Source organism: Sus scrofa, chromosome X (genome assembly GCF_000003025.6).
Source record: "Sus scrofa isolate TJ Tabasco breed Duroc chromosome X, Sscrofa11.1, whole genome shotgun sequence".
Lineage (NCBI taxonomy): Eukaryota > Metazoa > Chordata > Mammalia > Artiodactyla > Suidae > Sus > Sus scrofa.
This window is the reverse complement of record NC_010461.5, coordinates 123,986,583-124,056,562: the sequence shown is the minus strand read 5'-3', so window position 1 is coordinate 124,056,562 and position 69,980 is coordinate 123,986,583. Positions and strand designations below refer to the sequence as shown.

The 69,980-nt window shown below is 51.5% G+C and overlaps 5 protein-coding genes and 2 pseudogenes across 14 annotated transcripts in view; 2 read left to right on the top strand and 5 right to left on the bottom strand.

Moving 5' to 3' along the window:
• LOC100622897 (synaptonemal complex protein 3-like) overlaps positions 1-8,467 on the bottom strand; it is a 12,435-nt gene extending 3,968 nt beyond the window's left edge. Inside the window, exons 1-7 of one of the 2 annotated variants that reach the window (XM_003360489.3) lie at positions 8,384-8,467; positions 7,270-7,616; positions 6,776-6,845; positions 6,596-6,630; positions 4,722-4,839; positions 3,843-3,942; positions 882-980 (exon numbers count right to left, since the gene is read on the bottom strand). In XM_003360489.3, the coding sequence (XP_003360537.2) occupies positions 882-980; positions 3,843-3,942; positions 4,722-4,839; positions 6,596-6,630; positions 6,776-6,845; positions 7,270-7,477 (630 nt within the window). In that variant the 5' untranslated portion in view covers positions 7,478-7,616; positions 8,384-8,467. The remainder of the gene's footprint in view (positions 1-881; positions 981-3,842; positions 3,943-4,721; positions 4,840-6,595; positions 6,631-6,775; positions 6,846-7,269; positions 7,617-8,383) is intronic. The other variant, XM_005673972.2, reaches the window with a different exon arrangement.
• Positions 29,485-31,792, top strand: LOC110257816 (PWWP domain-containing protein MUM1L1-like). The gene has a single exon (XM_021080523.1). The coding sequence runs from the start codon at positions 29,564-29,566 to the stop codon at positions 30,416-30,418; it is 855 nt and encodes a 284-aa protein (XP_020936182.1). The 5' UTR covers positions 29,485-29,563; the 3' UTR covers positions 30,419-31,792.
• Positions 31,522-37,142, bottom strand: LOC100156705 (annotated as a pseudogene).
• On the top strand, positions 37,144-42,458 carry LOC110257700 (annotated as a pseudogene).
• On the bottom strand, positions 48,884-50,594 carry LOC110257699. Its single transcript, XM_021079881.1, has 2 exons — positions 50,010-50,594; positions 48,884-49,364 (listed from the first exon to the last, which is right to left on the bottom strand). The coding sequence occupies exons 1-2, from the start codon at positions 50,333-50,335 to the stop codon at positions 48,884-48,886; spliced, it is 807 nt and encodes a 268-aa protein (XP_020935540.1). The 5' UTR covers positions 50,336-50,594.
• On the bottom strand, positions 55,362-57,628 carry PNMA5 (paraneoplastic Ma antigen family member 5). The gene has a single exon (XM_021080492.1). The coding sequence runs from the start codon at positions 57,524-57,526 to the stop codon at positions 56,216-56,218; it is 1,311 nt and encodes a 436-aa protein (XP_020936151.1). The 5' UTR covers positions 57,527-57,628; the 3' UTR covers positions 55,362-56,215.
• Positions 68,461-69,980, bottom strand: part of ZNF185 (zinc finger protein 185 with LIM domain) — a 45,122-nt gene continuing 43,602 nt past the window's right edge. For 6 of the 9 annotated variants that reach the window (XM_013986501.2, XM_013986497.1, XM_013986502.1 and 3 more), the window contains one exon: positions 68,467-69,980. This exon is cut by the window's right edge and continues 599 nt beyond it. The gene's annotated coding sequence lies outside the window, so the exon portion shown is untranslated. The other 3 variants (XM_021079960.1, XM_013986496.2, XM_013986500.2) reach the window with 1 other exon arrangement.

Sequence of the window (69,980 nt, the reverse complement as noted above, 5' to 3'; positions counted from 1 at the left end):
TATTAATTACAATTGCCTGCTTCATACATAGCATTAACTATTAAGACAAGTAAAAGTCATCTAGAGATGATTTGGAGTTCCTGCTGTGGTGTAGTAGGTTAATGATCTGGCTTGTCTGTGGAGGTGCCAGTTCAATCCCTAGCTCTGGGTCAGATTCAATCCCTGGCCAGAGAACTTCCACATGCCGTAGGTAAGGCAAAAAAAGGGGGGACAAAAGACTTCTAGAGATGATTTATAAACTTCCTACTTTCCACTATGTATTTGTCACTCATCTCCTAAAAATTGATTGTTGAACAAAGAAGTTATGATTAAAGTGTTAATAAAGTACAATTTTCTTCATGATATGTATACATCTAGATAAAATTCCTGCTTTACAGTTCCCTATTTTAAATGACTCCCACAAAATTATTAATGTATCCGAAAATTGGAGTTCCCGTCGTGGCGCAGTGGTTAACGAATCCGACTAGGAACCATGAGGTGCGGTTCGGTCCTGCCTTGTCAGTGGTTAACAATCCGGCGTTGCCGTGAGCTGTGGTGTAGGTTGCAGACGCGGTCGGATCCGTGTTGCTGTGGCTTGCGTAGGCGGTGGCTATAGCTCCGATTCAACCCTAGCCTGGAACTCCATATGCCGGGAGCGCCAAGAAATAGCAACAAAACAAAAAAAAAAAGAAAAAAAAAAAAAAAATGTATCCGAAAATTAAAAACACATTTAGCAAGTAGCTTAAATCCAGAACAATAAATTCAAAATGGAAAATGGTTAACAACTTAAAGGTACAATCTAAATATTTTTTCCCATAAATTTGGAAAGAAATATACTATCTTCTACTTTTATATAAATATTATTTTTATAAAAATCTATTGTGTTACAAAATACAACAGACCTTTAAAAATTGCTCATATAAATTTTGAATTTTTTTCAGTCTCTGGTTCTGAACAATTCTAGCTTGTTGAAGACTCTTTCGTTGCTCTTGAAACATATTCTACAAATACAAAAGAAAAAAGTGATAAATGTGGGTAACATCAAATATTTAGAAAACATTATTATACTTTAAGTTTAAAAGGAACACTCTTTTACTGTACACCTGAAACACTGTAAATCAACTATACTTAAACTTTTAAAAAGGAATACTCGGAGTTCCCTTCTTGGTGCAGAGAAAACAAATCTGACTAGGAACCATGAGGTTGCGGGTTCGACCCCTGGCCTCACTCAGTGGCTAGGAACCATGAGGTTGAGGGTTCGATCCCTGATCTTGCTCAGTGGGTTAAGGATCCGTCGTTGCTGTGAGCTGTGGTGTAAGCTGGCAGCTCTAGCTCCAATTGGACTCCTAGCCTGGGAACCTCCATATGCCGCGTGTGCGGCCGTAAAAAGACAAAAGAAAAAAAAAAAGGAATACTCTTTAACTGAATGCTTGTTAACATTTCCTGTTTTAACAACTTTTTATGATCAATTTTAATATGATCATATTAATAATTATGTTCACCACCACTATACTAAAACCATATAATAAGGACAATCTTTTTTTTTTTTTTTTTGCTATTTCTTTGGGCTGCTCCCGCAGCATATGGAGGTTCCCAGGCTAGGGGTCTAATCAGAGCTGTAGCCACCAGCCTACGCCAGAGCCACAGCAACGCCAGATCCGAGCCGCGTCTGCAACCTACACCACAGCTCAGGGCAACGCTGGATCGTTAACCCACTGAGCAAGGGCAGGGACCGAAGCCGCAACCTCATGGTTCCTAGTCGGATTCGTTCACCACTGCGCCACGACGGGAACTCCTAATAAGCCTATCTTATCATTTACTGAGTAGATCTTCTTTTTCACCCCATCTTGAAACCCTGTTTTAACCCCTTTTTCCATGTTTTAAAGTTTTATTGAAGCATAGTGGATTTACAATGTAGTGATAATTTCTGCTGTACAACAAAGTGATCCAGTTATACACATACACACATCCATTCTTTTTCAGATTATCGTTTATCACAGAATGTTGAGTAGAGCTCTCTGTACTCTACAGCAGGTCCCTGTCCATTCCATATACAACAGGGTGCACATGCCAATCCCAAACTCCTCATCCATCCCTCCCCCATGCCTATCCCCTTTGGTACCCATAAGTTTGTTTTCAAAGTCTGTGAGTCTGTTTCTGGTTTGTAAATGGATAAATTGGGGGAATGGAATTGACATATACACTGCACTACATTTAAAATAGTAGGTAGCAAGGACCTACTGGATAGCACAGGGTAAACTATTCAATACTGTGCAACAACTGTATGGGGAAATAATCTGAAAAAAACAGATAGATATATGTACATGTACAACTGATTTACTTCGTTTTACAACTATACTCCAATAAAATTTATTTTTTAAAAAACTATATAAAAGCAGAGTTCCCGTTGTGGCTCAGTGGTTAACAAATCCGACTAGGAACCATGAGGTTGTGAGTTCGATCCCTGGCCTCGCTCAGTGGGTTAAGGATCTGGCATTGCTGTGAGCTGTGGTGTAGGTCAGTGGCTACAGCTCCGATTAGACCCCTAGCCTGGGAACCTCCATATGCCGCGGGTGCGGCCCTAGAAAAGGCAAAAAGACAAAAAAAAAAAAAAAAAAAAAACTATATAAAAATCTGTTTTAATTCTTGATTTAAAAATCTACAAACGACCCTCCCAATAATGCGTTTACCACAGATAGGCAAAATCTACACAATAACCCTTCCTAACAGTAATTACAGAGGAACTATTCTTTCTTAACAATACTCAAACATGTATTTCTTCTTGGTCATTTCGATATGCACTTAGACGATCCTTCCAATGATGCTGGCCCTTCTGTTCTTTGACCTAATCTCTGCAATAATCTTGCCTCTTCCTTACATTAGCCGCCCCCTTCCACAGTCAAACCCTGGATTCTGTCATTCCCAATAACTCTAACATGTACAGGTATTAATAAGAGCAAAGACTTACACGGGAACTATGCATCAGGGAGTGTTCTGAACCATTTTAAACAAAATTCTTATACGTGATCTCATTTAATCCTCAAAACAACTCTACCAGGTAGGTACTCTTGTTATGTCCCCTTTCATAGATGAGGAAACTGAGGGACAGAGATAAATGATCTTTCTTTGGTTTCACAGCTAGCACTGGTCAACTAGAATTGGATCCCAAACATTTATGGTTCTAGAGTCTAGGCTCTTGACCACTGTGCTATACTGTTTCTCCATTTTTCCCAACATGCAACCACTACCTGCCTGTTTGTGGTTCTTTCCCTTTCTTGCTACAGTACAATACTCTGTCAGGATCAACATCCATTGATTCTAAGATTTTTCACTGTTCCCTATCCCCACTCCAATGACCTCCCCTTTCTTCCTTCCCAACTGAAATTCCGTGGTCTATCATTATACCTATGCCCTTGTACATACCTTGGTCCCCTTCTCACTCTGTCAAGCTGTGTGGTTAACCCCAACCCTGGAAAATCCACCTCTCCAGCTGCTCTGCCACGACCATGCAGAGGGATCTCACTTTAAATTCATGATCACTATGACACTAACCTAAGTTGGACCCATAACAATGCTTGGCAATGGTATTTCCCTAGTCCTCTCAGGAAACACTACTAGGCCTTCTTCTCTGCCCTCAAAAGGCAACTTCTTCCACCATCCTAACTCCTAACGATGACCTTATTATTTCAGTAGATAAACAGAAGCAATCCAAATAGGACATTCATTGCATCGTTGCATCTTTCACCCACCTTTACCCATCTAGATTCATGGGCTCTACCTTCTCTCCTGTATTGTTTCCTGAGCTATTGTTACTTGAGACTTTGATATAATAAGCTAATTTTAAAGCTAAGTCTGATACTAACAGCTAGCTTTTCTTCTTGCTCTTGGGCTTTCTGTATGTCTATATCCCACTCACGAAATAAAGTCTGAAATTGCTGAGAATATTCGAGATGAAGATTCTGCCTGTAAAACATAACAATGAGCACCATCATACTGCATAAAGATATGAAAAAATTAACTGTATTCAAAACAAAATTGATTTGACACAATTTACACTATCAAATAAGAAGACAGTAATAGCATAATAGCAGCTGAAATATTTTCATGGTAAACAAAAAGGTTAAGTGGATGATTCACTCTTTAATTCCAAAAGTGTTGTAACTAATTGAATAATACAAACTCTGTCTGGCATACTCTCTACCTCTTGAAAACTAATGGGGATTTACTGTACTATAAATTTCCCAGAAAAATTCACTTTATGTAAAAGCAGTTTAGTTTCTATGTATGTTCTAATACAGTAAGTAGATTGGATGAGGTTATTACATCCATTTATCATAGATTTCCAAGCAAGAATATTTCACTTAAATATTTCCTCTCTTTGGCACAACAATGATTTTGAATAAAAAGAACAGTGAACACAATTCAGCTAAAATATACAATTTTTTACAATATAAGAATAATATTTTCTACATAATTGAATACAGTTAGCTGTCAAAAGAATAATGATTTAATACATTTACCTTATGTTCAGCTAGTGTAGGTCTAGAATGAATACAAATTAATTTTATGGAACAACAACTCAATTGCTTTTTGAAAGGGAAAAAATGTCATCTTTATTGGCTTCTAGGAAATAAATGTAAATTCTGTGAGGTTACAGAACTAAAGAATTAGGTTAGTTGCACCAATGAACACAAAGAAATTATACAAATGTCATCATGGCTCAAAGAAACCAACCACTTCACCTTTGTTCCTGTTGTGTTTTCCAAACACGATCAATCTTTTCCTTAGCAGTTTTGATAGAAGCTTTTGTATTCATCTCAAACTTTTTCCTCTTTGCAATAAGAGCCTGTTTAATGTCAACTATATAGAAAATATTTATTCATTAAAGTTTAATGTTGAAAATTATTTTGTTCTCATATATTTGAATCAATATGGGTAAATGCTGTCTCAGCAATACACAGACATTTAAATTTTATAATACAGGCATCATTTCAAAAAGCAAGATTTGCTCATTTTCTCTCTCAAATCTTTCAAATACTAGTACCTCAATTCTAATTTTTATAACTGCAGACCATCTTTTAATTTAAAGATAGCGAAAAGGGGATAATAAAGGATTTTTCATTTTTCAAAATGTATATAAAGAAGCTCAAAGACAGATTTTAATTTCCTCGTGAGGAAACAGTTAAAAGGCAAAATTTTCTAAATGTGTAACATATCCTGTGGTTCAAGGGACACATTTAGACAGATTGCCTTTAGAATGCATTATATAAAATGCACAAACTTATCCTTTTAAAAAGCATCCCTCAAAAGGATATAAATAATTATATTGCACATTAGGAAAATTATTTTTCAAGCAATCTGGTGAGTCATGTTTTAACTGTATTTTACTAAAAAGAGACAAAGATCATGGGTATAAAAACCCTAGTTTCAAATAGCAAATTCAGGAACATTTAAAAATATTTCCCTGGGGAGTTCCCATCGTGGCTCGGGGTTAATGAATCCGACTAGGAACCAGGAGGTTGCAGGTTCGATCCCTGGGCTCGCTCAGTGGGTTAAGGATTCAGCGTTGCCGTGAGCTGTGGTATAGGTTGCAGATGTGGCTCGGATCTGGTGTTGCTGTGGCTCTGGCGTCGGCCGGTGACTACAGCTCCGATTGGACCCCTAGCCTGGGAACCTCCATATGCCGCGGGTGCAGCCCTAGAAAAAAGACAAAAAAAAAAAAAAAAAAAAAAAGAATTTTCCTGGAGATTTGTAAATAACACTTTTATCCATCAGTGCTGTATTTCACAAAATTATAATACTTTAAATAAAGCTTTGCAAATCATATGGTTTGACTCGAGGGATCTATAATCAATAGTTATCTTTTGATAATCACAAAGGATCTGCACTAAAATAAAAACATTTTAAACATCCAGAAGCCATCTATAATAAGTGGTTTATGAGGAAGCTCACAAAATAAGCACTTTGTCGCCACGAAATAGAGCGAAGCTTTCAAATCATACTTGCCTAAGAGGATTATCTCTATCAAAGAGCCACAAACGGACCCAGAAGTTTTGTCAAGAGTCCTGTTCTCTAGCAGAAATAGTGTAACTAGTATCTCACAGAACAATGTAAAATTTCGAGTATGGGGATCTGATTATACATCTCTCAACAGCTAGATAGCCGTCTTTAGTTTTCTAATACACAGATTACTAGTGTAAAAACAACAATAATGAGTTATTTTAGATGATTGAATTAGTGCTGCTACACCAAAGAAAAGAACATCAGAAAGTCATGAGAAGTAACTAAAGAAAATTTAAAACTGACATTAAAAATTTGTCACTTAATGTGTGCACACAAAAGGCGGTACAAACTTTTCTCATTGATGTCCTTCCCCAGTCCATGAAATGAACACATGCACAAAAGAAAAGCATCATTATTGCCTCATCAGTGTTAGTAGATTCTCTTTTCACAGCAACAGTTCCAGGGGTAAATAAGGAAACCTATAAAGTCAAATCACACTAAACATGTGCATAAAATCTTGTACCTGAGAAAGTCTTGTAATATACTAACATTTCGATTTGTAAAAGCAATATTGTCTAAAACAACTTTAATTATAAATATCATTCAAAAGTACCTTGAAATCCTTCCAGCACCTTCTGTACTTCATTCCTGTGAAGAAGTTACATCAAACATTATTAAATAAAGTCCACGATTGTATGAAAGAAACGCCCCCCTAAGGACTTCACAGACAATACTTGTTATTTGAGACAAGATGACTGTACCTAGCAAGTGAAAATTACTTTAAAAACATTACCCCAACTCTTCCTCAAGTGTGTCCTCATAGGGTCTTTTCTCCCCATGGTTATCAGTAGCTGGGTTGTTTCCTGCATTGAAGTACAAATGGAAAGCATTTAAAATGAAGCGTGGCATTTTGATCAGCTTTCACGGAGAAGCGGCCTCGCCGTGGAGGGTTTCAGGCTCTGTGCTCCCCGCCGCCCGCCCCCCCCCCCCGAAGCTTTTAAAGCAGACATAGGAAAGGCATCCCCTACGTGCAGGTCAGATGACGTGAGGTCAGGGACCAGGGCCACTTTGGGAAGACACTGTCACAAGCCTTTCAGGGCTGAACGTCACAGGGAACGGGGGAGCTCCCAGCAGCTATTCTTGGCGCGAGGGACTTGGGGGCGCCGGCAGGAGCGGCTGTGGAGCTTGCATGGCCGCCCCGGGTTGGGTCTGGGATGTGAGGGGGGTGAGGCGGGCACCCTCCAGGACGGGACACGGCTTTGCACACACGTGGATTTCCCTGTTTACCTGTGGAGGACTGAGAGCCAGTGACCCGAGGGACCCGTGTGCTGCGCTCTGCAAAGGTGTCTGGGGAGACGGTACCTTCGGGGACATCCTCTGGCCCACTCGGCCCTCTGCTCTCCTGTCCCTCAACGTCATAGACTTCCATCCCCCGAGGCTCCATCGGGGGGGCGCGCACAGGCTTCCTCAGGCGCCTCCTCGCAGCAGGTGCCATGGCCAGGTGTCTTCAGAGGCAGAGACAGCTCTGCTGCACCTTGGGAGCGCAGACTTCAGGAAACGGGCACACGGTCAAGGAGCGACGCCAGGCCAGGGTCCTCGGTGCAGACCAGCGCGGGCTCTTGCTGCCCCAGGAGCTGACAAAGCGGAGGGTGACCGTGACACACACCCCCTCCCCCAAGGGCTGCGACGGAGGACCGGCGCCCGCACCGGCGCCCCCCGCCCCCACCCCCGGCCCTGCCCGTGGACATCTGAGGGTCAGGCGCCCTCTGCCAGACTCTCGGCTCCACGTCGGGACAGAGGCCACCCCTGCCCTGGGTGCCTGGGTCCCCAGGGACCACGTGGCAGGCTGGAGGCCCGACCTCAGGCAGGAGCAGGACAAAGACAAGGCCCCGAGGCTCCGCAGGGACACGGAGTCAACCGCTCTGCGCCTGCCCAGGCACCGGCAGGCCGGGGGCCTTCCCCACACGCCCGCTGCACCCCAGGACGATCTCGCGGCACCTGACCGTCCCGCTCCGCGGCCGGGCACGAAGGAAAGACGCGAGGGGACGGACCCTCGGCCCCCGATCAGACCGTCCCCTCCCGGGACATGGGCACTGACAGACCTGCTCCCTGCCCTGGGGCCCGGCCCTCAGGGGCCCCGCCCTCAGGGGCCTTGTCCGGGCCTGCGGAAGGGAGCCCCATGGGGGGCCCGGTGGACACCTCGCCTCCGAGGTCAGCCTGGCCGCCCCCACTCGCCCCACGCTCTGCTCCCCTCAGGTCTGAGGAGGCCCCGCCCCTCCCCCATCTGCCCCCCTCCTCCCTCCCCCCCCCCGCCACATGGCTATGCTGGGCCTCGGCCCCCTCCGGGCCTCCCTGAGGGTCCCTCTGTCCCTCCCGCCATCGCCCGCGACGGCCACGCCACCTCCACAGGCGGACGCTCCTCAGACGACCTCGGCGTGGAAGGCGCAGGCAGGCCTCTCCTGGGCGGGAGCTGCGATGGTTGGCCCTCGCAGTGCGCATGCGGGAGGCGGGGCCTCGGCCGAGCCACGCCCCCTGGAGGGGCCGGCCTCCTGGGCACCGTGCCAAGGCCCCCCGGACCTGCCCTGGGCGTTTCCAGCTGCCAGCTTCCAAGGCGCTTCTGGTGGCTGTCTTCCTGGGACAGCGCAGAAGGATAGGGCTTCCGGAGGGAGCACCTGGGTGCCCACGCCGCCACCTTCGCCTTGACAGGGACGTTCCCGTTTCCCACCCGGTCCCCGCCCGGGGTCCTTCCCACTCACCCCTTCACCTTGCCCCCTTGCGGAGGAATAGCCGTCCTCCCCGGTGTTCTGGGCAAACCATACCCCTCCGTTTCCAAGCTTTGGGTCTTCATCTTTGATTTATTTACCTTGAACTTGATTTGATGGCCGTAGGGTTCATTGACAATGGTGTGTTGGCTTCAGGTGTGCCCCAAGGTGAACTTCCGAAAACCAAAAGTCCACCACCAGATGGCTTCACGGGGCAAATTCTAGCAAACGTTCAGAGAAAAGAGTTAACACCCACCCGGCGGAAACTCTTCCCGAACCGTTGCGGGGGGGGGGGGGGAGGCGGAAACTCTTCCCGAACCGTTGCGGGGAGGGGGGGAAGGGGGGGAGGTGTCACCAACAGTATCTATACGTGCCACCCGCAGCCACAGTGCTTTCATTCTCCCGGCTGTACCTTAGGAACACTCCCCAGCTCACGCCGAGGCCACTGGCACCCTGATACCCAAAGTAGACAAAGACACCCCCAAAAAAGGAAAACCACGGGCCCATATCACTGATGCACATAGATGCAAAAATCCTCAACCACACATTAGCCGACTGAATCCAACGACGTATTAAAAGGATCATACACCATGGTCAAGTGGGATCTATCCCAGGGATGCAAGGATGCCTCGGCATCCACAGATCTGTCGGTGTGACACACCACTTAACAAACTGAAGAATAAAAAACATATGGTCCTCTCAAGAGACGCAGGGAAAAAAACAAGCTTTTGACAAAATTCAACACCCCTTTCTGATAAAAAAAAAAAACAACAAAACAAAAACAACAACAACAAAAAAAACCCAACTCTCCAGAGAGTGGGCACAGAGGGAACTCACCTCAACATCCTCAAAGCCACATACGACAAAGCCACGGCTAAGGTCATTCTCAACAGTGCAAACCCGAAAGCATTTCCTCTAAGATCAGGAACAAGGCAAGGACGTCCACTTTCTCCCCTGTTCACCCGACACGGTTTTGGAAGTCCTAGCCCCGGCAATCAGAGAAGAAAAAGAAAGGAAAGGAATCCAAATTGCAAAGGAAGAGGTAAAACTGTCATCGTGTGCCGATGACCTGAAACTGTACCTAGACAATCCTCAAGATGCTACCTGTTAAGAGGAGTAACTGCTGGAGCCCCTCCACGAACTTGGTTTTCCTCTTTGAGAGACACACGCTGGCGTGTTATCCTCAAATAGCCTCGCCCGCTCTGGGGTTGTCTGGCTTTTGCCGTAAATTGGATCACATTCTCTGTGGTCTCCTGCCCCCTCCTCGTTTTACTCGACGTGGTGTCACCAACAGTATCTACACGTGCCACCTGCAGCCACAGTGCTTTCATTCTCCCGGCTGTACCTTAGGCCCTCGTGGAGCCACTCGGCCCCTCGTTCCTCCATTTTCTTGTCCCTGGACACCCAGAGGGTGTCCACTTTCGAGCCCTTAGAAGCAGCGATGCGAGGACTATCCTAACGCCTGGCCCATGTGCAGCGTGCTGTGCAGAGTTTCAGGGAGAGGGGTGGCTAGGTCATAGGATGGGTGAGGACGGCGGAGCAGCTTCCAACTTATGCCTGCCTTGGCGGGCCGAGTGCTCGCTGTTCCATATGCTCACCCAAGACTCGGGGTAATCAGATTGCTTAAGGTTAGCACTTTAGTAGGTGTAAAATTACGTATCAATGCGGTGGGGGGGGGGGGAACCATCTTTTGCATGTCTCCAGTCACTGACAAGGTTGAGCTCTTTTTTTTTTTCTTAATGCTTATTGGCCATTTCAATTTCCTTTTCCATAACCAATCTCACTAGGTTGGTTTGGCCACTCTTTTCTTTGGTAGAATGTTTTTCTCATAAATGTGTTGAAGTCATTTATCTATTTGAGATATTAATCTTTATATCTGTGTTTTCCTGTGCCTTTAAAAATAACGTTGACTTTATTCTGAGATCATAACATTCTTCCCCTTCATTTTCTTATGTACTTTTAAGTTTTTATTTTGCATTTTTAAATCTGTATTCATCTCGAACTGGTTTTTTTTTTTTTTTTTTTTTTGCTCATGTCAGATGTAGATCCGATTGCTATTATTCCCCCGTGTGGAAATTCAGTCTTCACACCCTCATTAATTGAATAGTGAATGGTTTCCTCACGATCACCTAATTTAGAAAAATGTCCATTTTGTCTACCTTTACCATATCCTGGATTTCCATGCGTTATTTGGTCAGGTCTGGACCTTCTGCTACATTCCATTAGTTTGTCAGTCTACTCATGTTCCAAAGCCACACTGTTTTGATTATAGGGGCTTTGAAGTATAGTGTAATAGCGTGTTGGCCAACTTTCCTTTAAAGCTCTTCCCTTTCATCATTTTTGTAGCTATTCTTGTATTTTTCCAGAGGAATTATATCATCTTGATCTGTCCACAGGGAAAGAAATGAACTTTTTGATATTTGTACTGAGATTGCACTACATCTGCTCGGTAACTTAGGCAGAGCTAACATCTGGATGATGTTGGAAAGTCCTAACAAGAGGCCAGCTTGTATATGGCTAACGGATAGTTTAAAAATTATCTTTAAAAGAACCAAAGGCATAACTTGCAAAGCTAATCTTCTAGGAAACCTTCTGAAGCAGCCTTCCCATCGGCATGTTGGTCACCTAGCTTCATCCACTGAACACTTTGGAACATTTTCTCAACCCAATCCCTGACCGTACTCTCTGGCCCCTTGGTTCCTTAGATGTCCTCATTTAAAATGACATGTCCCTGCACGCCATTCAAAGTGCATCCACCTCTTGGGCCACATTTGAAGCTGCTCCATCTTCCAAATCTTTCCTTCAGAGATCCTGAACTTGAACCACTGCCTCCTATCCTTCCAGCCCACTTTTAGTGTTGTGTCCCCAGTGTACTCTTTGCTGGCCTCGTCAGCACTTCCGCTCCCCTGGCCCTTTTCCTTTTCCTCTATCCAAGAGCCCTCTTGTCGTCTCATGAGTAAATGTGTAGCGTCTCAGTCCCTCCCTTCCCTACAGTGTCTGGAGCTTTCCAAGCTTTCGTTAGGTAAAGTCTCTGAAAACCCAAATTCCTTTCTCTTTACTGGCCCTTGCCGCAGTGCAGAAAATTACCTATTGTGGCCAACACTGACCGCCTTGGCTTGATGACTGACAGCCTCAGTTAGGACCTCAAAATACCCCCAGTTACCCCATTTCCATCGGGTCAACCTATTCTCCCCACTTGCCATTTTTAACCGTTGTCACTTCCCTCAACTTTCGGTCTTGCAACCTCCCATCACACCCTCCCCTGCCATGCTCAACAACTCACCCTCTTCCTGTTTTTCCTGAGAAAATAGTTCAGACGGGAACCCCCAAAACCTCTGCGATCAGTCCTACTGACCACCTGCATCTGGACCGAATCTGTCTTCCTGTCAAATGAGAGAGAGAGCTCTGGCTCTGTGTTCTAGGTCCCATGGCCTCCTGTCTTCCAGGGACCTTGCACTATCCACCATTTTATCCATCATTTCTCTCCGTCCTCTCTCTTTCTCTTTTCCACCCCTCCCATGAACGTTTGCCCAGTCTCAAATCTCCTTTGACTCAAGTGAAAGTCCCTGGGCCCTATTCCCAACCAATCTACCCTTGCCCCCACTCTCCTTTTAGCAGTCAAAGGTCTACCAAGACCCGTCTATGCTTGTTGCTTCCATTGCGTCACCTCCCATGTGCTCTTTAACCTACTGTCAGCCAACATAGGCCCCCTATCTCTTAAAATGGCTCTCACCCAGAAGTTGTCCGTGACCTCCACGTGACCCAATCAAATGGGTATTCTCTGGTCCTCATCTCACTTAATTCATAGCGGCATTCAACACTATGGGCCATTTCCCTGTTTTTCTTTCCTCTCTTTCTATCTTCCTTTGGCTTCCATAACTGCACATTCTCCTGTCATCCTCTTGTCCCTCTGGCCACTTCTCAGTATCTCTGGCAGTGCTGCCTCCTCCAGTGAGAACTTAGATGACTGGGCTTCCCAGGACTGGGTTTTCCTCAGCTCCCTCCTCAATTTATACTCTTTCTCTTAACATTTCCATATATGCTCCACCAGGGTGCAATGACCATTTACATCACAGTTTCTCAAGGGTGTGATGCATGGGCCAGGCTGCATCAGGGTCACAGGGGAGTGGGTGTGTTAAAATCCAGATTCCAGTGTTTTCTTGTGGTGCAGGGGCCTAAAGATCCAGCACAATCACCACAGTAGCTTGGTTGCTGCTGTGGTGGAGGTTGGATCCCTGGCCCAGGGACTTCAACATCTTGCAGGCATGGCCAAAAAAAAAAAAAAGAAAGAAAGAAAAAGAAAGAAAAGAAAATCCAGACTTCGTGACCCTATGCAAGTCCTACAGAATCAACTCTGTGGGTGAGCACTGGGAATCTGCATTTTATGTATTCATTTATTTTTAGCTCCCCCGCCCGTGGCATATGGACATTCCCGGGCTGGGGGTAGAAGCTGCCAGCCACCACCACAGCCACAGCAACGCCAGATCCTTAATCCACTGAGCGGGGTGAGGTATTGAACCTGCATCCTCATGGATGCTAGTCGGGTGCGTTACAACGGAGCCACAACAGGAACTCCTGAATCTGTATTGTGAATAAATTCTGGGCTGCTCTCAACCCCACTCAAGTTGGAACCACTGTATTTGTTAAGGAGGGACCGACTGGCTGACATTCACAAAGGCAGCTCAACATCTCCATCTGCTGGCTTCCTGACACTGGTGCCTTGGTCTCGCAAATAAGAGTCTATGGATATTTTTTAAAGGATCAAAAATGTGGAGAAAGGAGGAGAAAAAAAAAACCAGAAAGAAAAAAAGAACAAAGGACAAGAATGGAGTATCTGCCTGACAAATGATCAAGATTGAATTATATCATCTTTCAGCTTTTCTAGGGCCAAATTAGAGCCGTCCGTATAAAAGTTGTAAGGGTAAAATTAAATTAATGCCTTTCAATCCTTTTCATTCTCATCCAACTTGATGAAAACACAGGCAGTGGATGACTCTTATCTCTAGACCGCCACACCAACTTTCTTATTTATATTTTACCAATGTACCCAGGACATTTAATGAATTTTCAATCTCCATTAATGAATTATCAGCGAGTTTTCAGTGATAAATGGGATAACTGGGGAAGAAGTCAGTGATTAGCTAACTTCTGAAGAGCAGCCTGCTTTCCACTAGTCATCTAATATGGGACACTTTAACCTAACTTCTACTAGTTCTTTGTTCCAATTATAAAAATAAATTTTCAGTGTAACAATGTTTGTAAAAATGTAATTTACGAAGGAACTGGTCTTCACCCATAACTCCATTGCTCAGACATAATACACCATTTTATATTGGGGGTATTGTTTCCTTTCACCCTTCTCTCTCTATAAAGATGGCGATAGATAGGTAGACATGCACCTAGAGAGAGATGTAGCTATAGATAGATGAAGATATAGTTATGTGGATATAGTTAGAGACACCGAGTCTCCGTACATCATTTTTACTTTGCTACTCGCCTTAATTTGCTGCCTGCTCTGCTATTTTTTTTTCTGTTTTTATTGTACATTTTCCTTCTTTCATCAAAGTTGGACAAAGCCTTCAAGATTTTATTGACTCTGATCACACTCTCACACTGCCTACTTCAAGTAACAGGTTGCCGGTTTCCTCTGTTCCCTTTGGATAACTGTACATTTTCCTTCTTTCATCAAAGTTGGACAAAGCCTTCAAGATTTTATTGACTCTGATCACACTCTCACACTGCCTACTTCAAGTAACAGGTTGCCGGTTTCCTCTGTTCCCTTTGGATAACTCCATAATTGTCTTCCTTACGGCCTTAAGCATTTCCTTGATTTGTGCGAAAACACCAACGTATTGGGTGAGGGGCAGTGGATTCCCAGATCCCTTCCTGTACTACAAAACTGCACATTCTACCATCGTATAATTGAGTTGTGTTTTCCTGAAGTGACCTTAACTGAAGTCTATCAGTTCATTTCTTTATTCATGGCCAAACTTTCCTAAGATTGCTCTTTATCATCTTGGCTTTTTGCTATTGAAAAAGAGCATATCATAATCTGAAAAAGGTCTGGAGACCGTGCCCCAGCAGCCAATCTATCATTTATAACACGTATACCAAGAATTCATAACTTGTCTCAGTCGTACTCCTTAGGAAGGCACACTGTTGGCACCTCTCCATAGAGACCCTCCCTCAGGTCCATTTTCTCCCTCTAATCACCTGTATTGATGACAAAACACTCGCTTTCTTTTGTAGTAGCCTGTGGTACAGAAGAATCTCGTTGGTGCCACCCGGCAGTCTATGTATTAACTTACTTTGTTTCCTTATTCACAGACCCAAAGGACTCAAGATGAGAGTCTGGCTCTTAGAGAATTTCTTGGTGCATGGAATTTTTCTTGGTGATGGCTCCTCAAGTATGAGGAGAAGTTTAACAGATGAATGAAGAAGGAAAAGATGGTCCAAGCAATAAGAGTGGCACCTGCAAGGGTATCGGAGGCAAATAAGTGCACTGCATGTTTGGGAAATGGGATGTTGCTAACAAAGGGTGTGGTCAGGACCAGGGCTCACAGTCTACCGGAACCAACGCACATGACATCTTCAAATGGAGAACAATGTCCTAATTAAATTGTAACGGATGTCTGGGAGCTTAAGAGGTTAAAAAAGAAGAGAGAAGAAACAGAAAAAAAAAAGGAAGGAAGAGGATTTTAAGGGTCTGGGGCTTACTTTAAACTATATCCACAAAGAAAAATGAAACACAAAACAGTACCTTGATCATTGTTCCAGAGGAATTTATACGGCTATTCTCCCAACTTTTTGGTATGTTTGAAAATTTTCACCAAAATCCCTGCTGAGGAAACAGAGATCTACTGAGAGTATCACACTGTTTCTATTTCTGGCCCTGCTGATGTGGTGAAATGCACTGATTTTCAAGTGTTGGGTCTACTCTTCAGGAAATGTCTGGACTCATTGCGCTAGGGCTGTGTTTGGGCTTCTCATGGGGGAGAGTGCTGTGTGGTTTTCTCTCTTGTGACACCTGAGCCAGGCTTTAGTGGCAGCATTGTCTAGACTACCTGGGATGAGATAGACGATGTTCCAACTTCTTCTTCTTCTATTCTCTGAGGAGTTTCTGGGCTATTGGTGCTATTTCTTTCCTAAATGGTTTCACCTGGGTGCTGACTATACTTTACTTTTAGAATATTTAATCTGATAGTCATGATTTGTATACTTTGTGCTATGCTTTAAAATAATTTTAGGATATATGTTTTTGAAGACAGAGTAGGCAAGGATCACTTTTTAAGTTAGAACACATACCATTCGTTAGGTAGGGCAATGCATTTGCCTGACCCTAATGCCTGGACCAGAAATCCCACCCTAGCCTAGATAACAATCTTTTACACAAAATTTTCATTGTCACGGTCATGATCACTGACATTGACCGGACTGGACTATATGCCAGGCACCGTGCTGGATGTGTTACACAGGTCACTGCCTTTCATCACCATAAGCCTATGAGGTAGATGCCAGCATTCATCCCCAGCCTTTCCAAAAAGAAAACTGAAGCAAACCAAGCCGTGTCCAGGATCCAGGACTTGAACTACATGCAGGCTCTGTTAGGTTCACCCAACTACAGAAATCTCCATTACGCCCAAAGAGCCGTTACTCTAAAACCTTTCCACTCTAAATTTCTCACTTCTAGAACGATGCCCATATTCTCCCCTAAATTCCTACCGTATCATAAATCCCCCTGACGACCCATTTTCCCCCTATAAAACACATAGCATTTTCCAGCATGTTGTATCACTACACTCTCCGTCCACTGCTTTTCCCTTAATTTCAGCAGAGTTCGCTACAGACTAACACACTGTCTTGAACCTGACACGTTGCGGTGTCACTCGAGTGACTACTGAATCTGCAAAATAGCAAACTCATAAAGTACGGGGGATGATCAGTATGATTAACAGCCAATTTCTCTTCACAAACCATGACGACAGAAAGCAATGAATGACAGAGTTTCAGTGATGAAGGCAAAAAGAGAAACTGTCACCCTATATTTCTATGTCCAGTAAATCTGCCCTTCAGAAATTAGGGAGAAATCAAGGCATGTTCACACTAAAAAACAAAACAAACAAAAACCCACAAAAGAGACCCAAGTCTGGAGAACGTCGCTATTAGAACTGCCATACCAGAAATCCTAGAGCTTAAAATGGAAGGACACCAGAGGTAACTCAAAATCATGGGAAGAAATAAAAAATAGTGGCAAAGATTCCCACATGGGTAAAGATAAATTCCAATAGTATTGCATTTTTGGTTTATACCTCCTTCTTTTTTTCCTATGTGATTATACAGTCAACAGAATAAAAGAAAAATTATGCATTTATGCTGCTTGGCACAAAAAGATGTATTTTGTGAGAAAAACATCATAAGGAAGGGGCAGGATGGTAAGGGAGCATAATTTGTGCATAGTATTGAAACTGAGCTGTTATTAGTTTAAAATTTTGTGGTAAAGTTAAGATGTAAATTGTAATCCCCAGGACATGAGAATGCAAGCAAAATGGTAGACTAAGACACTCAATCACAAGAGAAGGCAGTGACGTAGGAATTGAGGAAGGGAAAGGGGGTAGGATAAAGAGAAAACACATAGCAATAGGGCAAAAGCCCTTCCTTATCAGTAATCACTTTAAAACTAACTGAAATATTCTCAAATTATTAGGCAGAGCTTGGCAGAGTGGATACCAACACTCAACAAACTAGGATCGGAAAGGAATGCCTTAACATGATTTAAAAAAAAAAAAAAAAGAAAAAAAAGGCACTTAAGAAGGAGCCCAGAGCTAGCGTCATGCTCAGTGGTGAAAAACTTAAACATTTCCCACTGAGATCAGGAACCAAACAAGGATACCGACTTACACCGTCCCTATGCATCACTGAAAAGGGTGTTCCAGCAAGAAAACTTATCTATCAAAGTCAGATAGAAGCAAAATTTCTGTTTGCCGGTAACATGATGTATGTAGAGAAAATCCTGAGGAACCAAAAAATGCGTATTAGAGCTAATTTTAAAATACAGAAAAATTCTTTTTTTCTCCCATTCTCATGCTCCATCATAAGTGCCTAGATATAGTTCCCAGTGCTACACAGCAGGATCTCATTGCTTATCCGCTCCAAAGGCAATCGTCTGCATCTATTAACCCCAGATTCCCAGTCCATCCCACTCCCTCCCCCTCACAAAAAATATAGCGAAATACAGAAGAATTGTGGAATACAAGAGAAACAAACAAAAATATAATCATGTGTACATATATAAACAGTGAAAATCTGAGTGGAAATTAAGAAAGCAATTCCATTGAAGGTAGGGTCTAAAAGAATAAAATAACAAGAGGAGTGCATTTAACAACGTAGGTGAAAATCATTCCACCGAGAACTGCAAACCCTTACTAACAACATAAATGGAAGAAGACTTAAATCAATGGAAAGTATCTCATATGCGTGTATGGGAAGACTGGACACGTAAGATGACCACAATCCCTAAGTGATCTACAGATTCAAGGTAATCGCTATAAAATCTCAATCATTATGTTTGCAGAAATATAAAATCCAATCCATGAACTTACATGGGACTCCAAGGGACCTAAAATAGCCAGAACAATTTTAAAGAAGAACACAGTCAGAGGAATCACCCTTCCCCCATTTTAAACACTAAAACAAAACTACAGTAACTGAAACAATGTGCTTGTGGCATAGAGCCCAAAGGATTGGAATGGAGAGCCCAGATATAAACCCCTTATGTCTATGGTCAATTGATATTTGATAAGGGTGACAAGACTACTTAATGGAATAAGAAAAGTTGCTTCAGCAAGTGCTTCTGGGATAACTGTAAATCCACATGCAAGTGAATGAAGTTGGATATTTAAGTAACCCTATATGAAAAATGGACCCGAAACATAAGAGCTACAGCTGTGAAACTCTTAGAACACCACATAGGAGCAAACCTTCCTGACCTTGGATTGGATGATGATTTTTTCTTTCTTTCTTTTTCCTTTCTTTCTTTCTTTCTTTCTTTCTTTCTTTCTTTCTTTCTTTCTTTCTTTCTTTCTTTCTTTCTTTCTTTCTTTCTTTCTTTCTTTCTTTCTTTCTTTCTTTCTTTCTTTCTTTCTTTCTTTCTTTCTTTCTTTCTTTTCTTTCTTTCTTTCTTTCTTTTCTTTCTTTCTTTCTTTCCTTTCTTTCTTTTTCTTTCTTTCTTTTGAGCTCTTTGTTTTGGTCTCACTTTGGCAAAGTGAGCCAGGTGTGTGTGTGTGTGTGCGCGCGCGCGCGTGTGCATGTGTACATATATATGTAATTATATCCATTGTGTTCTTTTTCTCATATTATCATCATGTTCTATCTCAAGAGATTGGATATAGTTGGCTGTGCTCTACAGTGGGATCCCATTGCTTATCCTTTCTAAATGTAATAGGTTGCATCTACTAGACCCCAAATCCCTGTCCATCCCACTCCCTCTCTCCTACCCCTTGGCATCCATAAGTCTATTCTCCATGTCTGTGAATCTGTTTCTGTGTTTTGGGCAGATTCATTGGTGCCACATTTTAGATTTCACATGTAAGTAACATAAGAGGGTGTTTGGCTTTCTCTTTCAGACGTACTTCACTTAGTATGAGACCCTCTAGTTCCATCCATGTGGCTGAAGGTGGCGTTAATTCATCCTTTTCTATGGATGAGTAGTAATCCATTGTATACTTGTAACAGATCTTAATCCATCCATCTGTCGATGGTCATTTAGGTTGCTTCCATGTCTTGGCTGTTGCAAATACTACTGCTGTGAACATATGGGTGGGTGAATGAAAGCTTTGTCTGGATATATGCCCAAGAGTGGGATCGCCAGATCATATGCTAGTTCTATATTTAGTGGTTTGGGGGCTCTTTTTTGCTTTTTTTTTTTTTTTTTAGGGTCAAACCCACGGCACATGGAGGTTCCCAGGCTAGGGGTCCAATTGGAGCAACAGCTGCCAGCCTACGCCACAGCCACAGCAACGCGGGATCCGAGCCACATTTGTGATCTACACTACAGCTCACGGCAACACCAGATCCTTAACCCACCGAGTGAGGCCGAGGATCGAACCTGCAACCTCATGGTTCCTAGTCAGATTTGTATCTGCTGAACCACGATGGGAATTCCTGTATTCAGTTTTTGAAGGAAACTCCATCTTGTTCTCCATCACAGTTGTACCAAGTTACATTCCCAACAAAAGTGTAGGAAGTCTCCCTTTTCTCCACACACTCTGTTTGTTTTTTTTTTTGTAGACTTATTAATAACGGCCACGCTGACCAGGCTGAGGTAGTAACACAGTATAGTTTTGATGTTCATTTATGTAATAATTAGTGATGTTGAGCATATTTTCAAAAGCCTCCTAGCCATGAGTATGTCTCCTTTGGAAAAAGGTCTATTGACGTCCTCTGACCATCTAAATCTTGGATCGAAAGCACAGCAACAAAAGAAGAAAGTAGATAAATTGGACTTCGTCAAAACGAAAATCACGTTTGCATCAAAGGACGCTCTCAAGAGAGAGAAAAGATGTCCTACAGAACGGGAGAAAATGTCACACAGCGGATGAGAGTCCTAGTAAGCAGGATGCAGTGAAGAACCCTCGCACCTCCAGCCAGGGGACAACAAAGAAACACTACGAACGGAAAAGGGATCCGAATGCACTTTTTTCTCCAAAGAAGTTACGCCGATGGCCAGCAATCACACGATGATGGGCCCAGCATCCTTGGCCTTTGGGAAACGCACGTCAAACCACCATCACGACTGGGAGGGCCCCCCCACCCCCACCCCCACATCCACCCCCACATCCACCCCCACCCCAGGAGAGGTCTCAAGTTTAGCAGAAGGAAACTAACAGGCGTTGTTGAGAACGGGGAGAAGGAATGGGAAGCTGGTCGGAATTTGACATTGAATCGTGCAGTGGCTGCTGCAAACGGCGGGGAGGTTCCTCCAACGCTTCGACACCAAACTTGTGTAGGATGCAGGGGCTCCACTCTTAGGAATACGTCCCACTCCACCCCCCACTTTGCAACAGGCGTTCGAAAACCACAAGGACACCTGTGCTCCTGGCAGCACGGTTCAAGACAGCCAGAGGGGGACGCGACCGCATTCTACCCGTGGCAGAACGGATAACCTCCAGGTAAACTCTTGGTCCACCGCAACCCGTGTTTCCGGCCGGCATCCCTCTGGCATCCAGGTGCGTTATGCCCGCACATCTTTTCCTGCCCTCTCCAGGTCTTTGTGCACGGCCCCAGGAGAGACCTGGAATGCCCACCTACACCAATGTAGCTGGCCTCCTGTGACCTGGCAGGTTGCAAGGGGCTCCTTCCGGGGACCTGGATCCTAAGAGTGGGCGCCCCAAGGGAGAACAGAAGCTTCGTGGTGCTTCTGCTTTACTCCTTCCACAGTCCATTTTGTGAAAGCCCCCTGCCCCCACTGCCTGGGCCACGAGAACACTGCCTTTTGTCGACAGTAGCCTCGTTGTTGGCTTTCCCTTCCTTCTTCCTTCCTTCCCTCACTGGCCTGGTCGGCCGGCTGGAACTGGCCGAGAGCGAGGTCAGCGCTCTGCATCTGCTGCATTAGTACTTCCTGGTTTCCATAGAAAGCCAACATCAGGGGGAATGTTGTGCTGACATCCTGGTTCCCATGACAACCAGGGTAAGCCACTCTTTCCTGGAGGCAGACACACTTGACAAGGAGATTTACAGACTGGAGAGATGGAGTAAGTGTAGACACATCGACACTAGTCGGCATCTGCCATCCATGTGAGTCTGTGTGTGTGTGTGTGTGTGTGTGGCGCCAGTGTGTGGAGGGTGGTGCCAGTGGTGGGGGGGTCTTTACTGGGATGTCAGGAGCTTGAACCCGTCCTGTTTTACAAGAGAGGATGGCCGCTCCTCCTCCGGGGGTTTGGCGGGGGACAGGCCATGGTGGCTGAATGACCGACCTGTCACACCCCAGCCCCGTTCCAGTGTCCTAGGGTGACACCTGTTGTGCGAGGGCACTGTCACCAGAGTTCCTGAAAGCAGAGATCCCCAAGCATGTCTCCTCCTACACCTCTGCCTCACGAGGACTGTCTGTCTCAGGAACCCTCGGAGATGTACGTTGACTCACCCTTTACACCGACCTGGAGAGAGATGTTTTGTGTGTGCGGCGCGAGGGAGACCCTTTGCCGTCAGCAGACGGGACGACTGGCTGGGACTGGAGGAGGATCTAAAGGAGCTCTGTGGAACCCGGGGGGCGGGGGTGAGGTCGTGCTCACCCTGAGTAGCTGGCACGCACAAATTCAGAAACATGTTCTCCAAGGTCAGATTTCCTGAGACCGCACCACGCCTTACAGTGCGGTGAATGTCCTGCGATCACACCGCTCCCCAGAGTGAGGGGGAGCGAACTGGGGCCGGTGCATACGGCGCCTTCCTTATTAGAGAAGCACACCTTTCTCCGAAGGTTCCGGGTTGTTCTGTTTGGTCTAGGTGTGCTTTGGTTTGGGATGTGGTTTGCAAGCGGTGCTTCCAACGATGCTAAGGCTTCTGTGTCCTTGCTGGGCTGCCAAAGAAAAAGCCAGCCCTTGTAGGACACAGCATTGCATTCTTGGTCAGGGATGTGCTTTCGGGGGAAGCGGGTCCTGGGGAAAGGCTGCCCACGTCTCTCCGCTCCAGGCCTGTGTGCCGTCATGTGGTGCTGAGACGGGGCTCTGCCAACCCCCTTCTCCCCGCACCGTCTGGGCCCCTGGGAGGGTCGGCCGGTGGGGTAAGCAGAGGGCGACAGGGGGTCTGGAAGTGAGACAGCTGGGGGTGCGCTCCCTTCTGTCCCTGCTCCTCTCGGGCTTACCCCAGTAATGGCCCTTCACGCCACAGGGGCAGGGGCGCGTGACTGCATTCAGGAGGGCATCCTAACGGGCTCCTATTGCGGATTCCCGGCAAACTCCAAGGAAACCCCCCCCCCCCCAGACACCTTGGAACGTCTCTTGGTTGCAGTCGACACGAGAGTATGGTGCCGTTTCTCTCTGCTTGCTTTCTCTCGGTTCACTTCCGTCCACTGTTTTGGTTCCTGGCTCCTCGGAACCCTTGGAAAGGAAGGTTTGGGTGCCTGTGTGAGCATACGTGTGTCCTCCCTGTCTGCACTGACAGCAGCAGGCTTGACCTGAAAGGCCACCTCTGCCCTCACCACCCACGTCCATCCCTCTGCCTCTTCCCTTTTTCGGTGGGACCACGCCACGATACGTCTGTTTGCCATGCTAGGCACTGTCCTTCCTGGCCTTTGCGTGCGTTTCGTCTTTCTATGATAAGGTACTTGGCACTGTTCTGCATGTGGGCGTGTGTTTGACGGAGCACGCCGGGCTTGTCCTGAGTCCCTCTCTGGTCAGCCTTTTGCCCGAATTCCTCCCGAGATGCCAGCGCATCAGTCTTTGTGTGGACCGCGTGGCGTGCCTCGTCGGCGTCGCCTTCCTCCAGCGGGCAGCAAGCGCCCGGCTTGCCAAAGGCCGGTGCGGTCGTGACGAGCTGTGAGGCAGACACGAGTGCCGCGAACAAGGGCTCCACTTTGTCCTGGGGCACGCGGTGCTCGTCTTCCCTCGGGCGTGTTAGCCACGGCGGGCGGGAGGCCTCGCCTGCAAGGAAAGAGCCCCTCCTCGAGCTGTTAACCCTAAGGTCGCGGCGCCTGGTTTCGCGGGCGTCGTGGAGGATGCTGAGGGGCGGTCTCCCCGTGGCAAGGGGGGTCGTAGAGCATCGCTGAAAGAAAGCTGGCCTGCTGGATGGCAGGGGCCGTCCGGGTTTGCAAGAGAACAGGAGAGAGTTCACTCTCTGGCGGTAAACCACGGCCCTGATGAGCAAGCTTGGCCTTTGCGCAGCTCTCGGCTCACGGGCTCATGCGTCTCGTCCTCTGAGGAGGTGGAACCTGGAGGGGCGTCCCTGCAGGCATATGTTCTCTGACTGCTCGTGCGCGAAGGGCCGTTGCAAGGCGGAGCTTGGGTACTTTGAAGGCATCTGGGTCTTGAGAGACAGAGGCGACCCTCTGGAGGTGGGAAACAAGCCGAATCGGCTGCCTTTCTTTGGGCAAGCTGTGCTACTTGCCATTGAAGGGCAAGAAGTAGCAACCCCCCCTCCTGCCCCCGCCCCAGATCTCCGGTAGGCGTGACCTCGCTACATGGAGGAAACCAGCGATGGACACAAGCAGGAGAGATATACATTCCTCACGCCACCGTCCCACACGAGAAGTCCCACCCAATGAAACCTTACGGTGAGCTTTCCCAAATTCCGGGAAAGTTTCTGCTGACCTGGCCTGGCACTGGAAGGTCGCAAAGACAGGGGAGGGCGGGGCAGGTGGCGTGTGGTCTTCACAGCATGAGTTTTACACACGGTGCCTTTATGGAAAGAAAGGGACCTGCCACGTCCTCCTGCTGTGGAAATACATGTCGGGGGAGGGGGGCAGTTAAAATCACTAGGTTGACAGCTTCAGAGAACCTCCCATAAACAGGCAGCAGTTGTGGGGAGGGGGCGTCGGGCTGAAGAACAGAGAATTTCTGCCTCTGGGGAGCGGCGGTGGGGGCTGATCCCGGGGGACTTTGCCCTCTTTCTGAGACAGCGCCTGCTGAGGGCTGAGGGTGGAGGGCCAACTCCATGTCCTCTTCCTTCAGCGGGGATGGCAGCCCGCACTGGGCAAGGGAGTTAAAACCCAGCCTCCCAGCTCACTCTTCCAGACATGGTGGCTGGTGATGGCAGAGCTCGAAGCTCCGTGCCACCCGGTTCTTTGGCCCCCTCGCCTAAAGAGCAAGTGGGATCGAGCCAGAGGGGCCCCAGGACCTGGAAAACGGAAGCTGGCCCACGCGAGGCCTTTGATTTCCGGGTGGTCGAAACGGGCGACGAAGGTGTGGACGGTGGGGCCGCTCTCGATACCGCCCCCTGCTGGCTTCTGCTGGGTGTTCCCCCTCTGCAGGCACCTGTGCTTGCACGGTCCCCGAGAAGGTGCGTGGCACGCTTTTCCGCTTCCGAGCCCTCTGAGAACTGGGGGTCGCTTGAAAACACAGTCCGGCGTTGCTCCGCGTTTGATTTCCAGCACACTGCTCCTGGGGTGCAAGAGAGGACCCGTGTCGACAAGTCACTCTGTCTCCCCCGTCTATCTCCTTGGCATCCATCCGCCGGCCCTCCTTGGCTGTGCACATCCTGGGACGGAGTGAGCAGGGGTGTCCTCCCCTTAGCAGAACATGTGAAAAGAAAGTCACCCGAGAGCCTGCGTGCCATCCGCTGACGGAAGACAGTCAGACCATGGGCCAAAGCCTGCGGTGGGGGGACCACTGACTGTGGATAGTCCCATTTCACGGCCCATGCAAAAGGGGCCTTGCTTTGGTAATCAGAAGAACATGGTGCGGTTTGGCATCTTGGTGGTCCGCTGAGGTACTGCATGCAGGTGCTTCCTCCCTAGAAAGCGGCACACAGAGGTAAACACAAGAGCAAGTCGAAATCGGTCAAAGAATTGATGAGCTGTTCCTCTTTCCTCTGTGGAGGAGGAGCACCAAAAGCATAAACATTCTAGAGACCTTGGGCCCGGATGCCTGCAACAAGCGCTGCCAGGGGACGGGATGCCCGGTGTTCCCAGTTTACGACCGACCGCGCACATCATTTTCTATTTCCCCACGCATCCTTTGAGAGTAGGGAACTCGGGGGGCTCAGAAGAACATCTGTGCTAGAGGCAGAAACACGTGCCTGCACGTGAGGGCAGAGAGCCTGGGAGGAACGCATCCAGAACGGGCAACTTGCCTCTCTAACGTCACGCCGGATCGTGTGTGTGTGTGTGTGTGTGTGTGTGGTGTGTGTGTGTGTGTGTGCACGTGCTCGTGTGTGCACGTGCATGGGTGTCTGGGGGTGGGTAGCTCTCTGGCTGGGGTGGAGGTGACTCAGGGAGTGGCGTTTTGCGGGAGGGGCTGGCGGGTCCTGCTGCAGGGACGCTGTAGCCGCTGAGTCAGCGGCTGCTTTTCCTTCTCCCTTTTGTCCTGGGTCCTCACGTGGCACCTGGGCTCTAAGAGCAGGAACACGGACTTCTCTAGAGCGCAAGACTGGCAACCTGGTCCCAGAACACGTTTGTGCAGCTGCTGCCCAAAGGATGTCTGGTGAGCCATGCCAGAGGTGAGATTTTTAGCTCGGAGTCCACGCGAACCACGTCGCACAGTCGGGGAAATACAACATGTCCCGTTAGGACACGCGCCATTGGACACCGGTGGTGGATGAACCGAAACCTGTCAGTGCGTGAGAATCCGCACGGGTGCGAGGTCCACAGAAACGCAGATCCTGTCAACAGCGCGTTTCTGGGTGGGAAGAGAGGGATGGAGGACCCTTGCGCCTTCTGCACTGCACCCCTCGACATGGGGGGGGGCACTTCTTTCAGCACAGTTTTTAAGGGGCGGTGCGTCCACGCTGCATGGAGAGTCAGAAAAGGGATGCAAAGGGCAGGCATTCCCATGAAAGGGCGATGAAATAGGCTCTTGAGGGAGGAAACGTCGCCCCCGCTCACCTGCGTGGGCAGCTGTGCCAGGGATGCGTGGGAACTCTGCGGGAAACCCATCACCGCGATGTTGAGAGCGAGCACCTACCCACGGCTACTGCACAGGCGTGGGGTCTCCCGTCTAAACCTCTCTCCACGTGGTTTCACAGTCTCCGAAAGCCCGCTTGGTGTAAGTGTAGAAGCCCCAAAACGCACTAACACTGTAGACCCCGAGATGCCTTTACACACACACACACACACACACACACACAGACACACCGCCCCCCAGAAGGAGAGCTGCTCTTCCCTCTTTTTGCCAAGTTACAGTGGGCATGCAGAATGATATTGGTTTCAGGCGGCGAGCATGGTGATTCGATGTGTTGATCCGTTACTCAGCGATCGATCACCAAGACGATCAGCCTGGCCACCGTCTACCACCCTACAGAGGTACGACCGTATCACCATTAGGGACTGCATTTCCTATGCTGTACGGTGCAGCCTCGGGCAGGACGCTGGGTTCACTCACTGCTCGTGCTTCTGTTGCCCTACCGGGAAAACCCACTGCCGATCCCAGGGTGGCCTTCTAGGAGGCTTATGGCTTCGGGGCTGACGCGTCCGCCGGTAGTCCAATTGCAGCTTATCCTGTCGAGGCTGTGAGCAAGGGGACCGGTCGCAATCTTTGGCACGGAGCTGTCCGGGTGTCCCGGCGCTGCTTGTGGAGGAGGCTGGCCTTTCCCCGCCGCCGTCTGGGCTTGCTCTGCCTCCTTTGCCGGCACGGATGAGTCGGCCCCGCTGGGTGTGGGTGTTCCTCAGCCCTCTCCAGCCTGTTCCACTGATCTAAGGGTCTGTCTGGGTGCCAGCACCATGCTGTTTTGCTGGCCACAGCCCTGCGGTGTGGTCCGAAGCGAGGAAGTCGGAGGGCGTGGTCCCTCCAGCTCGGCTCTTCTCTCGCGAGATGGCTTTGGCCATCTGGGTTCTTTGGCGCCTGCTGCTGTTCAATCGATGTGTCCGGGCCAGGCCGTGGCTACCACGAGAGTGGTTGTTGCCACGCCTCCGCAGCAGGAGGGACTAGCAGAACCTCAGTGGCTTGACGTGCAGGCCTTTGGAGGTGCAACAGAAGGAAGACGGTAAACAGGTCTCCTGCGTTCTCCGTGAGATTTAACCAGCCTTCCTGTTGCAGAGTGGCGTGCAGGCCACCTGGACGTGGGGGAGGGGGCGTGCCGAGCCCATCCCCGTTTGCCCGGCTTGATGTCCTACCTGCCTTTGCCCTTTTGTGAGCTCCCTGGCAGTGGTGCCGAGGGCCTGGGTCTCTGCCTTGGACGCCAGTTGATCCCCGGGCCAGCAGTGCACTTCAGAAGCACAGAGCGGGGTGAAGGGCCTGCGGGACGAGCGGTCGGCCTGCGGGAATCCACGGATCCTACCTCGGAACCACACCAACCATGATCCTCCCGGCCCTGGGTAAGCGTTCCCCGTGCCACTAAATGCTCCATGGGCAGTGGGCTCTCCAGGAACCTCTGGATTCCAAACCCGGGCTCCTGAACGTGGCGCTGCACCGACCCCCAGGACCTGTAGGCCGGAGGTCACCTCTGGCTCCCCTGGCTGTGCGGGCAGCGGGGCACGAGCACCCCAGAAAGGACAAAGTGACGCCATCCCCTAGGACAGGCCCCAAGGAGGACAAAGGGCACAGGACATCCGATGACTCAAATGGGATCGGGCCTACGAGAAACACCCCCCCCCACACACACACACCCCCCAACACACCCCCCCACACACACACCCCTGCTCTTTCCTAGACAGCGGCAAGCAAGATGTGGAGACGCTGGGTTTGGAGGGCGATCCATCTCCTCCCGCCTCTTCCGTAGGGTTTCCCCACGTGCTTGCGGGGTAGCCACACCCCGTATATGGCTCTGCTTTCTCTCTCACCCGTTCTCTCTGACCAACATGCTTCTACTTTCGCAAGGGCCTTTCCTCCTGATAGGTTTCCTCTTTTCCTTTCCCATGTTCCAGGCCTCTCCCGTGTCTGGTCCCCTCTGGACAGGGGCTCCCGTGGCCCTCGGAGGTGGGGGCAGAGAAGGACCGGCCACCCACGCTGGGATGCTTTGTAGTCCCCGTCTCGGCATCGAGGTGTGGAGAGGAACCTCCCTGTTGAAGGAAGACCTGCCTCGGCTGCGGGTATGACGGCCAGGCCGCTTGGCCTCAGCTAATTACCTCCCGGCACCCAAGGCGGACGCCCACGATGGTGGCCAAGGGCGTCCTGTGCAGCTGGAAGGACCGCTTTTGGCCAGCCGTGCTGTTGTCCAGGTCCAGGCCCTCGCCCAAACAGAAGAGGAGACGGGCCTGAGCTCTGGAAGTCCAGACCCTCTCAGTAGGCAAGAAGATCAGAGTGAAAAGCCCAGACGTGAGGCCCCGGAGCGAGTCTCAGGTCGAATCCATGGCCTCCTCACCAGCTGCCCGGCAGAGGAAGGCCAGCGCCCTGCCGGGCCAGGAAGCGGCCTACAGGAGGGCTCTTACAGTGGCCCGGGAGCTTCGGAGAGACAGGGCAACGTTGGCCCCAGAGAGCGGGGCCGGGGATGCAGACGCCATGGCACCATCTCCACCGGGATCGCCCAAGCGCCCTCGTAGAAAGTGCCGGGCGCCCAAAGGGAACTTGCCGGGGCGTCGCAGGAAGAGCAGAGAGCCCACAGCCGCCTCGCTACCTTCAGAGAGCAGAGGCGGCGGCGGCAGTGGCGGCGGCGACAAGTCACTGGGGCACGCGGCCCTCACCCCCGACCCAGGGGAAATGCAAACGGCACCCCCGGGGAGCTCCAGGCCCTGCCCCCACGCCCTGGCACGGTCAGAAGACGCCGGTGAGAAGGGGGGCAAGGGAAGGCAGGACACCTCGAGAGGCTGGACCTGGCCTCGCCCAGCCCAGGAGGAGGGGGCTGGGGCCAGAGGCAGAGGCGGCCGGCCCAGACCCAAGGCTCTGAAGGAGGCGGCGCGGGGCCTCTGCCCAGAGACCCCGGCTGTCTCCCGTGGGCGTCCTAGCTCTGCTGGGAAAGGCCAGGCCGCCGGGGCCAGCGCCCGGGATCCAGGCTTGGAGGGTGCGGCAGCACCCTCCGGGGCCCCTAACACCAGGCGGCGTTCCTCCCTGCGTCCGGCCAGCAGGAAGAGGAAGCGGCAGGCAGCGGAGGGCGCGGAAGGGCGGCGAGACCCTCCAAGCTCGCTCGCCTCCAAGGCTGGCGGCGCCCCCGGCGCCGGAGAGCAGGGCGTGGGCCGGGGAGCGGGCCGGCCGGCCGGCAGGGCTCTGCCGCCCGAGCCGTGTGCCATTGAAAGAGGGACGATGGTCTGGTTCAAGTTTCAAAACCACCCGTTCTGGCCAGCCGTGGTGAAGAGCGTCAGCCCGGCAGAGCAGACCGCCAGGGTGCTTTTGATCGAGGCCGACATGCCCCGGGAGAGCAGCGGCATCCGCGTCCCTCTGCGGAGGCTGAAGCCCCTGGACTGTGCCGGGCAGGAGAAGCTGCTGGAGCGAGCCCGGAAGGTGTACGGGCAGGGCGTGAACTGGTGTTTCTCCCTGATCTCCCACTACCGAGACGGGCTGGGTCGCGGCTCCTTTGCGGGCTCCTTCCTGGACTACTTCGCCGCGGACTGCAGCTACCCGCTGAGGAGAGCCATCCAGGAGGGCCCCCTGCGCGTGGACTTCCCGAAGGTGAACTACGCCGACCTGGAGGATTCCGAGGACGAGGCCGCCCTGGGCGGGAGGAAGATCCTCCCGGACCGCATGCGGGCTGCCCGCGACCGAGCCAACCAGAAGCTGGTGGACTTCATCGTGAAGAGGAAGGGGGCCGACCCCCATCTCCTGGACATCGTCAAAGGCAGGAAACGCTCCAGGTGGCTGGCATCGTTTCTCAGGTCGGGCAGGTACGTGATCTGCGTGGAGACCTACCTGGAGGACGACGATCAGCTGGACGTCGTGGTAAGACACCTGCAGGACATCTACCGGGAGATAGACAGGAACGTGCTGGCTCTGACCCGGGACGACAAGGTGAGCTTCGTCCTGGAGGTTCTTCTGCCCGAAGCAATCATCTGCTCCATCGCCGCCCTGGACGGACTGGACTACAAGCAGGCGGAGCAAAAGTACCTGCAGGGGCCCCCGTGCGTTACCGGGAGAAGGAGCTCTTTGACCGCAAGGTCCTGAGGGAGCTCAGCAAGAGGTCCGCCAGGAGGCTCAGGGCTAAATGACTCTCCCCCTGTGGCGCCCCCCCCACCCCACCCCCGCCAGCTGAGCAGGGAGACCCCGCAGCCATACCCTCCCTCCCTTCGTGTGGGCGGCCGCCCCGTCTCGAGGACACCCACGATCCCTCCAGCCTCCCTGGCGCACACCCCCCTCCCGGAAGCCCCTGCCGAGGCCTCGCCAGCGTGCCCAATTCCCCCTGGGTCCATCCCGGCTGCTTGGGCCTGCCGGGGTCGCCTCCTTTCTCGGCCCCGGCCCCTCCCGCCACTGGCCTGTTCGCGCGCGGCTCGCTGACGCCTGCGCTCTCCTCTGCTGGCCCGCACGTCTACGTTTCCAGATCTTTTCGGAAGCCTGCCTTGGACTATTTTACAATAGGACGCACGCTCCCTTACGTCTCGTCTCCGCAAGGCCCTGGGGTCGGCAACCAAGCCGCGGTGGGTGGCTTCTCACCTCTAGGCTCTGTTTTTACAGAGACGCCCTGTGGGCTGCCCGTTCTCTCCGTGACACACCGCACCGCCGGGAAGGACCGACCGACCCACCGACCTCCGACGGGAGTCCCGACTCTTCCCTGCCACGCTTGTCCGCCGGTGCGGCCGCCGACAGAGCTGCCTTCTCTCTACGCGGGCTACTGCAAATGGCTCTCGGAAAAGCCACCGGAAACCCAAAGTGATCCGACCACCTGCAGGTAGCCCACGGGCCAGTGCGGGTGACTGCAGCCTGGGCGTGCCCACAAGGCTTTGCCAGCCCGTGCAAGACTGCGGCCTCTCCCTTTCCCCGGGAGTCTGCTTGTGCGAGGAGCCCTTCTGCCACGGCTCCTTGGCTTCCCCACACAGACAGACTCCCAGCTCCCTTGCCCACTGGTGTCAGGGACAGGGCCCTCCACAGGTAGCCATGTGTCCCCACGCGGAAGACCCCGGAGCCCTCGCACACACGCCGTCTAGCTCTCTGGACCTCGGAGTCCAGGCTGATTGCTGGGAGCCCACCTACCCGGCATCAAGTGCAGGAAAGCGGGCACCCTGTCCGGGCCCCGAGCCCCCTCAAAAGGCCCTCACTCCTCTCAAGCCAAGCTAGCTTGATCTTTCGACTTCTCCATTGACCAGCTCCCACGGGTTCCAGCAGTAGGGGGGCAGACCCCCGAGTCGTCGCAGGCTGCCTCGGCGGCGGTGGTAGCTGGACCAGGAGCCGGGAGCTGGGACCTGGGAGCTGGGACCTGGGTTTCGGGAAAGTCTCCATTCAGCTAAGCACAGCTTTGGCTGGAATTCGGTGAAGCCTATGCCATGGAGGGCTAAATCCTGAAGTCCAAGAGCTGTTACCCTAACTTGAGACGACATTCCTTTCTTTGAGCGCGCGGGGGGGGGCCGGGGGGAGGGGGGTGCGGGTGACAATGTTCGCAAAGCTCGTTTCCTGTTTAAAACTCACCGTGAAAATAAACATTGAAGGTGTAACGTGAACCTGAGCGCGTATTTGTTCTTGGCGTCGCCTGTCACTCACGGGCTCCTGCTACCTGTTCACAGGGCCACGTGAGTTTTGGGGGGTGAAATGGGCAAAGGCCGGCTGTTTTGATTCGCAGTACAGCCCTCGTCTCTTTCACCTCCAACCCCTTGTCCTTCAAACGTCATATTGTACAACACATAGTTGGACCATCACATATACGCATGTATATCCACACACCACACACACACACACACACACACACACACAGGTATGTGTCTATTCAATACGTGTATGTGTAATATGTCTGTGTGTGTATGGGTATACGTATTTATACACGTACGTGTGACTGTATAATGCATTCGTGTACATACATATACGCACATATAGGTCTACGGACATGTACAGCCACGCTTGTGGATGCATATGTAATTTTAGAATTTGGACGGGTCCCTCGCCATCTTTGCGAGTTCACCATCAGTCCTCTTCTCACCCTAGATAAATACTCTCTTTCAGGCTCATTTTTGTCATTTTAGAAGAGGCGCTTCCAAATCGTATCAGCCTCAGGCCCAGCGGATCCCCTCTGGACGCGGCCTGAGAGAGGCCAAGACTCCTGGGTCATTTCTGCCTGGGCCAATACACATGACGTCCTCAGAGACCTGGGACATGCTTGGAAATGCACCGCCTCCATGCTCTATGTGGACCTTATACCCTGGGGCAGCAGACTTTCGCTCTTCTGTAACACACCACTTCTACTATTAAAAACTTTCCTTTGGGGTAACTCCAGGCAACCTTCCTGAAGACTCTCAGTAGAATAAGAGGGCCTGATGGGCAAAGGCTCTCTAGCCAGGGAGGCAGTCTCACAGGTCAGCAGTGCCTTCTGCCTGGCCAGTGCCCTCCTCAGGTGGCAGCCAGGCTTCCTAAAAGCGTTTCCCCAGGCTCCTTCCCATGGGACCCATGGCACGGGCAGAGGCCTACAGTTCCTAGGCCCCTGGCAGGTGGGAGCAGGCTGACAGATTCAGGTGCTGGCTTGCTAGAAGGGGGGACACCAAGGGCCTCCTCTAGGCCAGAGTCTGTGCTGGATGCTGAGGATGCCAGGGTAAGAAGCATTAGCAAAATGCTGATGCTGAAAAGCAAAGCCTCAAACGAGCATCTACCACATGATGACACACAAAGCCATGAAGATGAGTGGTGGGTACTTCAGGGACCACTTTGGATGTGGGTGACCAGTCAGAGGAGATCTTCAATATGGGGCTGGGGGTGGGTATGTTTGAGCTGAGACTGGAATGAGAAGGAGGGGTCCTCCACGAGGAGTTCTTGTGGAAGGCTGTCCCACACAGAGGAGGGAAGGCAAAGGCCACAGATGGGAACGAGCTGGGTGTGTTCTGGGGCCAACCTTGAAGGCCATTGCAGAGCAGGAGTCTGAGGAGAGGGGCTAGAGTGGGCGGCATGGGAAGAAGAGCCCCGGGGGACACTGGCTAGGGGTCCCCTCTCGGGAGGCCCAGGCACCTAGACATGGCCCCTAAGGTCTCCGAGGCCAGCGTGGGTGGCAGGCATCTTCGGGTGCCCCTCACTTAGGCCGGGGCTGGCCACTCAGGACTTTGGGGCTGGGGCTATGGCTGGGGGTGGGGTCGGGGCTGGTGTGGCTAAGTGGGGTAGGGGACTTATGGGCACGGGCCGTGGCTGGTGGGTCCCCAGGAAACTCAGGGAGCCCCTAGGAATATGTGTGTTAGATGTTGGAGGGGGGGACAGCAGGCAGACCCAGTAGGTTCAGGGAGTCAATCCCCAGGACCAGTCACAGATGGGTCCAGGCGTGAGGTCAGAAAGCCCTGACGGGAGCATGACACAGGACTCTGGGGTGGGGGGTGGGGGGTGCTTGCTCACCCCCCTGTGATCCGTCTCCCCCCGCAGGCCAAGAGCAGCCAGCCTCAGTCTTGGCACTGGTGGGGGGGGCAGGTGATGGTGGAGGGAAGAGGGGGCAGCAGGAGCTGCACAGCCCTCAGGCCCTGGGTGGGGTGGGGAAAGGTGGGGAGAGCTGTCCTCCACTTTGAGTCCTGGGCAGGGGTGTCCCCCCGAGGGCCAGGGGTACCTCCTCCCTGTCCCGCTCCCTCCCCTGCACCAGCCCTGTGTCCTGGGAACAGGCCAGGGTGGGGGAGGCTGTGAGCAGGAGGCTGCAGACAGGGCCTGGGGATGGCCCTTCCTTCACAGGGGCTGGCTGTGGGGCTCTGGAGCCCTCAGAGCCCTGGCTTCCACCTGAGGAGGGCACCAGCCAGGCGGAAGGCACTGCTGACCTGTGAGACCGCCTCCCTGGCTACAGGGCCTTGGCTAGAGGAGCAGTTCTTGGAGGGGGGCTGTTTTCATGGGGAGTGAGGAGCCAGGAACCATCTTCCTCTACCCTCACCGCCCTGCCTTCTCACTTCAAGGGATGGATGAGCCCACTACAACCTGAGGGCTACTGTCTATCTGCCTTTCAGGGACTCAGAGCCTTTGGGGACAGAATGAGCAACTGGGGCCCTTCCCCGTCCAATGTGTGCATGTGTGCAAGGAAGGAACAGTTCCATTTACATTTTCTAACACCATACACAAAAAATAAGCTCAAAGTTTTAGGATTAAAGACCTAAATGCAGGATTGGATACTATAAAACTCCTCGAGGAGAACACAGGCGGAACACTCTTTGACATAAATCACAGCAATATCTTTTTGGATCTGTCTCTTAAATGAACGGTAATAAAAGGAAAAATTAACAGTTGGAACCTAATTAAGCACAAAAGCTTTTTTACAACAAAGGAAACCACCAACAAGATGAAAAGACAACCTACCGAACAGGAGAAAATATTTGTCAATGATATGATCGACAAGGGGTTAACATCCAAAAATATATTAACAGCTCATAAAAAAGCAACCCAAGTAAAAAATAGGCAGAATAACCGAACAGACATTTTTCCATAGAAGACACACAGATGTCCAACAGGCACTTGAACGATCAAGGAAATGCAAATCAAAACCATGAGATACCACCTCACACCTACAAGAATGGCTATTGACAGAAACCCCACAAATAACAAATGTTGGCAAGGATGTGGAGAAAGGGGAACCCTCCTACACTGTTGGTGAGAATGTAAATTGGTGCAGCTACTGTGGAAAACAGCATGGAGGTTTGTCAAAAAAGTAAAAATAGGAGTTCCTGTTGTGGCGCAGCAGAAACGAATCCGACTAGGAACCATGAAATTTCAGGTTCAATCCCTGGCCTTGCTCAGTGGGTTAAAGATCTGGTGTTGCTGTGAGCTGTGGTGTAGGTTGCAGACATGGCTCTGGTTCTGCGTTGCCGTGGCTGTGGTGTAGGCCGGCAGCTGTAGCTCCGATTAGATCCCCAGCCTGGGAACCTACATATGCCGCAGGTGCAGCCCTAAAAAGGACAAAAGACACACACACACACAAAAAGAGTAAAAATAGATCTACCATATGATCCAAAATTTCCGCACCTGGGTATATATATCGGAAAAAACAAAAACAAACAAAAAACCCCACTAATTTGAAAAGATCCATGCATCCCAATGCTCATAGCAACATTGGTTTACAATAGTCAAGGCAGGGAAGCAACCTAAGTGTCCACTGACAGATGAATGATGAAGAATGGAGATATATATACATATATATATATGTATATATATATATATGTACATATATAAATACTATTCAGCTACAAAAAGAACAAAATTTTGCCATTTGCAGCAACGTGGATGGACTCATAGGGCATTATGCTAAGTGAAATACATCAGACAGAGAAAGACAAACACTGTGTGATTATCACTTACAGGTGGAATCTAAAAAATAAAACAAACTAGTGAATACATCAAACACTAGCAGACTTGGAGTTACAGAGAACAAGCTAGCAGTTACCAGGAGGGAGGGGAAGAGGGGCACTATCGGGGTGGGTGAGTGGAAGGTACAAAATATTGTGCGTAAGATACGCCACAGGGATGTATTGTACAACATGGGGAATACAGCCAATATTTCATAAAAACAAAGGATTTATTTCATAAGCACTTTAAATATTGCATAAAAATAAAATATATTGACATTAAAAATAATCTTAAAAGGAAAAACATTTGGAAACTCACTAAAGGAAACAAGGATGAAATTCCATGTCATCATAAAGAAGGGGAACCCAAAGCTGCAATACACTGTGTGCCCCTACCTCGCCCAGCCCTTGCTACTTAGGAGGTGACTGCTTGGGCCTATAAGGAGCCTGGCCGCCACTTGGGCTCAGGATCCCTCTTCCTCCTCAATCATGGCCTCCTCAGACAAGGATGGGCAGGACCTGGGATCCTTCTCACTGACTGTGAACATACGTTCTAGGACTTGCAACTTGCTGGTCTCCGCGTGGGCCCGGGGACCCCAGAGGAACTCGTAGCGGGCAGGGTCACTGTGCGGCACCTGGTGGTACTCCAGGTACCCCTCCTGCACCCACACTTGGGTGAGGAGCTCCCTGGGCTCCCCATAGATGCAATGCTCTTTCCCAGCACACACACCCATCCTGTCCAGAGCTGCCCAGACCTCCTCCTCAGGGGCACACTCGCCCTGCAGGAGGATCACACCCAGGAGCACCACCAGGAGGCCGGTCTTGGGCAGGCTCTGCCCATCACTCAGCACCCCATCCCAGGTGAGGCCCAGGGTGGGGACCAGGACATAGGTGTGCTCACTGGGGTCCACCTCCTTCACATCCAAGCCAAAGACCAGCTGGATGAGCTCGGAGGCTTGGCTGAGGACCTCAGGGAAGTGGTCCTGAGCATCTCTGAGGACCACACTCAGCATCTCTGCCTGGGTGGTGGGCTCCTTGGCACAATACTTGAGAAGCAGGAACTCCACCAGGTCAGCCACCTTCAGATGCAGAGAGCCTGACTGGGAAGCATCGGCATGTTCCTGGTCATGCGAGGGGCTTGGCCCCTCATCATCTTGGCTGCCGGAAGCATCATCTTTGGATTGGCTCAGTGGAGTGGGGGCCACAGGAGCAGGGGAGGGGCAGACACCTTGAGGGTCCTGGGGGGGACTGGGGGTCTCAGGATCAGCCTCCTCCTCCAGGGTTTCTAGGAACAGGACAGAGTAGGAAGAGGAGACTGAGGAGGAGGAAGACGAGGGGAGTGTGGGCTCCTCCTCACCCCAATGCAGCTGGGCCTCCACCAGGCTATGGTCCTCTATTGGGTCCTCAAGTTCGTTTTCCATCTTGCGGAGCTCATTCTGCTGACGCAGAGGCATGATGATGGGGCTGGACAACCCACAGGAGTGTGAGCAGGTGACAGATGGGGACCCCTGGCCTGGAGAGAGAGGGGGTTTGAGTGGCCTGGGTTGAGAACCTCAGCCTCGGGCTGTGACAAAGGCCACCTCCCTACAAGTCTCCTCCTTAGGGGGCTCTCAGGCCTCACAGGGGCTCTCCTCCTGGGTGGCCTGACCCCTGTGACCCTGAAGGAGGATGTGATGTGGCTCCTCAGGGTGCAGCCAGAGCAGCTTGTGGTTCCAGGGCTCTTTGGGGGTGGGGTGGCTTGGTTTTGTGGGGTCCTCTCTGCTCTGGGATTGGGAGCCCCTGGGTACACCCTCAGGGGACACACCTCACTTGGACACCTGGAACAGCCTGGGCCTCCTGCTCTGTGACCCAAGGATGCGGGCCTCACACCTGGGCCTTCACCTCCAGTTCCTGTAGCCCCTGTAAGAGGAATGGAGGGGGCACCTCAAGTGTAAACTGTGGCACAGACCGGGGCCCCCAGTGCTGGCAGGAATGTGGGCTGGACTCTGTGAGGCTCCCCAGTCCGGAGGCTGGTACTCTCCTCTGAGGTCCCTCATACTGTTCACTTTTCCCTTTGAACGGCCTGGGCCTCCTGCCCTGTAACCTACGGTACCTGGTCTCTCTGAGACCCGAATGTTCAAGAAGTTCTGCAGTGCTCATCCAGTCCTACTGCCGACTTTGTTGTAGGGTTCAAGGTCTCTCAATCCTCCCTCAGGCTCCTCCCTTGACTCCCAGCAGTACCAGGACCCTCCCCTCTGCCCACCTGAGGCCCCGCCCCTTATACTAGGTCCCCAGCCTCTCTGAGACCCGGATGCCTGTGGTCATCCTGCCCTGGGGCCTCCCCGGACTGATTTCCGGGGCGGGCTTCTCTGAGGTCCCTCTGACCTGGGGTCCAGGGTCCCCTCAGTCCTCCCTCAGGAGCCTCACCCTGACTCCTAGCAAGACCTGGGCCCTCTCCCTCTGGCGCTCCACCCTTGATTCCAGGTTTCCAGTCTCCCTGAGACCCGGATGTCAGATGTCAGGAAATGGTGCCTGTGCTTATCGTGCCCCACAGCCTCCCAGGGTGGACTCCACTCTGGGGTCCGGCGTCCCCTCAGTCCTTCCTCAGGGCCCTGCTTTCTGTCCTGAGAGAACCTGGGCCTCCCCTCTGCCCCCCTGAGGGCCCGACCCTCCTGGCACCCGGTCCCCAGACGCTCTTCGACCCGGAAGTCAGGACGCTCTGCCCCACGTTCATCCCTCCCCACGCGACCCCCCCCCCAGGGCCGACAGCAGGGGCGAGCTGCTCGGAGGTCCCCTCTGTTCTTGGGTCCAGGTCCCCCTCAGTCCTCCTTCGGGCGCCTCACCCGGACTGCCAGCACGACCTCGGACTCGACCTCTGCCCTCTGGAGGCCCCGCCTTTTGGGTCAGGTCCCTGAGGTCTCTGAGACCCGGATGTCAGGAAGTCGGGCCACGGGGCCACGTGCTCATCCCGCCGCGGGGCCTCCCAGGGCTGATGGCAGGGGCGGGCTTCTCGGAGATCTCGGACCTGGCGTCCAGGTCGCCCCCACCTCCTCCTCCCTCCTCAGAGTCCTCACCTTGGTCCCAGGTGGACCTCGGATTCTCCCCTCTACCCCCTGGAGGCCCCGCCCCTTATACCAGGTCCCTGGTCTCCTGAGACCACTGGTCAGGAAATGCTGCCTGTGCTCATCCTGCCCATGGCCTCCCAGGGCTGACTCTGTCGTGGGGTCCCCTCGGTGCTCCCTCAGCGCACTGACCTGGATTCAGACAGCATGTGACCCTTTCCTCTGCCCACCTGAAGCCCCGCCCCTAACACCAGGTTCGGAGTCTCTCTGAGACCCAGATGTCAGGAAATGCTGCACGTGGTCATTGTGCCCCACAGCCTCCCAGGGCCATCTCCTGGGGTCCCGCGTCCCCTCAGTCCTTCCTCAGGGCCCTGCTTTCTGTCCTGAGAGAACCTGGGTCTCCCCTCTGCCCCCCTGAGGGCCCGACCCTCCTGGCACCCGGTCCCCAGACGCTCTTCGACCCGGAAGTCAGGACGCTCTGCCCCACGTTCATCCCACCCTGCGCTTCCCAGGGCTGACTGCGGGTGGGGGCTTCTCTGAGATCCCCTCTGGCCTGGAGGGAGGCCCAGGTTCCCTGAGTCCTTCCTTCAGGGTTCTCACCTTGTCTCCCATTAGGACCTGGGTCCCTCCCCTCTGCACCCTGCCTCTTATGCCAGTTTCCCAGCCTCTCTGAAACCCTGATCTCAGAAAGTCAGAAAAGGCTGCAAGTGCTCATCACCCCCCCCCGACTCTGTGCCAGCAGCCCCCCTGGTCTGACCTCCAGGATGGGCTTCTCTGAGATCTCTGACCTGGGGTCCAGGGTCCCCTTAGTCCTCCCTCAGGCTCCTCACATTGACCTATAGCATGACCTGGGTACCCTCCCACTCTGCGCACCTGATACCCAGCCCCTTATACCAGGTCCCCAATCTCTTTGACACCAGGATATCAGGAAGTCATGACAGGCTGACAAGTGCTTATTCCACCCATAGCCGAGCCTGACCACAGGTCCAAGGTGCCCTCAGTCCTCCCTCAGGGGCCTCACCTTGACTCCCAGCAGGACCTCAGATTCACCCTCCGCCCACTGGAGGCCCCGCCCCTCGTATCAAGTCTTGGTCTCTGAGACCTGGATGTCAGGAATTTAGAACAGACTGCCATGTGCTCATCCCACTCTGGGTCTCCCCTGACTGACCGCTGTGGGAAGGAATCTGTTGAGTTTCCTCTGATCTTGGGTCCAGGGTCCCTGCAGTCATTTCCTAGGGTCCTCACCTGAGGCCCCGCCACTTGTACCAGGTCCGCAGTCACTCTGAGACCTGGATGTCAGGAAGTCAGGACAGGCTGCTCAGTGTTCATCCTGCCCCAGGATGGTCTCATGCTATGAAGGATATACAACCCAATAAAACTTGTTGTGTCTGACTGCCTCTTGTGGTTGTATTTCCTTTATCAGCACCAAAATCCCTCAAATGAACTTCCTAAGTGCTGAATTTACTGAAAGATGGCAAAGCCATTTCAGTAAGGCTATTTAAGAGAAGATCAAATATTTCAAAAATAATTTTAAAGGAAATTTTTTTGGAGTAAAGAGTGGTTTGACTTTTCTCCATGAAAGAGGAGAAGGAGGTACTCTCTACCCTCAAATGGAATGTGTCAGTTCAGGTCCTCCAGGAAGCCAAGATGGCATTAGAAGTGCAAAAGATTTGTTGATAAATATAAAGGGAAGGCAAGAAGAGCCTACTTCCACACATGTGGAAGGAGAGGGAGATGGAAGAAGGGCTGGAAGGGAGTGCCTCTGACTGTGGTGCACATTTAAGAAAGTCTTGGCCAGCCTAGCTGGGAGCTCTGGTAAATAGAAGGCCCACTGAGAAGGCCCACAATGAGCATAAATGATTCTAGTAGCCCTGCTGTGCTAAGTCATGGATTGGGTGCTGTCTGGGCACAGCATGAGCTCTGTGAAAATGCTGCAGTGGATCCTGAAAACACTCTAGCTGCACTTCTCTCTTAAAGTGACATCTAAGTGGTGAACTTCCATAGCTACCACAGTCCACCCCTTGTACCACACAGGTCCACTATTACATATACATATGTTCAGGAAGCAGTTTTTATGTCGTTCCCATGGGCCTCTCTTACTGTGGGTAAACTTACAAAAGAGAAAGTGGTGGGGAAAAATATAATGCCATTGATGTGGTTGGTCTTGCAGCTGCAACAACTACTCATTATCTCCCTCCACTATCCATTCTAGGGTTCCCTCACCCTCAGCTATCACTTCTGCAGGCTTGGTGACTTTCCTACATCCTTGGGGGATCTTAGTCCCTAGTATCCATTTCTTTCTCAGCCCAGAATTGCTGCACTTGGCCATTCACTATCACAATTGGGCAAGTGAGTACTAAGAACCATCCAAGCAGGTCATCTGTGTTCTGCACATATTTCTCCTTGCCCCAATTGTAACTGCAGTTCTACCTCTTCCTTGGCAAGTGTTAATTACCTTAGCCAAAAAGAGAGACTATTTCTGCCTACTGGTCTCTGAACACAGGGAACCAAAAATGTCAGGCAGCAGTCATATCTATGAAAGCCACAAGACTCTGGCTGTGTCTTCTGGTGAGAATGCACTGTCTTTAGGGACCAGAATATATACACCTGCAGAATTCAGAGTTGAGGACATGGGAAATACAATGTCCACCTAGGTAGGTCACTAGGAAATATGGAAAGTGGAGCCACTCTGGCTTCCACCCTTTGGCTCCCAGATTCATGTATTCTTCTTACTGGTGGTACAGTGCCACATGGAGGTCTCAGATACAGTGCATATACTGCATCCTGGAGGATGGTACTCCATCCTTGCAAAATATTGCCTCTAAGTTTGTGCTTCAGCTGCACCTTCAGCAGGACATTCTGAAATTCTGTCAAGCTAGCAGCTTCCGGGTGATGCAGTGTGTGATTTCAGAGAATCCCATGCTCATGGGCCCACTCACTCATATCCTTCAGTCTGAAGTATGTCTTATGACAGCATACTACCTTGTGTGGGATTACAGGCTCTCTGTGCCTCTGCTTTTCTCTCTACTCACTAAGGTGTCTGCTCTGTCACCACGACAGAACAGGCCATCTCCTTTGCCAAGGACCTCCTGGCCAGTGGCATTGCCACCACCATCTCCAAGACATACATGGCCCCAATTAAATGGGTAGAGCTGCTGTGCGGGTGCAACACACCAGCAAGCAGATCATAGCCATAAGCAGTACAAGGGCATTATTGACTGTGTTGTGCACATCCCAAGGAACAAGGCATGCTGTCCTTCTGGAGGGACAACCTGGCCAATGTCATCCATTACTTCCCCACTCAAGCCCTCAAGTCTGCCTTCAAGGATAAATACAAGGAAGTCTTCCTGGGGGTCTTGGACAAGCACATAAAGTTTTGGAGGTATTCTGCCAGCAACCCAGCCTCCGGTGGGGCAGCCCAAGCCACCTCTCTCTGCTTGTCTAATTCTTGTTAGAACCTGTCTGGCTGCCAATGTGGGGAAATCTGGCACTGAGCGGGAGTTTGAAAGGCCTGGGAGACTCTCTACTAAATATCACCAACTCTGATGGCATCTTAGAGCTGTACCAGGGCTTCAATGTCTCTGTGCAGGACATCATCATCTATCCATGGCATACTTTGGCATTTATGACAGGTCTAAAGGCATGTTCCCCAAATCCTAGAACACCCACGTCGTGGTGAGCTGAACGGTTGCCCAGACCATGATAGGTGTGGCTGGCGTGGTGTCCTAGCCCTTTGACCCTGTACAGCAGTGGATGATGATGATGCAGTAGGAGTACAAAGGAGCCAACATCATGTACAGGGGGACCCTTAAGTGCTGACAGAAGATCTTCAAAGACGAAGGAGTAAAAACCTTCTTCAAGGGTGCCTGTCCAACATCCTCTGTTGCATAGGCAGTGCCTTTCTTGCTGAAGAAGGTCATCTAGGTGCTGCCCACTGGGCACACAGACCAAGAGAACCTTGTAGAATACTTAACTGTTACAGACTATTAACCTTCAGAAATTCCAGGGTCCCTGCAGAGGACTGAAGCCGCCCTGGAGGAGGGTGAATTTTGATCATGACCATCAGTACCCTGGATCCATGTACTGATTAGGGAGGGGGGGAAATCATGGCATCTTCGTAAGTCCACAGGTGAGGCAGCTCCACTACTAGACTCTAGGTGCTTGTAGGACCAAATTCTGTTTTGGTATTTTTTTTTAAATCATGTCTCACATTTGTACTGAAGCATTACTCTCTTTGCACAGTTTAATATTTGCAATTATGTTCCATGTTGGGCATTCCGCTGTAAAATAATAAACCCAGGACACAGAAAAAATAAAACAGACAAACAAAAAACATCCTTTATACTTCTACCCGTTGGGAAGCTCTTCCCTCCCCATTTTCTTTCAGGGATATCCCTAGGTGTGGCTATAACGTAACTGCCACCCATTTTCAACTTGTACCCAAACACCAAGCAAATCCATCCAAAAGCAAGCCTAGACCTCTTCCTCCTCCTTCATCTGGCCATAGTGTGAGCTGAGGGAGGGGCTGTAGTACACCTGTGATTCATAACATGATGGCTGGGTACTGCTCACAAAGCTTACTCTTACCTCTGTCCCTGCCCACGCTGTATTCTAGATGCACCATTTCCATCCTACAATGAGTTGCTGATCGGCCGTCTGACTTTGACTTGAGCCTGACAGTTTCCAGCTCATTACGGGAAGTTCCAGAAACATTTTGTGTCCCACAGTCAAAAATCTGTCTCTACTAGGGCCAAGAAGCACACCAGAAGTTATTTCTAGAAATCATATAAACTCTCATGTGATGGCATACCCTTTCTCTAGAACCTAATAAAGATTAGCTACCACAAAACCCACAGCAGTCGCCATTTTTTTGGGGGGGTGCACCTGCTGCATATGGAAGTTCCAAGGCTAGGGGTCGAATTGGAGCTGCAGCTGCCAGCCTAAGCCACAGCCACAGCAGTGCCAGATCTGAGCCACATCTGTGACATACACTGCAGATCGTGGCAATGATGGATCCTTAACCCACTGATCAAGGCTAGGATCAAACCCTCATCCTCATGGACACTATTCAAGTTCTTAACCCACTGAGCCAAAATGGGGATTCCTCTATGGGCTGTCTAGGTGATACACATCTCTGTATTGTATTATGAGAAAGGACAGGTATGACATAGGGCAGGAAAGTTAACATAGTGAAGCAAACTGTAAGTAAAGCTGTCTGTCCACATGATTGTGAGCTGCTTCTTGTCCTCTTTTCTTGACTGGTTGGAACCAAAGGAATGCACTCATCAAATCAATGGTCACGGTAACATGGACCTAAGGCAGCAAACAGCATCCACAACTGGAATTACTACTTGGTGAGGTCGGTGGTGGTATATAGTCATTCTACAGAATTCATCCAATTCCTGTGTTGTGACTGGCATTAAGTCAGGGAGAGGTTTTGCTAGAAGGAATAAAAATCAAATAACGCTGGAGTTCCCTGGTGGTGTAATCACTTAAGGATTTTTGTATTGTCTTTGCTGTGGCTCAGGTTCAATCCATGGCCCAGAAACTTCTTCATGCTGTGGGTGTGGCCAAAAAAAAAAAAAAAAAAAAACTCAAATAAGGTTAAAAGGCAGCACCTGACTGTGGAAAGGGCGTTTACATTGGGCCTCTCAGGTGCTTGGTACCAATGCTACCATAGAAACTACTTGCCTTAGTGTCAAAAGATTAAGATATTGTGGAGAGGTAGACAGGAGAGTCACAACCAGCTCACCTAAATGTAGCAGTTGAACTTTACTTAAATGATACAGAGGGTCTGTCTGGACTTAAAAAGCAATATTCGATTTCTAAAGAGAATAGAAGTGTTGGAATACAATCGTAATCATCTGGGAGGCTGGAGGTTGGATAAAAAATGCAAGTCTAAGAGGCACCTTTCCCTCATGATGGGACTGACTGTAAGAGCAACATGTCCACCAAGTTCACCAAGGCTTTAGGGTAGGAACTACCCACGAATTGTAAACAGTATATAATGTAATAAAAGGAGCAAAAGTGCCACACTTAAGGAGCCTAGCTCAGCAACTCGGTAACCAGGGCAATCCCCTCAGTTTTCTTATCCTCAGTTTCTACTACCGAACAAGGAAAGGGTCCATGATCTCTGAGCTAAGAAAAAACTCCATTGCTCTGCAGGATCTCCTATTGGGAACAGGTAAGGAAACTAAAGCACAGAGATGAGTAAAATACCCAAGGTAAGTCAGTTACGGAGGCGGGATTTGAGCCCCAGCAAGGGGTCCATGCTCCCTGTGCTATGGGGCCTCCTTCTGCACCTGTGACTACAGAGGAGGAGGGCCGAGCTCCCCAACTTTGCAGCAGGTCCACGGCTCCGCGGGTCTCCCCGCTCCCACGGAGCGCCAGCGCCCGCGGGCAGAGACCCCCAACAGCGGGCTCGCTGCCACACGGCCTCTGGCCACGGGACCCCCCCCCCCACCGCCGCCCCGGCTCTTCTCCTCGCGGGCACCCATTCTCCTCTCCGCCCGGAGGTCGGCGCGTGCTCGGGGGCCTGCGTCAGCCCCAAGGCCGCTGGGGGGGGGGGGAGGGAAGGGACGCGGGCGCCCAGGGCGGCCCGAGGTGGCCGGCAGGCCCAAGCGTGGTCTTGGCGCGCCCTCTGGCGGCCGGCGCGAGCAACGGCCGGGGAGGAGCGCCTCCGAGCCCCGTCGCGCCCGGGGAGCCATTTCGCGGGGTGGACGGGCGCGGCTCCCGACAGGCACCGCGACGCACGCGGGCGGCTGCAGGAAATGGCGGCGCGCGCAGGCGCCCACGGGCCGGATGCTACCGCGCACCACCCCGGCGCACTCCCGCGCAGGTGCGCACGGGCCGGCCTCGCGCCGGGACCGTGAGCGAGTCCGGAATTCGCGCCCAGGCGCGCGGGGCGGGTGCGCGCGTTCTGCGCGGCTGCGGACTGCGTCCCTTCTTTCTTCCCAATGCACAACTTTCTGGCTTCCCATAGAGATCGTGAAGCTCTAGGACATTGAGTAGACATTAGAAAAAAACTGATGTATTATTCAGAATGAATCTTTGCTGCAGCATCGACCTACGGCTCATTTATCATGCGGTCATTGTGTACTCCTTTCAGTGTTTTATTGTTTTTTTTCACGGGTGCAGTCTGTGCTCCGGATACCTAAACCCACCACAGTGCTGTTGATTGGCATCACCCAGCACACTCATCTCTGTTCCTTAAGGTGGGTCCACAAACCAGGTCACCTGTGTGGTAACCACGTTTTCAAATTAAACCACTCCTCAGTACCCAATGGACCAGCCACAACTCCCTGTCACTGGATCTGTCCAGCCCAGGAGACCACGCAGACCCTCTTGGACCTTGCCAACCATACAGCAATGCCCTCTCGGGGTACCAGCCTCACCTGAGCCTCACCTGCGTTGCTGCAGCAGACACCAAACTCAAACAGTGAAATTTATTGAACAGAAACATTGACTGAAATCAGTGAACGTGGGGAGGAATAAGAGAACAACTTCAAGCAGCCACTGGAGCACACAAGTCTCACTCCCACCCCCCCACCCCCGTCCCTAACTTGGTGCCTCGCTGCCCCCCCCCCCACCACGCTGTGACCACCGCCCCCATACTCTCCTTCCTGAGGGCCCTGCAGGCAGCCTTTCAACAGGACCATTAATCCCAACAAGGTCCCCTTCCCCAGGACACCCCCTCTGCCTCTGACTGACATGCAGGGGGCTGGCCCTGCTTTAGGGCCCACACAGGACAGTCAGGACTGGAAAACACAGCAGGACACACTCCACAAGCAGAGGAAACTGAGTCGCAGGGAACGATGGCTGGAACCGCAGGACACAGTGGAGCCTCCCGCAGTCCCCGCCGGCCACAGGCGGTCCAGGTCTTCCTTCTGCAGGTCACGTGGTGGGCACCAGCCTTGCCCTCGTCCATCCTGTCCTTCCCACTGTCTCCCGGGACTGGGCTGGGGGGCTCCGGGCTGGGTGGGGCTGGGGGAGCTGCTCAGGGAAGGACACAGGCACATCCCCACAAGGACGCGAGGCGGCGGGGGGCCTACATCTACGCCCAGAAAGCAGACGGTGAGCTCGGGACACGGGACCACAGCGAGCAGAGCTTTGGTTGGCACTGAAGCTCAGGCCACCTGGCAGGGCCCTGAGGTGGCTGTCCGGGTGGGCGGGGAACACGTGGCCAGGGCTCAGGGGCACCTCGGGGCTCTGTGGCAGAACCAAGGCTAGTGCGTGTTTGGAGAGGAGAGGACCAGAGAGCGGGGTGCCTTGACACGTGGGTCACGAGGGGCTACAGAGACACAGGTGGGCTCCCAGCACAGGGTGCAGCCTGCCTGCCCCTGGGGACGCTGGACAGGGGTCCCCTCTCGGGAGGCCCAGGCACCTTGACATGGCCCCTGAGGTCTCCGAGGCCAGCGTGGGTGGCTGGGGCTGGGGGCAGGGCTGGTGTGGCAAAGGAGGGGGAGGGGGCCCCTCTCCCCTCCCCGATTGGTGTCACACATGGTCATCTTGGTCCCTGGAAAGGATGGGGGTGGTGGCCAGGGCCCTTGGGGATGGTGGGGGACCTGGGGGCCGGGCTGGGCTCCCCTCCCCTCAGCCCTGCTCCCCCTGTGGTGCCAGGAGGCTGCCTGGCCTGGCCTCCCCCTGCCTCCCCACCTGGGGCCCCGGGGAGCCTGCTGAGCCTATTGGCCGGAGAAGGACTCAGGGGGGGCTGGTGTCGGAAGCCCCGTCCTCGTTTCCCGGCTCCTCGGGGTTGAGTTTGAGCCCCTCCTCGGGGGGCTCCTCGGCCTCCTGGTCAAGGTCATCTGGCTCACAGCCAGGACCTCCTGGGGCCGCAGGAGAAACCCTGGCCGTCCAGGCAGTGATGGGGGCCCCGGGGGCGTCTGAGGATCCTGCCTGACCTAGGCCCGCAGGGGCAGGAGCACTTCCGACTTCCCGGGAGGCCTGGCTGCTCTCCCCAGGGGCAGGGGCCACGCTGGCAGCACCTCGGGCTTCAGGGGCGGCCTCGCCAGCCTCGGCGGCGGCGGCGGCGGCAGGAACTGCCACACCGGCCTCTTCCCGGGCTGGGGGCGCCTGGGCGCCACCTTCCTTCGAAAGGGCAGCCTGGCCGCTGTCTTCCCGGGCCGGGAAGGCCAGGGGGGCCGGGAAGGCCAGGGTGCCCTCTGCAGCGGTGCCCTGGGCGGCGACGTCACGGGCCGGGGCGCGCCGGGCGGCGGCCAGGCCTGCGATGCCCGCGCGGGCCTCTTCTTCCCCGTGCCCCTGCTCGCTCGCAGCCGGCTCGGCCTCCCACGCCTCGCTCTCGCGGATGAGGCGCAGCAGGCCCACGAAGCCAGGGGGCCTCCGCTCCAGCCGCAGCCTCCTCAGCTTGGTCTGGAGCGTGTCGTTGGGCCGCGCCCGCATCAGCACCTGCCGGGCGCGCGCCTGGTCGGCCGTGGCCGGGTGGATGGCCTCCGTCTCCACGGCCGCCTGCAGCAGGCCTTCCAGGCGCATCACGTAGGCAAAGAGCGTCTCCTGCGGCCGCTGGGCGCACGTCGCGAACCTGAGCCGCGCGGTCACCGGGCTGTCCTGGTCCCCAAACACCTGCACCAGCGCGGCCAGGCAGTCCTGCGCGGCCATGTCGGCATCTCGCGCCAGGAGGCCGCACAGGAGGTCCAGCGCGGGGCCGCCCAGGCTCTCCACCAGCCGCCGCCGCCGCTCCCTCTCGGACACGTGGCGCCACAGGTACAGCATGTCGTTGGCGTGGTCCAGCCAGCTCTCGAAGGACTCTTCCCCGCCGCCTGGCTCTCCCAGCCCAGAGAAGGCTCTCAGTTCCTCGTAGCCCATGGCTCCTGCCCCCTCACCTGGAGCGCCTGCCTCGCCCGCGGCGCCCTCCATACTCAAAGATCCTGCCACACCTGCCGCTCCTGTGTCCCCTGCAGCGCCCTCCTCATCTGACAGCCCTGCTTCATCTTCAGCTCCTGCCTCAGCCTCCGCCCCTGCTGCACCTGCAGCTCCTGCCTCAGCCTCCGCCCCTGCTGCACCTGCAGCTCCTGCCTCAGCCTCCGCTCCTGCTGCATCTGCAGCTCCTGCCTCACCTGCATCTCCTGCCACACCTGCATCTTCTGTCTCACCTGCATCTTCTGTCTCACCTGCAGCTCCTGCCTCACCCGAAGCTCCTACCTCGCCCAGGACTCCTGCCTCACCTGCCCCGCCAGCCACTGCTTGTCTCTGGGCCTGTGCAGGGGAATTGGGTCTCTCCTGTGACTCCGAGTCAGGAGCCTGGGGCAGGAAGACCACAGTCCACGGTCCCCCCGGCCTCGTATTTGCTGGGGGATCAAACTTCTGTTGAAACTGTCGGCAAACTCGACCAAGGCCACCCGGCACCCCAGCTCCTTTCTGAAGACCTTGCCCAGCACTCGGTACCGGCCCAGGGGCCGCAGGGCTGCCCGCACGGCCTCCTGGAACTCCTGGTCCTCCAGGAACTCCTGGTCCTCGCAGTCATCCGGTATGCCCAGGATGAGCAGAGCGCGCTGAGCCTTCACGCCCATCCACCTGCACCAATCCCGCAGCATCGCCAGCGCCATCGCCCGGGCCTGGGGGGAGGGCGCACGATCCGACAGGCGAGCGCGCAGACTGTCGCAGTCTCTGCACTGCGGCCTGTGGGTGCAGAGGGGAGGAAGGGACATTGCCATCAGACAGCCCCCCCCCCCGGCCCCGAAAGACAGCGGCGGCCTGCCGCCCCTCTCCCGCCAGTTCCTGCTCCCCACGCCCCTCTGCAGCTGCTCAGAGCCCCCGCCCCTGCACTCCTCACCTCCGCAGCGAGCAGACCCCCCCCTTCGCCTTGGCTGACGCCTCTGATCCGCCCACAGCCGCCCAGCCCCTCTCACCATCCTCTGCATCCGGGCAGCTGGGAGCCCTCCCTTCCCAGAGCCCCCAGCCAGGGGCCCTCCCATCCTTTTTCCCAGCGCGGGACCCGGGACCCGGAGCGCCCCTGCTCCCTCTGAGGACCCGGCCCCCCGGGAGGCCCTCTTCCTCGCCCCTCACGCCCCGAGTCGGGAGCCCCTCCCTTCCCACCAGCACCTGCCCCTCTGCAGCTGGAGCCGCCCTCCCCTGCCCGCCGCCCCCCCCCGCACCACCCCCCCACCCCCGCAAGCAGGAGCCCCACCTCCCCTCCCTACACCCCTGCAGGCCGGAGTCCCACCCCCCTCCTCGCCAGCATCCCACCAAGACCCCCCTCCCGCCCCCACTGCCTGTGGATCTGGCCCCTGCCCTGAGGTCCCGCCCCTGCGAAGCCCGGGTCACCTGCTCCCTTTCTCCGACTCTGTGGGCGCTGCCTGTGGGCTTCGGAGTCGACTCCAGAGGCACCTCAGAGCCCTGGAGCCTGAGAGCCAGAAGACTGTGTGTGCCTTGGGGCTGCGCAGTCCAGGGGTCTCCCAGGCCCTCTGTGCTGAGGCCACCGTGGGCTTCGCGGGGCTCCCGGAAGCCCCAGGTGGATGAGCGTCTCTGTGCAGGGCAGGTGGCTGGATCAGGAGAGCATTTGAGGTGTCGCTGTTGCTGCAGCGGGACCTGCTTGGTAAGGGCTGGATGTGGCAGGGCTCGGAGCCTCCAGAAGCAACAGGCACACTCATTGGCCCTCCAACAACAAAATGACCTAGTGGGGATTTGGGAGGGGAAGGAGGGGAAGCGAGCAGAGAGAAAACTCATGGTTGGGAGTGAAAGCTGGAAGACGGGAAGCGGTGGACACATAGGTGCTAGAGTACCTAGTGTCCCTGTGCGGTCACAGGCCAGCCTCATCATGCCGGGAACCTTAGCAACAGACACAGGCTGGCTGTCACCAACTCAAGAGCTTCTTCCTCGCTCCTTATTCTGCAAAGCCAGACCTCACCACCTAAGAAGTCATCAAGTGGAAAAGATTGCATTGAAATCAGGCAGAGCTGGATTCGCCTAGCAGCTCGGTGGCCTTGCAGCAGTCATTGTATGTCTCTATTCCTCATCTGTAAAGGGACGATAAGAACATTGCTTCTTGCAGGATAGTCACGGAGCCTTACCTTCCACTGGGCACACAGTAAGCCTTTCGTAATGGCCACAAGGGCACAGCAATAGAGAGACGTGGTGAGGGCAGCTGTGGTGGTGGAGTTGGAGGTGGGTGGTTGCAGTCTGTTCAGGGGTCCCACACCTGAGCCCTGAGTAAAGGAGGGACATAAAATGCAACATCGGAACTATTTCTCCGAAGGAAACAAGGATTGACTGGTGAGACAGCGTATGACTGTGCTTCTGCAGACTTTCTTCAGGAGAGGCCTCTGAGGAACTCAGTCCATCTCTGCTATGTCTAGTACTGGCTGCCCACCAGAGTCCTTAGTGTGCCCTCAAGCACTGCTTCACAGGCACTTCCGACAATGGCAGTGGCCAAGAGCTGCCCTCACTGAGCTCCCTAGACACAAACACGAACAGGAATAGCAGAGCAAGAGCACTTCTTTTTTGGCCACAGCAACGCCAGATCTGAGCGGCATCCTACAGCACAGCTCACGGCAACACCAGATCCTTAACCCACTGAGTGAGGCCAGGGGTTGTACCCACATCCTCATGGTTCCTAGTCGGATTCATTTCTGCTGCGCCGCAACGGCAACTTCAGGAGCACTTCTAATGTTCACTGTGAAATGTAGGTGAGGGTCTTGGTGGTGAACTCTTGTGATAAATTGAGTTTTTAAATGTCCCCAGTTCTCCAGCACTCCCTGTGTCAGCACCATATTCACAATGACTTTAGAGCTCCTCCCGGCACTAGACAGAGTGTATTTCCCCAGCACTGGAATCAAGACTGGTCTAGTGCCTTGCTTTGGAAAACAAAATATAAAAGAAGTGATAAGGTGCCAGTTGTTGTTGATCATGGGTCACATTTTCCTATTGTCTCATATGTTTTGAAAAAAATTTTGATCGTATGCCAGGTATTACATTTAAAAGAACCATAAGGGTTGAATTGTTTTCTCTTGAAGAGAGGGGACACCCTTTCCTCAATCAGGTATATCACAGAGACATTGGGCTTAGTTCCAGACCAGCGCAATAAAGTGAGTCACACACATTTTTAGTTTCCCAATGCGTGTACAAGTTATGTTGACACCATACTATAGCCTATTAGACATGCAATAGTATTATATCATTTAAAAAACAGTGTATATACCTTAATTTTAAAATGTTATTGCTAAAAAATGCTATCTGTCGTCTGAGCCCTCAGCAAGTCACAGTCTTTTTGCAATAGTGACATCAAAGATCCCTGATCACAGGTCACCACAACAAATAGAATAATAATGAAAAAGTTTGAAATATTATAAGAATTACCAAAATGTGACAAAGAGACATGAAGTAAGCAAATACTGTTGGAAAAAAATGGCGCCAATAGACTTGGCGGGTGGAGGATTACCACAAAATTTCATTTTGTAAAGACCACAATGTCTATGAAGCACGATAAAACAAGGCGTGCTTGTAATTTCACTGAGGTATACAATTTCAATCCAGGAAAGATTTGAACTCTATCATGGCTCTAGTGCAGCTTTAGTTAGCATCAGTTTAGTTAGGATCTGATGCCAGACGCCTGGAAGGTGAGATCGGTCCTTTGCTCTCTGCTCCCTCTAGTTGCTAGAGTCGAGCAGAACTCGGGGGTCTAAATACCAGGAGACTACAGTGCTCTCTCTCAAGCGATATGCATGGCTGTCTCTTGAGGGTATTTGAGAGGGCAGCTCATGGCTGTTGATGTTGCCGCTGCTGAGAGCCCCGGCAAAAGTGCAGCTCCTCTCATGTGGAGCAAGGCAGAGCTGTTCCTCCAGACCCCAGCCTGCCCAAAGGATATCTGCCATTGTCCCCCACTATCTACTGCCATCAGCCCATCCAGTACCTGTCTGGAGGACAGAGGCATTTCTACCCTTTCCTCCTCTTTTTTATAGTATCCTTTGATGCACAAAAGTTTTAAATTTTAATCCAATTTATCTATTTTTAAAAATTCATCTATTTTTATCTTGTTTTCTTGGGCTTTTGGTGTCATATATAAGAAACTATTGCCTAAACCAAGGTCACAAAGATTTATTCCTATGTTTTCTTCCATTTTATAGTTCGAGCTCTTACATTTAGGTGTTTGATATGGTTTATTTTTATATAGGGTGTGAAATAAGTGTTCAAATTCATTGTTTTACATGTCAATATCGAAATAGCTTTACATGTCAATATCGAAATAGCCTCTGCAGCACTTGTTTAAAAACTATTCTTTCCTCATGAAAGATCTTAGCACACCTTGTCAAAAATCAGTTGACCATCGGCCCTACAGTGAGACTTCAGGGAAATTTCTTAACAATCTGCTGCTTTACAGGATTACAAGGCTCAAGGAAATTTCACCATTGTCAGCAAGAAACCGAGGAAGAAGCAGGGAAGCTGGAGGTGCTAATGGCCAAATTGCTGATGGGCAGGACGCCGGTGGCCAGGGACAGCGGCCTAAGGCTTGAGAGGCAGGCCTGCTCCAGACTCCACAGGGCACGGGTGGGGGACAGGGGGGCAGGTTTATAGGAAGATGTGGGTGTGAGCAGGGCTGCGCCCAAATGATGGGGGCATCAAGCGAGGAATTCCTCACACACTCTCACACGCACACACGCACTCACACCTGCCACAGGTACACACTGAATGATGAGAGACACGGGATCAGCCCCCTGCTGTCCCCTCTCCTCCTGTCTTGCCGGCCAGATGCTCAGGGACTGGTGGGAAGGGGGCCCAGCAGAGATGCGCCTGGGCTGGGACCTTGGCTGAGGACGGCAGCAGAGCGGGGCCACCTGGGGCCTCACTCCATCCTGCCCTACACCGCGTGGGGCACATCCAAGGGTCCCCGCAACAAGGCACCAACCCATTGGACCGAGGAGGCTACAGGCCTGGCTCTCCTGCCCTCCTTCCCCAGACCCCTGCAGGGAGGGGCCCGATGGCTCAGGTCATTCCAGGTCCAAAGTCGCCGAGTCACTAAAAGGCAGATGGAGAGCACGCACAGCGCCCCCATCCCGCCTCTCCCAGGACACAGGGCTGGTGCAGGGGACGGAGTGGGACAGGAAGGGGGTGCCCCTGGGTGAGCAAGCATCCCCCACCCCCCCACCCCAGAGTCCTGTGTCATGCTCCCGTCAGGGCTTTCTGACCTCACGCCTGGACCCATCTGTGACTGGTCCTGGGGATTGACTCCCTGAACCCACTGGGTCCTGCCTGCTGTCCCCCCCTCCAACGTCTAACACACATATTTCTGGGGGCTCCCTGAGTTTCCCAGGGACCCACCAGCCACGGCCTGTGCTCACAAGTCCCTGCCGCCCGGCTCCATCCAGGCCAGGGAACCCCACAGACCTTCTTGGACCCTGCCTGGACCACACCCCAGTGCCCACTGGGGATACCAGCCCACTGGTGCCTCCCTCCGCCCCCACCCCCTTCCATTGCCCACAGCAGAGGCAGACTCAGCGGAAACTGTCCGTGAAATTTATTGATGAGAAGCATTGACTGAAACCATTGAGGACAGAGAGTGACAACACAGAGAACAACTTCAAACAGCCGCTGGAGCCCACAGGTCCCACTGCCCACCCCCGGTCCCCAACTCAGTGCCTCAGGAGCAACCCCCACTGTGACCCTCCCTTGCCCCATGGTCTCCTTCCTGAGGGCCCCGCGGGCGGCCTCTCGCCAGGACGATGGACCCCAGCAATGTCCCCTCCCCCCAGGATGCCCCCTCCGCCTCTGACCCACAGCAGGACACGCTCCACCACGCCAAGGAAACTGAGTCACGAGGAGAGACGGGCTGGAACCGCAGGACACAGTGGAGCCTCCCGAAGTCCCCGCCGGCCACGGGTGGTCCAGGTCTTCCTTCTGCAGGTCACGTGGTGGGCGCTGGCCTCGCCCTCGTCCATCCTGTCCTTCCCACTGTCTCCCGGGACTGGGCCGGGGGAGCTACTCAGAGAAGGACACAGGCACATCCCCACAAGGACGCATGGCGGCGGGGGCCTACATCTACGCCCAGAAAGCAGACAGTGAGCTCGGGACACGGGACCACAGCAAGCAGAGCCTTGGCTGGCGCTGAAGCTCAGGCCACCTGGCAGGGCCCCGAGGTGGCTGCCTGGGTGGGCGGGGGACACCTGGCCAGGGCTCAGGGGCACCTCAGGGCTCTGCAGGGGAACCAAGGTCAGTGCGTGTTTGGAGGGGAGGGGAGCAGGGAGCGGGGTGCCTTGATACGTGGGTCACGAGGGGCTACAGAGACACAGGTGGGCTCCCAGCACAGGGAGGCCCAGGCACCTTGACACGGCCCCTAAGGTCTCCGGGGCCAGTGTGGGTGGCAGGCGTCTTCGGGTGCCCCTCACCTAGGCTGGCTGCCTGGGTTGCAGGCTTTGGGGCTGACTTTGGCATAGGCAGCTGGTGAGTGGTGATTTGCCAGGCCAGTCCCAGGTCTCCAGCGGCACAGACATCAAACCGAACCAAACGCCCCTCCCTCCCACCCACCAATCCTCTCTCCTCCTTCCCGTCTCCTCCCCTCCTTGTCCCTCCTCCTCTTTCTACATCCTCCTCCCTCTTCTTCCTTCTCCTCCTGCATCTTCTCCTCCACTCTCCCACCCCTCCTCTTCCTCCTCCCCGTCCTCTTTCCCCGCCCTCTCCCTCCTGCTCCTGCTTGGGAACTAAAGTTTCCTTGCGCTTGCACACCCACTCGCACCAAAGCAGCTGTGCCCACTAGGGTACCCTGCACCCTGCCTCTCAAGCTGAGCCTCTGACACGGAGACCTTCTCCGCACAGACTTTGCTGACCTTGTCCCCACAGCCCTTCCAGCTTAAGGGGGAGGAGGCTGCCTGTAGGCTGGTGCTGGGCTCCCAGGGCCTCTGGGTCTCCTCCCCTCACTTGCGCAGAGGCTCCAGGGTGCTGCCTTCCTGGGGCTCCCCTAGAGCGGTGTAGATGATCCTGAAGACGGGCTGGACCCTGCGGGCTCCCCTCCGGGGCATCTCTTCTCCGCCCCACAGCTCTTCCTCACCAGCGCTGGCTCCTTCCAGAAGGGCTGGCCCCGGGGGAGGCTCCCCTGGGCCCCACATGGCCTGGGGGCCCATCAGCTTCATCAGCTCAGAGCCTACCCTCTGGGCATTAAGGAGTGGCCAGATGCCAGGGTCCATGCCGGAGCCCCCCACCACACCTTCTTCAGCCTCTTCTGCCTTGGGGTCTCTCTCCGAGGCTTGGCCACCCCACCTGCCGAGTGTGCTGGCCCCCTGCTTGCATTGCCAGTGCCTCTCCCAGGCCCTGTGCTGACTGGCCCTCACTGGGCTGCATGGGGCTTGGTTGGTAGAGCCCCTCTGAGCTGGCAGAAGACAAGGGGGCTCGGCCTGGGCCTGGCTGCCCTGCCACTCTCTCCCCCTCAAGTCCCCCGCTCTTGGTGTGGGCTGCTCCTTCATCTCATTAAAATATTTTAGTTGCCTGCTAGGGGAAGGGGTGCCTGGAGTACTGAGCCTACGCTTCCTAGGGCTCGGGGTGGCTCATTGCCCCAGCCCCCATCTCGTTTCCCGACTCTGCTGCTGCAAACTGAGGCTTCTGTTTGCTGGAGCTTGGTTCTCCACGCTAGGACATGCTGCCTGGCTGTGGCCTCCCTCCCCACTACCGTAGCAGCATGACATGCGCCTGCGCTTCAGGGACAGGCTAATCCCTTCCTGGATGGTCTGAGTGCTGCTCTCGTTAAAGGGCCCCGTCTGCACCACGACCTGAGGCATTGGGACACTGGCTTCCACCAGCACCGGCCTGCCGGAGGCCCTGCGGCCCCTCCCCACTTGCCTCTCCTTCGTCAGGCCCATGGTGGCCTCCCACTCCTCTTCATCTCGAATGACCTGCATTAACTCGAGGAAAGTGGGAGCACGACCTCGCTGATCCAGGAGCTCTAACTTGGCCCGGAGGCTGGTGCTCATGCAGGACCGAGCCAGGATGTGTTTCAGGCGAATCATGTCTGTGCTTCTCACGGACAAGGGGCTATTTTGCACGGCTTTCTGCAGCAGGGGCTCTAACCGTAGCAAAAAACTAGAGATTTTCTCTCCCGATTTCTGGAAGGTCTGGAGGAACTTAAATTGTGAGGTTCTGCAGTCCTCTTTAGTCCCAAAAATTTGCTTCAGGGCGTCCAGACACTGCTCCACGGTCATAGATTCATCATTGGCCCGGAGCACCCGCACGACAGATAGGGCAGAGCCGCGAAGGCTCTCCAGCAGACGGCGCCTCTTCTCGACCTCTGACACCTGCCAGAGTTGCATCAACTCAGTGACGTGCTCCAGCCAGCCTTCAAAGCTGTCTTCGTCTGGGCCTGGGAAAGTGCTTCCCGAAAACACTCTGAGTTTTCGGTACCACACATTTTCTTTCAGAGGCTGCAAGGCTGGTGACCTGACCTGATCCGAGGCCTCTGGCTCCATGCCCTCAGTGGGAGTGCTATATCCCAGGGTCTTGGCCACATCTACCATTCTCCGGCCCTCGTCTTTCAGGAAGTAGTTGAGTCTATTCATAAACTCATCATCTGAGCTGCGGGGTTTCACAACCACTTCCCAGGCACCTCCCTTTCCTGGTATCTCTCTGGGAATCATAGCATAATTGACAGTATCAGCCAACTCAATGAAAACTGCCTTAGCATTATCTTCCCTTCTGAACATTCTGCCCAGCACCCTGTAGGTGCACAGGGGATGTAAGCCTGCCTTCACGGTCTCTTTAATTTCAGCCTCACTGCACTCCACGGGGATCCCCACAATCAGCAGGGCCTTCCTGGGGTCCAGGTCCATCCCCTTGCACCAATCCTCCAACAGTGTCACAGCCATTGCTCCCACTTTCTATGAACTGATCTAATACCAGGTGCAGGGACCAGCTCACAGAGTTTGATCAGGACTCAGGCAAGTCAAGGCCAAATATGAAGGCAGAATCGTCCTGGGTTTCCACAGCCTATAATGTGAATGGGGTGAGAGCATCATTAATGGCCACCCTCCCATCCCCACCAAAAGCCCCTCCTCTGCCCCCACTTCCACTCACAGAACCTCATTCTCTGCCTCACAGGGCTCCCCCAGTCATTTGGTGGAGGGGTCTCTGCAGGCCAAGCTCCCCCCACCTCACTCTTTCCCTGCTGACCTCTGCTTGCCGTGGGTTCGTCCTCAAAGTCCGAAGACCCTACTGTCTGTGCTGGAAGTGCCTGCAGTGAAAAATCCAGCCTCAGGAGGTGGGGCCTAATGCCTGGGAACACTTTCAAAGCTCTCCAACTAGGAGAAGACCAGAGGCTGTCCCACTCCCTGGCTCGGGGCTGTGCAGGCCCAGGGCACCTGGTACCCTTACTGCTGGGGCAAAGTTTAGAGGACAGAGATGTGGCGTTCCCTCCTTTCTCAGGATATGCCTGACAAAGGAGAAAGATGGCTGGAGCGCTGCACAGGGCATTGAAGCTGGTGGGTATGGAGAACGTGTGACAAGCTGCAGTGTTGCCATGGATGAAGCATGTGGACTACGGGTTTCACAGGGGGTGTCATGCGGAAAGGCTAAGGAGCAACAGGTGATGTCACTGGCCTCCAACCCATGAAGAGGGAGGGGAATGGGGGGGGGTGGGCAGCAAGGATCAAGTACTGAAAAAGAACTTAGTTTCAAACTGTGTAGAAGCTAGAAGCAAGGACAGAAAAGGGACTCCAAAAGGGTCTCCAGTACCACACCGTAGGAAACAGACAATGCTCACCCTGGCTTTGACCTTACTCTGCCAGACCCTTGGCAGGCAGGCAACCCCGCCCCTCCTGCTTTTCATCAGGGTTACAGAAGCCTCTGCAACACAGGCCCACCTCCCAGCTATTTACCATCTGATTAGGGACCCATTCACAGTGCAGATGAGGGGATTTCACCCGCACTCAACACTAGGCCTGCCCTGGGGATCTGGCCAGTCAGGCAGTTTCTGGTCCTGGGGTGGTGGGTACTGCTTCACTGGATCTGTCCAAGGCCAAGCACAGGTATTTTGCTATGGTTCTGGCTGACATGCTGCTGCTCTGCCTATGCCAATTCTATATACAGAGGTGCCCACAAGTATTCTGGTACTGGAATACAAGAAACTGCTCAACTGGTACTCAGTGCTAGGGCAGGTTATTACCTTTCCTCAGTTCCACCCGGATCTCAAACTCACTGCCAAGTCCCACTCCTACTGAGGCACAAACTCCATCTTAAGCTCCACCCCACCTAAGCTCAACCCCTCACACCAAGCCCCACCGCCACGGAAGTTAGACCCCTGCTCCCACCAACTCTCATTTCTTCCCATGTCCCATCCCCACCCCAGCCCCACCCCCGTGACACCAAGCCCCACCCCCATGGCAGTTAGATCCCTGCTCCCACCAATTCCCATCTCTTCCCATGTCCCATCCCCCACCCAGCCCCACCCCTCACCCCAAGCCCCACCCCCACGGAAGTTAAACCCCTGCCCCCACCAACTCCCATCTCTTCCCATGTCCCATCCCCCACCCCAGCCCCACCCCCGTGACACCAAGCCCACCCCCATGGCAGTTAGATCCCTGCTCCCACCAATTCCCATCTCTTCCCATGTCCCATCCCCCACCCAGCCCCACCCCTCACCCCAAGCCCCACCCCCACGGAAGTTAGACCCCTGCCCCCACCAACTCCCATCTCTTCCCATGTCCCATCCCCCACCCCAGCCCCACCCCCGTGACACCAAGCCCCATCCCCACGGAAGTTAGATCCCTGCCCCCACCAACTCTCATCTCCTCCCATGTCCCATCCCCCACCCAGCCCCACCCCTCACCCCAAGCCCACCCCCACGGAAGTTAGATCCCTACGCCAACAAGTCCCACCCCTTCCCATGTCCCATCCGCAACTCAAGTCCTATCTCTAAAGAAGCGCAGTACCCAGCCTGGCCCAATAACTGCTGCCACTCAAACCACATCCTTTCGAAAGCCCTGCCACCACGCAAGTCCAACTACTGTCCCCAGAACTCCCACCCTCATTCCCCCGTCCTCCCCACCCACACCTAGGCCCACCCCAGTAAGTCCCCCCACCCCTTCACACACCCACTACCTCAAATACCCCTCATTCCAGAGCAGGAATATATCTAGTCAGTGAAAGTTGGTGAAGTCCAGGAGAAGGGCTGAAGCCACTTTCCCTCCAGAGAAGCTCAGAGCCTGTCCCAAATGCAACGGCTGTGGACAGGATTAGCTGTAGAATAGGCTCCCCTGTAATTCCTAGGCTGGTTGCAGTGCCTGGAAATGGCACGGAAATGGTGGGGGTGCCAGGCCTGATCTAGTAGGATCACGCTTCCAGGGGAAACCTATAGCCACCAGCCTCTGGGATGCCAAGAAAGAGGCGAGGGCCAGTGGAGGAAATCCCGCATGGTTGGGTTGCTCTCTGTGCACAAGACCCCGACCCGTACCTGCTGGAGATGCCTCCGGGCCAGAGCACCCGAACACCACAACCGCTAAGCGTCTGTCGCCGATGCTGCCACGGTGCAGACTGAGCGGGAAACTGGTGGCGCCAAGAGGTTGTTGGGCGACAGACCCCCCCCCCCCCCGCCCTGAGCTGCACACGGCACACTTGCGGCTGCGCCCTGGCAGCGTGGCGCCCACCACACCACCCCTTGAAAGGGGGATTCCGCGCCCCGACCTGTGCGCCTGTCTCTGCTGCGCCTAGGCGGATAGAGAGTTTGAATCAAATTGAGAGCGCCCTACATTGCACAGCCGGACAGAGTGCAGCCTTGGATTAGCTCGAAGGAGATGCCATGCCAGCCACGTGCCACGCCAGGCCCAGCAGCCATTTTGGCTCTTGTTTTGCATGTCTGTTCCCTATTGGACAGGGGCTGTGGTCTGACAGTCACCAGTCACTCTCACTATTTGAATATTCCAAGCGGTCGGCACAAGGTCAGGTGCAAAAGTGAAGCCCAAGTGGGTGCTTACTGGAGGAAATCCTGATATAAATTTTTTTAATTTGCCTTTTTTCTAGTGGTGAACTGCAAAAATACAGCAGCTTCCTATGAATTACAAGGGCATGAAAATATTTAGGGTTCGCTGAGAGATGGAAAACTGTCAAAGGATTCCATTCTCCCATTATTCTCTTGACTTCATGACCAAGTATTAACCACCTAGTACCCAAACTGCTTCCCGCTCTTTTCCAAAATTCTCCCACAGAGGGAAGACCAGAATGTTTTCCCTGAGACACGGGACCTGAACGCTACTTTCACGAGCTATTCGGGAAAAGGGCGTGGGTGGAGCTCAGGTTATCACACCAGAAGGTATGCACAAATCTCCAGGAGGTCTTGATAAAAATTCAAGTTCTGGGACGGGAGGACTTGGGACTGAGATTCTGCCCTTTCTGGAAAGTTCGGTGACTCGGATGTTGCAGATCCGTGACTACAGTTTGTGAAGCCTGTTTCACGTTTCAGGACCAGAAGTTGTGTGCCTTTGGTGAGAGAATAGATTTCTTTTGGTTTCTTTGGTGTACAAAAGGTTGTTTTTTTTTTTTTTTTTTTTTGATCTGTTTTCATAAAGATATTAAAAGCAAACAACATTTTAAATTAAAGATTACTCAGCAAGATATTTGCAGACCCCTCTTTAAGTACAGATATTTACTACGTCTGAAATAGGGAACATAGACATGAATATCCCTTAGTTAGAAGGTACTATTGAGAAGTTGTTAAATCAGCCAAGAAAAAGTGGTTATCTGGAGCTCCCGTCGTGGCGCAGTGGTTAAACCCGACGAGTATCCATGAGGACACGGGTTCGATCCCTGGCCTCGCTCGGCGGGTTAAGGATCTGGCGTTGCGGTGACCTGTGGTGTAGGTCGAAGACGCAGCTCGGATCCCACGTGGCTGTGGCTGTGGTGTAGGCCGGCAGCTACAGGTCTGATTCTGGTTCTGGGAACCTCCATATGCCGCCAGAAGCGGCCCTAGAAAAGGCAAAAAGACCAAAAAAAAAAGGGGGGGGGGGTTACCTGCTGCTGCTCTAAGAAAGTCACAGACTCCAAGTGGGACATTTTACCTGTGGCTCCCAACGTGAAGCCCCACTCAGCCACCTGGTATTACAGGTATCACAAAGGGTGATACCATGGGAAGAGGTGTTCTGATTGCCATCATGGAAAAAAGTGGAGGTGAAGAAATAACCTATAAAAATATATAGCATTATATTAGTTTCAAGTGTCAGTGTAATGATATTTGTATATGTTGCAAAATGACCATCCACCATAAAAGTCTAGTTAACATCTATCACCACACATAGTTTTTTTTCTTGTGGTGAGAATTTTAAAAATCTACTTGCTCATCTTTCAAATATACAATAATACAGTATTTTTAACTATAGTTTCCAGCTGTACATTTACATCACCAGGACTTATTTATTTTATATGTTTTTGTGTATATGTATGTGTAATATTTCCTACCCCTGTTAGTATTTACCAAATTGGATTATAAAATCCCTTCAATGAGCTGTTATTATTGGTTTAGAGATAATTGTTTTTATAAGTTGAATAGTCTTAAAAGTCTAAGAAATTAATGAAAGGGAACTTATTCTCACAAAACTTTATTTGAACAGTAATTGTTTCATACATAGTATATTAGCCTGAAAGATAATTTACAAGATCTTTTGGTAACTTAAAACCTTAGACCTACACTAAACTAAGTATACGAGGTGTTTTTGTTAAGAAAAAGAATAATTCTGTCCTAAAGTAAGATGACTGATTGTTGTAGAATGAAAAAGATGAAAGTTTATGACAAAACCTGAGTAGATATGGTTCTCAGAAAAGGGATTTTGTTTCTTGTGGTCAAAGCCGGCTAAAGTTCTATTGGTTTATTTATAATTTTCTTTTTTTTTTTTTTTTTTTTTTTTTTTGGCTGTTGAGTGCAGCAGCTTGATATGGGATCTCAGTTGCCAGACCAAGGATTGAACCTAGGCTGCAGTTGGTAAAAGCACCAAATCCTAGCAATAGACATCCAGGGACTCTATATTTATAAAAATTTCAAAAATGTGCTCTGACATTAACTATTACATTGATGGAAAACCAGAATTAGATTTTCTGTTTTGTTTTTTCTTTTTCTTTTTTGTCTTTTCTAGAGCTGTGCTTGCGGCATATGGAGGTTCCCAGGCTAGGGGTTGAATTGGAGCTGCAGCCGCCGGCCTACGCCAGAGCCACAGCAATGCGGGATCCGAGCCGCGTCTGCGCCCTACACCACAGCGTATGGCAACACCGGATCCTTAACCCACTGACTGAGGCCAGGGACCGAACTCGCAACCTCATTGTTCCTAGTCGGATTCGTTACCCATTGAACCACTACGGGAACTCCAGATTTTCTCTGTTAAAATGGAAACATCTCTTTAAATTATTGGTCTGCTCTTAATAAGTAATAAAAGGTTTTTCTTCACTTTTTTTTATTAATCTGCTTAGAAAGCAAAGATTCTTTCTTAGAATAATTTTCTTTGCTTTATGTTGACTTTCTCATGGCCTTAAATGCTTAAGAACCAAGTTTTTTCACTTTTGAAAGAACTAAATTGCATTACTTCCTATATTGTAATTTTAAATATTTTGTCACTTTGGTTAAGTAGATAGGTGAGTAGTGTTTCTTAGTGACCCATACTCTTATTTGGCCAAGTATTCAAACCTCTTAAATTTTACTTTCTCACACTCAAATCCTAAGTGATATATTCTTTTTTTTTTTTTGCTTTTTAGGGCCGCACCCACACATATGGAGGTTTCCAGGCTAGGGGTCTAATTGGAGCTGTAGCCGCTGGCCTGCATGCCACAGCCACAGCAACGCCAGATCCGAGCTGCATCTGCAACCTACACCGCAGCTCACAGCAATGCTGGATCCTTAACCCACTGAGTGAGGCCATGGATCGAACCTGCAACCTCATGGTTCCTAGTTGGATTTGTGTCCACTGTGCCACAATGGGAACTCCGTAAGTGATATATTCTTGATCTCAAACCTTATTTGAGTTTTCCCAGAGGGTCTCTGGAAAAACCCAAAGGATATTGAACTTTGTAAAAATTAGATGTATTTGACATATCAAGTTTCATGGGAGGCTGCTAAATCATAAGAGATTCCTAGCCTTCCTTTGGTTAAATTTGTGTGGCCAAATGTTCTTAATATAACTATTTCAGAAATGGTATGACGTTCTCAGAGGTTTGTCAGTTCCCTCACTGTCTGTGATATAGCCTGATGTTGCTTTGCCTGGTATTAAATAGTATAGTGTTATTAATGGTAATTCTTTTTTGTTGCTGTTTTATTTTGAGTCTTTTTTTTATTTTTTTTCCCCACTGTACAGCAAGGGGATCAAGTTATCCTTACATGTATACATTTGGTAATTCTTGTTTTATTTTAAAATACTGCATGCCACAGAAACAACCAAATTTTCTTGTCCATTGTATTACTTTTGTGATGAACTCTTATCAGATATTTAACCATAGGTATTTTAAGTCTTTTGTCATGCACCAAGGTTGCATTGAAAGTGCTTGCAGTGAGCTACAGGCCAGAATGCTTCATCTTCAAGAAAAAGGGACTCTCTCAGATCCCCATGGAAAGGACTATGCCAGATGCTCTGAGGCACACGCTTCTGATGGCATTACTTAAATAACTTTGAACTTTGAACTGAACTGAGCCAGAATTTTGAAACCTCTAGTGAAGAATTAAGTACATAAGAATGATGATTGTGGATTTTATTTGAAATATTGCTGATGCTTTCATGCTCTATTTTTTTTGGATATAATGAACCTCTTTCTCATTTCTCTTAAGCTATCTATAACTCATAACAATTTAGTAGACTATATTTTCATAAATGGAAACCAAACATTTATCTTTTTCTCCTTGCCCAATCCCTTTAGAATTTGGAAAATCTTTCTGAGCATTCTTATTTTCATGGTAATACACTCATATGCCTAGGTTCAATAAGAATCTGCCCTCCACATTAACAGGACATAATTGGAAACACTGGTCATATAACCAAGGCCCTCACTGGAATGTCATATTTCTTTTTTTTCTTTTTTTTGTCTTTTTGTCTTTTCTTGGGCCGCTCCCACGGCATATGGAGGTTCCCAGGCTAGGGGTCAAATCGGAGCTGCAGCCACCGGCCTACACCAGAGCCACAGCAATGCGGGATCTGAGCCGCATCTGCAACCTACACCACAGCTCACCACAACGCCAGATGCTTAACCCACTGAGCAAGGCCAGGGATCGAACCCGCAACCTCATGGTTCCTAGTCAGATTCGGTAACCACTGTGCCACCACGGGAACTCCTGGAATGTCATATTTCTGAATGATGTGCATAGAATTAGACATGACCTGATGATTTTAAGTAACTAAGGTTGAGTTCATGAAACCAAATCTTACGAAACTCCCTTGGGAGCCTAATACCTTTCTCACAGAGTTCCCAGCCTCATAGATGAGTAATGAAGATCTCTTCCTGGCAAGCCTGGCAAGGAAACAGGATATTTTGGGGACCTTGAGAAGACAATTCACCAATATATATAGAAACTTTGGGTGAAATCTGGTGTGAGTTCTTGTCTTGCCTTCCTAGTCCTGAGAGGCTTTTAAAAGTCCAATCTGGGAGTTCTCTTCATGGCTCAGCAGTTAATGAATCCGACTAGGAACCATGAGGTTGCGGGTTCAGTCCCTCCCCTTGCTCAGTGGGTTAAGGATCCAGCATTGCCGTGATATGTGGTGTAGGTCACAGACGTGGCCCGGATCCTGTGTTGCTGTGGCTGTGGTGTAGGCAGGCAGCTGTAGCTCTGATTTGACTTGACCCCTAGCCTGGGAACTTCTGTATGCCCTGGGAGTGGCCCTAAAAAGCAAAAAAAAAAAAAAAAAAAAAAAAAAAAAAAGAGTCCAATCAGAAATTCTTTATAAAATCTTACAGCGGAGCAAATGTTAAAAGACCTGTATGGCCAATTAGCCCACTTGCTGCACCTGTGCAAATAATCAGGCCAATCTAATAAGACCAGAGTTTGCAATCAAGAATAACTTTATTTGAAACGATCTTTAATCAAAAAGGGGGTGACTGTTGAGAGAAATTTGGCATTTCATTAGAAAACTAGAGCATACCATTGTGGGTTATGAGATTCTGGTCCTGTTCATTGAGCTGTTTTTCCCCTATTTGTAAATGTCATGGTTTTATTATCGTGTAAATGGGACTGAATCTTGTAATCTTGCACAAATTGTCAACCCTTGACAAATTTTCAGTTATTCCAATTTCTTTCAATATCTAGCTACAACCTTCTCAACTAACTTTTCTCATTTTTCTTTCTCCCTCCTGATTTGGCACCACAGAGACATGAAACCTGACTACCTAGATCCTTGTCAAGATGCTAAGTTTCCTTTGAGCTGGTCTTTCCTCCAAGAATCTGAAGAAGTATTGAGCATTAAAGGTCAGTGACTTGTTATATACCTCAGTGGACTTATAACCGTAGCAGACCATGAAGGGGTCAAATTTCTCTAGAAGAAGTTGTTGACTGGGTCAGTAAGGAAAGTCAAGCCTGTTCTTATATGAGAGGCATCCCTCTTTTAAGAACCCTGACACTAAAATAACTGTCCTGGGAGTTCCCATCGTGGCGCAGTGGAAACGAATTAGACTAGGAACCATGAGGTTTCGGGTTCAATCCCTGGCCTCGCTCAGTGGGTTAAGAATCTGGCGTTGCCGTGAGCTGTGGTGTAGGTCACAGACGGGGCTCGGATCCCGCGTTGGTGTGGCTGTGGTGTAGGCCGGTAGCTACAGCTCTGATTAGACCCCTACCCTGGGAACCTCCATATACCACTGGTGCAGCCCTAAAAAGACTACAGAAGACAAAAAAATAAAAATAAAAAAAAATATATAAAATAACTGCCCTGGAGGAGGTCTAAGATGGTGGAGTAGCAGGAGGTAAGACTCACCTACTCCCACAAGTACACTGAAAATACAACTACATGTGGAGCTATTTGCAAAATTTGTGAAAAACTGTCAAAAAAAACCTCAAGATTATGATAGAACAAGAAAAACATTATAAGACCAGATAGGACATAAGAAAGTACAAAGAAGAACAAGAGAAAAAGAAGTGAAAGGAAACAAGATGGGACCTGCTCTCCCAGGAAGGAGCTGGAAAGAGGAATAGCTCCTGCACCCTGGGGAGTTCCCCCACCAGTGATGAGATCAGCCAAAAATGGAGGAGGAACTCTAGACAGATGGTCTGAGCAGTTAAGAAGGAGACAGTCCTCCCCAAATGGTCAGTGCTATGGGCAACAGACAACCATAGGTGGGTGCCAGCAGCTGTTGGGAACTAAAATTTTGGCCTTAGAGATCAGACCCAAAGAGGGAGCTGGGGCCGGCTACATGGGGAAGAAAACGGGGTTGGCTATGCGGAAGCAGCCTAGAGGGACTAGAGAATAGGGCGACCACAATACAATAGTGAGCATCTAAGCAGAGACACCCCAGTCGGGCTTAGAGACTAGACACCATCGTTTGGGGGGTGCCGGAAGGAAGGGTCGGGATCCAGCACTATAGCCTTGTTCCCTATGCCAACTTTCTCAAGCTGCAGGACACTGTCTGACTCACCTTGGGGAACCACGTGGCCCTAGCAGCTGCCTAGCAATGGCTGGGAAGCAGCCCCACCCTTAGGGCTACAGAATTCTTGGAGAAGGTGAAGTAACTGCTTCGGGGAATAACACAAATTACTGGTTCCTGCTGCCCGCCCCTGCATGCTAGTGGAGCCCAACCTGCACCAGAAGAGCTGCTGGCAGCAGCAGGAGCCCATCTGCCGAGGGATCAGGGAAAACCCAGGTGCCTTGGCTCCGCCCACAGAAGCTGCAAAGGCTTGCGCCAGTGGGGCAGCAGCAGCAGAACTGGGAAAAAGAATGGAGACACAGATGGAGAACTTAAAAGAAATGTTTAACAAAGAGCAAGAGGATTTAAAGAGCAAAATGAATACTGCAATTGCTGAAATGAAAAATAATATAGAAGGAACAAATAGCAGGTTACTGGAGGCAGAAGAATGAATAAGTGAGGTGGAAGACAAAGCGTGGTGGAAATCACTACTACAGAAAAGAATAAAGAATGAAAAAAAACTTAGGAGAGTCTAAAAGACCTCCGCGACAGAATTAAACGTACCAACATTCGTGTCATAGAGGTTCCAGAAGGAGAAGAGAGAAAGGGCCAGAGAAAATATGTGAAGAGATTATATCCAAAAATTTCCCAAATATGGGAAAGGAAACACTCAAGTGGAAGAAGCACAGAGAATTCCATACAAAATAAACCCAAGAAGAAATACAGCAAGACACATACTAACCAAACTGACAAAAATTAAGTTCAAAGAAAAAAATAGTAAGAGCCACAAGAGAAAAGCAACAAGTCACATCTAAGGGAATCCTCATAAGGATAACGGCCGAACCCAATAAATACCTTTGTCTATTTTAAGGGCTGGCATATAAAAGAGGGATTACAGATTGCCAGTGGGTGACAGTTAAAGGGAACAGGTTGTAACCCAACTCAAGAATGCATTTCCACAGCCAGGATGGGCTTGTAAGGAACTGAGCTCCTGGTCATTGCACGTGTTTCATAAGGACTAGGTGGCCAACTACCTGCAGTAATAGGGGAAGGGAGAATGGGCCTAAAAGAATAAAATACTCTTAATTAAGATCTGATGGGTCTAGAATTCCACACTTTCTGTGCATGCATAGTTGCTAGATCACGCTGTGTTTTTTTTCTCTTTAGATTTGATACTTTTTTTCAGTTTTTAAGTTTTATGGAAGTATACTTGATTTACAATGTTGTGATACAGATCTGATACTTAAGTATATTTATTTGCTTTTGTAGAGAGAAATTTGATATTCATTATTTGCTTTTAGGTAACAGAAAATAAATCACACAGCCAAATACACAAGTTATTACAGTTAAAAAAGGAACCTTAACATTTACACATGAAATATCTTACCATTTATTATAATTGTGTACATTAATGTGAGTTAATAAGAAAGTATGGTTAAAAATGCTAGGCAACCAAAAAGGAGCAAGAATGTAATGCAACGACTTCTCTTTCTTAAGTGTGCAGAATTCTGTGCTGTTTTAAACATGAAGGAGACTGTTTCAGATTGAAATCTACATCTTGCAGGTTGGTTCTAAAACTCGCTTAAAAGCAGAGTGTATCTTGAAGGCAGGAAAGCTAGCCTTTCTTGGCTAGCACTCCATCAGCTGGGTCTGTGCCAGGACTCAGGAGTGGCACCTCCCTCCCAAAGGCATGACCTTTCTTTCCCTTTCACCCATTCATTTAGCACCTGTGTGTCAGTCCCTACCATGTGCCAAGTCCCACATGGAGGGCTAGTCTTGAGGAAAACCAGTGTCAGTATATTTAGTGTCGGTACACGGCACATTATACCACTTTTCCCCTCCAGCGCAGATCTGATGCAGATCTATGGACATGAATGAAAAGTCCCTCTCCGATCATTTGGCAGGAGGAACAAGTCCACCAATGTTTATAAGACTCAGAAACTGGCTAGAGAGGGAGAGACATTTTTTAACTAAACCAAGAGAAAAGGCCCTCATTTTTTATCGGAAAAACACTCAGTCAGCTGGCCAACAGGTGTCCCTGTTCCAAGTACGGAGCGTCTCAGGACTTGCCACTAGCTTGGGAAAGTCTGTGAGTCAGAGCTCTTCCCAGCTGAGAGTATTTCCATTCAGAAGTGTTTTCTTGGAAAAGGGAGGTGAGGGAGGGCCACCAAAGCAGTGTGATTTCACCCCTTGCCCTCTTTGTAAAAGTGTGCCTAAGGGAAGGCCTTAGGGGGGTGGTGTTACCTGGTAGGATTAGGTAATCTCCACACAGTGTTTGGCATATACTCAGCACTAAGTCAAAGCTCACGGTTGTGGTTACTGGAGAGAGCGTGGGCTCTGGACAGAGACAGCAATGGTTCTGCACGATGCAATGACCACCTCTCTGAGCCTCAATATCCTCATCAGCAAATTGGGTAGAAGATTAGTCTAGGGATTTATGCCATCACTTTGTGATAATGCCTCTGCTATATAGTGAAGCCTCAAGATATGTTAGCTGATGCTGGATGATGTGTCTGTTGCTCTAAGGGGGGTGTTACTAGGAGATTTCTGTGTAAAGCTGAGGGATTGGAAATTGAGGACAAAGGTATTAGTTAGCTATCCAGAGTCAGACAAAGATATCCCTTTGGTGAGCAGACTCGTAAGAATCACATCCTATAGAATTTAAATGTAATGTATAAACTTTCTAATACATGTTCACATGCCTGCAGGAAACACTCAACTATATTGAAATGCAGGAAGAAGAGGGGTCAT

Excerpts from the sequence above, each read along its gene's own strand:
- PNMA5 (XM_021080492.1), bottom strand. The coding sequence starts at position 57,526 with ATGGCTGTGACACTGTTGGAGGATTGGTGCAAGGGGATGGACCTGGAC.
- LOC110257816 (XM_021080523.1), top strand. The coding sequence starts at position 29,564 with ATGGTCTGGTTCAAGTTTCAAAACCACCCGTTCTGGCCAGCCGTGGTG.
- LOC110257699 (XM_021079881.1), bottom strand. The coding sequence starts at position 50,335 with ATGAGTGTGCCTGTTGCTTCTGGAGGCTCCGAGCCCTGCCACATCCAG. Across the intron at positions 49,365-50,009 it reads GAGTCGGAGAAAGGGAGCAG|GCCGCAGTGCAGAGACTGCG; the intron begins GTGACCCGGGCT and ends CTGCACCCACAG.